Raw genomic sequence first — 72,089 nt, 5'->3', positions numbered from 1 at the left:
AGGTTATATGAATATTTTTTAAACACTAGAATCTTGTTCCTCAGGGCAAGATGCTCAGAGGCACCCCACCCTATTTAAATCTCTCGTGTTAAAATCGAAGTTGAGTAAGTTAAATGCCCTTGTCATGTGACCTTCACAGTAATATTTTTTTTTTCCACTTGCCATTTGTGGGTATTGGGTTACTTTAACTCCCAATAAATTAATATTCCCACATCTCATTTGTCTCGTTGGAGGGGAACAGTTCTTGTGCAGGCCAGCACAGGCCACAGGTAAGCCACGTGGTTTTATAAAAGCGATGACATTGAACCACAGTGGTACGTGTGACTGCGGGATGAGATTTCCCCCCCACCTCCAGCTGGCAGCTGCCTGGTGTAGAGCTCAAGGCAGGAGCTCTGGGGTTGTTGCCTCTCCTTCCAGCAGAAGAATTCCTGGAGAAGGAACAGGGGCTGCATCATCGTCCTGCCCCCGGCCATTATTGGGCCAGGATGTAGCACAGAGCAGGCATCCGCGAACATTTACAGAATGAGAGCATATGAAAAAGGAGCCTGGCCAGAGGCTGGGGGAGGGTGGGGGGAGGGGTGGGCAAGTGGGGGGTGAGGTAATAGAGGTATGAGAAGGGGAAATTAGCAGGGAAAAAAAATGGGGAGATGGGGCTGTGAAGGCACAGCTGTTGTGTTGAAGAAACAGCTAACCAAACTGAGATCATTTTGAAAATGAATGATTCAAGGTCAGAACCTGTGTGCTCCCAGGGTTCCCTGACTAGAATGCTGGATTCTGCTCCCTTTCCTGACCTACTGGGGTCTCTCCACTTCTCTCTACCCACGCTGCTTGCTGCTTATAGCCTCTGCCTGGTCTACTGCGGGGGGCTGCAGGCCCCCCGGGGATGAAAAGGAAGATCCACTTGCCTTCAGTTCCTCTGGGCTGGACCAAGGCTTGGCCAGAGCAGCCACTCGGTGGCTTAGTGTTTGGTGGACAGCTTCTGAGTCCCACTGGACTCTAGCTCACAAGCGTTTAAGAGCCCACCAGAGGCTCTGGCTGGCTTGACATCAGGGCCTCCTATGTTTTCCAGTTGTCCCCAGAGGACTTCCCAAACCAAGTCCCTAGCCAAGCTGCAGGAACTCAGCCTTGGTCCCTTCTTGGACATCGACCGGCCTGAGAAATGGGGCCCAATTGGGTTTGTCCTCCTGAGAAACAAGACCCTAGGGTTTCTGGATGCCTCAGTTTTCCCACCTATAAAATGCAGCTTTGTCATACTTCCTACCTCATAGAGCCATTTTGAGGATTAAATGAACAAATGCATGAAAAGTGCCTGGCACAGAATTAGCTGCTATTATTATTGCTATTGCTGATTTTTAGTTTGTTTTTTACTTATTTTATTTTCATCTTTACTGTTTACTATTTTATTTTATTTTATTCTTACTGTTTGTTATTTCACTTCTTATAATGATTTCTATATTTGTGATATTGATTTTGATTCTGTGTGTTCTTTTTATTATTGATAACCAGCTGTTATGATGGTGATGCTCAATGGTTACTTTTTTACCAGCCAGAATTTTTTTACTGTCAGGCAGGAGTATGACATACAGCAGTATGATTATTTACTGTCTCTATCAATGTATGCATCAATCTCAAATGGTCATGAAGTGGTCACATACGATGCTTAAATATCTTTCCCTGCTCACCTGTGGTGGAGAATTTATACATTTATTTATTCCTTTATAATATTTTTAAAAATTATTTTTTATTTTTTAAATTAAAGTATATAGCTCATTTACAATGTCATGTTAGTTTCAATTGTACAGCAAAGTGATGCAGTTTTATATATATATATATATATATATACACACACACACACATATATATATACATACATACATATATATGTATATATACATACGTGGGTATATATATTCTTTTTCAGATTCTTTTCCATTATAGGTTATTACAAGATATTGAGTATGGTTCCCTGTGCTATACAGTAGGTCCTTGTTGTTTGCCTATTTTATATACAGTAGTGTGTGTATATATGTTATCCCTAAACTCCTAATTTACCTCACCCTCCACCCCCACTATCCCCTTTGGTAACCATAAGTTTGTTTTCTATGTCTGTGAGTCCGTTTCTATTTTGTAAATAACTCCATGATTTCTTTTAAGTCACACAAGAGGTATCAAAATGAGACATGCCTCATTTGACTCTGTTCAGACATTTTAAGAGGACACAGTTACCAAGAGTAGGGGGACAGTGTCACCTGCGCGCTACACCTTGGCCTTTTCCCACGTGGAATGTGGATAATAACAGTATCTAATTCACGGGCCTGTTAGGAGACATAAATGGGACACTGTAAAGCTGTTAGCACAGAATGGTTCACAAATGTCAGCCATCGTTAGATAAGAGATGGTTCCTGGGACCTCAGTTTCTTCCCCAATAAATGGATGTGCTTCCTTACCGTGCCTTCATCCCCTGAGGATCTGGGCTACCCAGTAGTGGGGAAAGTGTCCAGTTTTTGGTAAGTGCTGCATCACTACCAATTCCCCCCTTCCTCTCACTTGCTCACCCTTGAATCCCCAAGAGCCCTTGTGAAAGAGAAAAGGAGAAAATACCCAGCGTGGCCTCGCCCATTACAGAGGCTCATTCCCAAAGGGAGCCCTGAAGTATTAGCCCAGCCAACAGAGCATTGAAGTGAGACAGTAAATGGTACCCATCACTTCAAGAGCCAAGGAGACAGCAGGACTTTTTTTTCTCTGGGGGATTGACACTTTATTAGCATAGAGATAAATAAGGCCAGATAAGAGTCTTCTGGTTTTACATCTGGGGCTCTAGGAACTTCGTCTGGGAGAGAAAAAAACATGACGTTTCTTGCTGGGGCGAACCCCAGCTGGGAGGAGGGAGGCAGGGGCCCACCAGGATGTGCAGCCAGCAGCTTCCCAGCGCGGTGGGAAGCAAGTTTTGACAACAGCAATGCTAATTGATTAAATGTTCTCATCAGAGATTACAGGGCAGAGAGTGATCATATTTTTATTTCTTTTGGGAGGGGAGGGCTTTCCTTTCCTTTAATAATTCTATTTATCCCTGTATATTCTATCCCAAACTACAAGAGGCCCCGGTTAGGTTAGGTGAGTTATTCCTGGACCCTGAGGCTAAATCACTCTTCATCCTAAATAATGTTTACTACAAATGACCTTGTGCAATTGCCTTTGGTTTTCTGGGTTTGATTGGAATTTGAGCCTGTAGCTGGCTGGGATCCTGGACTCTGGGTCATAGGATGGAATCCTGGTTCTGCTTTATACTGGTGTGTGCATCAGGGAAGGGATTTGCACTCTCTGGGTGGGCTTGACTTTTCTTATCTGTAAAATGGGGATTTAATATATTCCTTTCTTTAAAAAATTACTGTGCAGGAGCAGGTGGGGGAAAAAAAAAGCTTTCTTTAAAAAAACAAACAAACAAAAAAAAGCAAATAAAAACCTGTGGTGAAAGACACTGTTAATATAAAAAGGCAGCCAGAGACTGGGACAAGACATTCACAACACATGTATTTGACATAGGATGTGTAATCAGAATATATAAAGAATTATTTCGACTCAATGATAAGAAGACAAATTTAAAAAATGAGCAAATGATTTGGACTCTTCACCAAAGAAGTTATGCAAATAGTAAGCCCATGAAAAGATACTCAACATGATTAATCATCAGAGAATTGCAAATTAAAACCACAATGAAATACCACACTACACACTCATTAGAAGGGCTAAAATTAGAAAGACTAACAATACTGCTGTTGGCCAGGGCATGAAGCAGCGGGGAACTCACACACACTGCAGCTGGAAATGTAGAATGGTAAGACCACTTAGATAAACATTCTGGCAGTTTTTTAAAAATAAAATTAAACATATTCCTATTACATGCCCTAACAATTCTACTCCTAAGTGTTTACCCAAGAAAAACTTGAAAACTTGTACAGCAGCTTTATTCATAATAGCCAAAAACTGGAAACGGCCCAGCTGTCCATGGGAAGGGAATGGAAAACTTGTGGTATACCATACAATGGAATACTACTCAGCAAGAAAAAGGAATAAACCAGAGATACAGGCAACAACATGGATGAATCTCAAAAACATTATGTTGAGGAAAAGAAGCCACACAGAAAAGTATGTACTGTATGATTTCATTTCTATGAAGTTCTAGAACAGGCAAAATGAAGGTACAATGAAAGAAATAAGACCAGTAGTTATCACTTGGGGATGGTACACATAGTTTGGAAAGGAGCATAAAAGAACTTTCTGGGATGATGTTCTCTATGTCTGTGTGGGCAGTGGTCTCATGATTGTGTACAAATTAAATGAGACATCATTGAGCTGTACTCTTAAGTTTTGTGCTCTTTATGTACATAAATTATACCTTAATACAGTCATGTTAAAAACATAATCAGACATATTATTCTCATTATTGAAAAGAGAAAAGCAGACCAGTTACAACCCAACTCAACCTGGCTGTCCAGGAAATTCTCTTTCCTAAACTGACCCATTGGCAAATTCAATTCTATTTTATTTTAAAAAATGCATATTTTCAACCAGAATGGCTACAATGAAAAAAAAAAAACCCAGATAATAACAAATATAGGTGAGAATAAGGAGCAACTGGAACTCTTCATGCATTGCTAGTGGGAGTGTAAATTAGTAAAACCACTCTGGAAAATTGTTTGACAGTATCTGATCAGGCTAAACATTTGTATACCTTAAGACCCAGAAATTCCATCCTGAGTATATCACTATATAACTAAGTCCACATGTCCACCAAAAGACAGAGGCAAGAATATATACAGCAGCACTCTTTGTAATGGCTCCAAACTTGAAACTATCCAAATGGAAGTTGCAGTGGAATGCCTAAATGGATTGTGGTACAGTCATACACTGGAATACTACACAGCAAGGAGAATGAACCAAATGCAGCTACACACAACACTGTCATATGGAGCAAAAGAAGCCAGACTCAAAAGAATACACACTCAGAATCCCACTTACATAAAGTTCAAAAACAGGCCAAACGAACCTACAGCAGAAGACATCTGAACAGTGGTTGCTCTTGGCGTGGGAGGTGGCAGGAAGTGATTGGGAAGGGGGCACACAGAACCACTGTGGGATAAGGGAAATGTTCTATATCTTGATTGTGTTGATGGGTTCCACTGGTGTATACATTTGCCAAATTCATCAAACCATGCTTTTAAAATGGTTGCATTTTATTGTATGTAATTTGTACTCCTCTAAAGTTGATTTTTAAAAATACCCATTTCAGAGGTTGATTGGAAACTAACTAGCACATATAGCCTCTTGAGAAATATTATTTCTATCATCACTGAGAAGCGTGTTGAGAGCACTGAAAGGGTGTTAGTTGATGAAACTGATAAATATCCCTCTCCCCTAAATTAGAGACGTAGAGATGAATTTGATCCTGGGTCTGAGAACTTGGTAAAAGGAGTCAGCCTTGGAGGGCAGGGTGGGGAGAGGTTTTAGATAGGGCCACAGGAAGGGAATCAGTCAGCCCACCCGCCAAATCAGGTTTACCTTTCCTCCTGGGGACCCACAGCACTGCATTTTGAGATTGGGGTTCAAACAACCATCCTTGCTGTCAGGTCTGATTTTGCCCTCCATCCTTTTAAAAACACATTTAGTTGTATGTTTTTGCTTGTTTGATAGTTTTTTTGTTTGTTTTTGTTTTTGTTTTATAAAAATGGTATATGCTCTTTCACAAGCAATTGTAAAACAGAGAAGCAGAAAGAAGAAAATAACCCCAATTCCCACTCTGTAAAAATAACCACAGTTAAAGTTAGGTGGATTTATTTCTAATCTTATCTGAGTGTAGATTCTTTCTTGCTATGGTTGGGATCATACTCTAACATAAGCAATTTCCACACCTTCATAAGCTTTCTGCCGATGCCATTTTAAGGTACAGAGCATGCCCCGTGGTCTTATTAAATAATTCCTCCTTCCTGTTGTAAATTTTTCATTATTATAGCTAATTTTAAAATGGTTATCATTATTCAGAAAGTTTTTTTCCCCCTGTGATTAATTTTCTCAAAATAAAGTGTAAAAAGAGAATTACTGTGCTATAGGAATATTTTTTTTTGTTATGTTATACTATATTTATTTATTTATTTTATTTTTATTTTATTTTTACATCTTTATTGGAGTATAATTGCTTTGCAATGGTGTGTTAGTTTCTGCTGTATAACAAAGTGAATCAACTATATGTATACATATATCCCCGTATCCCCTCCCTCTTGAGCCTCCCTCCCACCCTCCCTATCCCACCCCTCTAGGTGGTCACAAAGCATGGAGCTGATCTCCCTGTGCTATGCAACACCTTCCCACTAGCCATCCGTTTTACATTTGATAGCGTATATATGTCAATGCTACTCTCTCACATCATCCCAGCTTCCCCTTCCCACCCCGTGTCTTCAAGTCTGTTCTCAACATCTGCATCTTTATTCCTGCCCTGCCACTAGGTTCATCAGTACTGTTTTTTTACATTCCATACATATGCATTATGCTATAGGAATATTTTTAAGGCCTTTGATAGATAATGTTCTTCAAAAACTTGGCATCACTGTTGGTCACCAGCAGCAGCACATGACTTCTAATGTCATCACACTGGCGGTACTAGGTTTTATTTTTTTAAAATCATTTGTATTTGGAGAGGCAAATAATCCTTCCTTTCTAGTGATATTCTATGATTCCTTAAGACATTGATTATTTTCCCATATATTAGTCAATCAGCTGTATTTCTCCTTTTGGTAATCATCAATCATTGACCTTCTCCACTAATCAGTTAGGATCTCAGATTCTCCTTTTGTAGGACGATCACTGAGCCCAAAAGTGGGTAAATGACTATACTGAATTCTTGACCTCTCTGTGCTTTCTAAGATGAATCAGGAGTTCTGCCCCCAGCCCCCAAAGCACAGATTCTCAAACTTCATTGTGCACCAGATTCATTTGGGAGGGAGCTGATTTAACTGAAAGATGCCTGCACCCACCCGCTGAGATTCTGAGTTAGCAGGACTGTGGTGGGCTCTAGAAATCTGCATTTTTAATAAGTGTATCCCAAGATGATTCTGATGCTGGTGGCTGATAGAACGAGCAACAAAGTGAAAAACACTGCCCCAGAGGGCTGATGGTCATTATCATGATGGTCACATGGGCAAGGTGAGTTTGGGTGATGAGGAATGAAAGGACTCAGTGTCACTAGAGATCGCCTAGTGTAGAGTAGGCACTCAATACAGGTTTATTTCATCGGTTGATGCGTCTTAAGTCCAGGCATCCAGTAGGTGCTCATTAACTATTATTTCTGCTTAGCGATTAGGGGCTAGGCATGCAACAGACAAGTAAAGACAAGTCACACCAGATAAATTTAAGTGGTAGGCAGACAATAGGTGCTCAGTAAATGTGTGTAACAAGCAGCCCTGTGACCATTAGGTAGCAGCGACTGGTCTTAATGCAGCCCAAATATTATTTCAGGGAGAATGGTGTCACTGGAAGGTTTCTTGGGTGCCTGGTCTAGGAAACTGAAGGAAGAGGTTAAAAGATCAACATACTTACATTCCAGGCTCAACCAGAAGAACTGGCAGATCCTGTGAGCCGGACTGTCTCCCCAGACCCTCAGGCTTGTGTCTCTCATTACGTGGTTTGCCTTTTTCTGTGGTTTTGATGTTTAAGACTTGAGCCTTTTTAGAAGCTCATTTGCCCATGGCAGCAGCCTTAGAAGGGTCCATCCCCTGGCCAATCCTAGCCAAATGCCCATCCCTGGGTACCCCCTTTTATTTCTTCTGGACTCCATCCTTCCATACGTCTGGAGATGAAGTCTTCCCTAAGACCCATGGGGAGAAACATAACTCTTCCCCGATGGAGCCCTCCAAAGACTTCTAGAATGGTACAGAGGTGGGGGTCATTCTTTGAAAGACGGAATGCCTCTTCTGGGGTGCTGTTTTTTTAATAGAAGAGCAGGATTAACTCTGATTTTTTTGTGAATTGAATGCATTTGGTGTTTTCAGTATACTCCTTGTGTTTGCCTGGTAAACAGTGTCCACAAGCCTTGTGGTCCAGCCAGTCTGCAAAATTCCATTGTCAGCCCTGAGGAACTCCTGAAAACACAATACTTCATAAACATTCACCACAGTGTTTCCTTATGAAATAAGGGAAATATTGTCTGTTCATGGAGGTGTTTGCACATAAGTTATACTGTTCTGACTAGAAATAGCATGCATGTGTGTCAGCCGGCTGTACCTCCTGCAGCTAAACTCAGAGATTGTCACAGATATTGGAAGGAATAAAGACTGGAAGCATGGGAGGGAGGGAAAGAAGGAGGGTAGAAAGAAACTATGAAATCCTTAGCAGCCAACAAAAGAGATGCCAAGAATACACAGTGACATAAGATGTCCACAAGCCATTTGTAATTGAAAAATGTAAGTTTTATAACAGTGCAAGTTCATTATCTCAGAAAAATATATAAACCCAGAAAAAAGTCTGGAAAGATATTTATCAAATTATTAACAATGGCAATCACTAATGCAATTCTAGGAGATTTTTATTATCCTTTAAAAATTTTTTCCATGTGTTTTCAGAAGTTAATACAATAAATATATTGTGCTTTTCCCGTATATTCAAAGTATATACCCAAAGAGTGTTAAATGAAAAATAAAGTTTTCCTTTCTTCACAACCGCCGTTCCTATTTTTCAGAGCTAAATATGCTTGACAGGTTTTTTTTGTTTTTTGTTTTTTTTTTAAAATGGAGATTGTTTTACATGAGCTCTCTCTTTTTTTTTTTAAGCATTACTTTTCTTTTTTTAAATTAATTAATTATTTATTTATTTATTTTTGGCTGTGTTGGGTCTTGGTTTCTGTGTGAGGGCTTTCTCTAGTTGTGGCAAGTGGGGGCCACTCTTCATCGCGGTGTGCGGACCTCTCACTATCGCGGCCTCTCTTGTTGCGGAGCACAGGCTCCAGACGCGCAGGCTCAGTAGTTGTGGCTCACGGGCCCAGTTGCTCTGCGGCATGTGGGATCTTCCCAGACCAGGGCTCGAACCCGTGTCCCCTGCATTGGCAGGCAGATTCTCAACCACTGCGCCACCAGGGAAGCCCTGCTTGACAGTTTTATTGTGTGTAATCTCAAAAAATTCAAAGCATAATAAAAATGTATGCATTAGATGTGTGTGTGTTTTTAACACAATAGTATCGTCCTATATGCACTTATTGGGAAATTCCTGCTGCCTTATTCTTTTTCATAGCTACATTTTATTCCATAGTATAGATATGTCATAATTTATCTATGTAGTCTCCTCTTAGTGATCATTTAAGCCATTGATTGTGGATTTTTTTTTTTATTCCTAAGTATTATATTGTAATATTAAAAAGGAAGGAAAGTAGGAAAGCAGGAAAGTAGTCAGGGATTTGATCACCAGGGGGAAATATCGAGATACAGAGCAAAGGATTACAAAAGACACAAACAGCCAACTGAGTGAGTAAAATAAAACTCAACAAACCAAAAATTCTCTAGTAAACTTCTTCCTGGCCCTGTCTCCTATCCCTCTGAGTGCCCATCCTAAGAGAATGGGCGTGTTCTTAATAACCCACTGAAACCACAAGTCCCCAGAAGGAACAGTTCAATGACATTTCAGCAATTTCTTCTTTGAATCCAGGACACACAATTCTTTATCTATTGGCTTGCAGATACGTGCCACCCTCTGGTAGAATTGTTGGACGTATGGGTTTTATTGTTCAGGAGAGAGATCAATGCTTTACTGAATATCGGATTACGCAAACCTAAAACTTAATGTAGAGTCATCTCTTGAACATACAGTTACATAACAGAGGGGAGTGTGACTGACTTCGCCTGGAAGGCTCAGAGCAGGTTTCACAGAAAAGGGCACATTGGAGTTGGGTCTTGAAGGATGAATAGGAGTTTTCTAGCTACAGACTAGAGGAAGGGCACATTAAGAAGATGAAATAGCCTGTGCAAAGACATAAACATTTTAAGTAAGGTTTGTTTGAATAATGGTGAGTCAACTGGTATGGCTGAAATACGGGGAAGTGGCTGGAATAGCCTAGAAAGACAGGTTGGGTCAGGTTGTGAAAGTCTTTGAAGGCCAGGTTAAGATTTGATTTTTCAGTCTGAGGGCAGTGGGGAGCTATGGAAGGTTTCAAGCAAGGAAGTGACACAATAGAGATGATCACATTGGTAGGCAGAGTGGTTGGACATGGAGAGAGTTTGGAAGCAGGATGATAGACTAAGGCAAGACAAAGAACACTGGGAGTTTTGTTTGTTCCTTGGGGATCCAAGTCCTTATCAGGAGAGCTAGTAAGTATCCCACTAAGGATATTTCACTTTTAGGCATTTCTCTTGTACCAAAGTCCCATATAGGATAACATACACGGGCATTTCTTGCAATATTACCTATATTAGATGGAAATATATAAAATTGTTATTTTTGTAGGTCCAAAAATGGTCAAATATTGATAATTTCATATGGTTCAACTTAATAGCAGCAAAAGATCAGCCAAGACCTCAATGCTGATCAACAGGAAACTGGTCACTAGTGGCATCTGTGTGGATGGACCAGCTTTATGTAAGTGTGTGTGTTCCAGAATTATCTTTAAGATCTATTAAGGACTTACTGTTTTTTTAAGATATGATAATAGTATTATGTGTATATTTCAAAAAGAATCATCTTTTAGCTATACAACCTGAAATATTTACAGTTAAAATAATACGATGTTTGATATTTGTTTCAAAATAGTCTGGGGCAGGGTGGGGTGGGCGGGAGGTGGGTGGAGATAGAGAATAAACGAGATTGGCAGAGAATGGATGCTCTTTGAAGTTGACTGATGGACACATGGGAATTCATATTACTCTTCTGTCTACTTTTGTATAGATCTGGCAGGTTTCCATAATAACATGTTTTTGAAAATGCACAAGGTAGAACAGTTTTTAAAGAAAGCTGCTGGGCTTCCCTGGTGGCGCAGTGGTTGAGAATCTGCCTGCTAATGCAGGGGACACGGGTTCGAGCCCTGGTCTGGGAAGATACCACATGCCGTGGAGCAACTGGGCCCGTGAGCCACAACTACTGAGCCTGCGCGTCTGGAGCCTGTGCTCTGCAACGAGAGAGGCCGCAACAGTGAGAGGCCCGCACACCGCGATGAAGAGTGGCCCCCGCTTGCCACAACTAGAGAAAGCCCTCGCACAGAAACGAAGACCCAACAGAGCTAAAAAATAAATAAATAAAATAAATAAATTTAAAGTTTCAAAGGACATTGAGATTGGACTATGTGACCTTTAAAAAAAAAAAGAAAGCTGCTAACTGTGTAAAAGGAGGGGATATATGTAAGTGTGCATACACACGTACTATATGCTGGTATAGGCATAAAATATTTTTAGAAGGAAGGTCAGGAGAGGGAGTTATACTCTTTTTTACTTAAAAAAACCCCCCAAAAACCCTTATCCATGTATTATTTTGACCCAGCAATCCCACTTCTAGGCATATATCCAGAGAAAACCATAATTAGAAAAGATACATGCACCCCAATGTTCATTGCAGCACTATTTACAATAGCCAAGACATGGAAGCAACCTAAATGTCCATTGACAGAGGAATGGATAAAGAAGATGTGGTACATATATACAATGGAATATTACTCAGCCATAAAAAAGAATGAAATAATGCCATTTGCAGCAACATGGATGAACCTAGAAATTATCATACTAAGTGAAGTAAGTCAGACAAAGATAAATATCATATGATATCACTCATATGTGGAATCTAATTTAAAAAAATGATACAAATGAACTTATTTGCAAAACAGAAACAGCCTTACAGATATCAAAAATAAACTTATGGTTACCAAAGGGAAATGTGGGCAGGATAAATCAGGCGCTTGGGATTAACATACACACACCACTATATATAAAACAGATAACCCACAGGGAGCTACTGTATAGCACAGGGAACTCTTTTCAGTATTCTGTGATAACCTACATAAGAAAAGAATCTGAGAAAGAATGAATATATGTACATGTATAACTGAATCACTTTGCTGTACACCTGAATCTAACACAACATTGTAAATCAACTATACTCCAGAAAAATTTTAAAGTAAATAAATAAATAAAAAGTAAAATAAAAGCGCAATGTAAAAACAAACCAAAACGTAGACCTGCGTTCTATTTGCAGCTCCGCACTAACTCCCAGTGTGTGCTGCCCTCAGTTTGCTCATCCAGAGACTGTAGAGAACAGTGCCTCCCTACCCGGTGTGGTTGGAATTGAACTAGAAATAACGTGGGCAGATTGCACAGCCCAGGGCCTGGAACAGGGATGGTTCTCAGGAATAATGATAACAGTGGCGAAGGACACATCATGAAATTGTATATGGGAAAGAAAGTCCTACGGGGCCTTTGGAAGGACCACACGATGAAGTGTCCAGGTGTGATGCCCGTTTCATACTCCCTGTGTCCTTGCTCCTCGTTAGGCAGGGAGGCCGGGTTTCTGCCCCCAGCTGTCTCCAGTAATCAGATTCACGAGACCATGGCTCCACTGTACCCGTCACTTCCTACATGTGGACTCTACTGAAATCCCAGGCTCCTTCCTCCGGGGATGAACCCGAAAGCTGACTCAGCCATTTTTCCATGAGTTCATTTCTAGGGTGAGCTAGGGGCAGACCTTTGCAAGGGCCAGAGAGGACTTTGCTGGCTCACATTTCATCAGACTCTTCCATGGTGACGCTGGGGACGACCACAAACAGCCCATGCATGAATTCCAGTCCAGGGGAGGGTAGATTACGCCTCGGCAGATCGTTGAGGGCGGCTTGCGGGCTTCTGGGGTTGTTTGTCTGGCACCCGGACACATACGAAGCCTGAACCTTGGCCCCCTTTCTCACCAATAACTCCATCCCTGCTAGGGTCCCCATCTTCTTACTTGCACCATGGGTCTCTCCAGGGCCCAGAAGGTCAAGGAGGATCAAACTAGCAGTGAGATTCTGAATCCGACAAGTTGATGCCTCTGGAAACTAACAGTGAGGGTTAGACGCCTTAGGCAGCCTCTAGTGAGAGATTATTTCCTCCACTTTCTTTATTTTTTATTACAAAGGGGATTGTAAAAATTCTTTTCTTTCCCTCCATAACTAACCACATGGATTTGAAATGAGGGGCCCCTTGGTGAAAAGGGGAATCTGAAATGCATGTCTGAAGAGAAGTATCATTTGGAAAAGGAGAGTGATCTCTGGAGCAGAACTTTCAAAGGCAGAAAAAGGCCACAGATACTTTAGTCACTCACCAGTTGATTGTCACAATCAAAAGCTCGAGGTGGGGAGGGAGGAATATCAATCGAATGAGCTGTTTGGCTTTGGGGACACAGATAAAGTAGGAGATGGGCTCGCTTCCCCCAGATTGGCCCAAGATGAGCCTCTGTGACAGGTTCCAAGAAGCCCAGGCTTTCAGGCGAAAGGGCTTGATTTCTCACTCCTGTAAATTATATAAATAATATAATACATATTACGTATTATTATATATTATATATAATTATAAGTGCCAACATATACTGAGTATTTACCTTGTGCAAGAAACTGTCTGTGATAAATTCATTTTACGTGTGTTTATGCATTTAACCCACACAACAACTTTTGAAGGGGATGCTCTATTATTCCCATTTTATTGATGAAGCAGTAGCGGTACCCAGAGATTAAGTTCCCCAAGGTTACATGGCTGATGGTTAGCAGATCTGAAGCCAGGTCGGCAGGCTGACTCGCTAAACTGTGCTTAATCTGCAAAAGGAACAGAAAAGAAATGAACACTTTCCAAATGAGTCTCAGCACACTCTTAGGTGTCTTAACCTGGCTAACAGCTTCTCCAGCACCTGTGAGCTAGGTATGCTCACTCTTAGGTCTCTTGTGGTTACAACCACCGAAACCCAAATCAAAATGGCTTGGGGAAGATACAGGGGAACTTACTGGAGCCCATTCCTAAAACTACCGGGCAAGTTCTGGCTTCAGGCGTGGCTGTCCCCAGGACGTGGTTCCTTTCAGCTTCCTCAGTTCCGTTGCTGTACCCGCCTCCTGGACATGGGAAGGAGATCCTCTGATTCAATGGGCCTGTGTCACTATTGAAAGTCAAACCACGTGGACTGCAGCAGGTCAAGAAAGTGTCCAAAAGGAAAAATCAAGGTGCCATTACCAGAAGGGAGAACAAGTCTGGGTGTGCCCAATTGAATGATGTCCATGATTGTATGTCCCTGAGGGAGGAAGCGGGGAGTCACAGACAGGAAGTGATGGTCCCAGACTCTTTTGACTATACAAGTTGGTCTCTAGCAATAGTAATAGTAATAATAACGATGATGATGATGATGATAATACCATCCTCAGGTTGTTATGAGGAATGTATCACAGTGCCTGGCACATAGTAGGTGCTCATTAAAAGTTGCTGTACTGAACTGAGTAACAATTTTCATGAATCAAAGGCGTCATGTGGCAATACTACCAAATTCTGCTCTGGCAAATCTAACATAATAAGATATTCTTTTCTCTTCTGGCATTAAAGCAGAAAACAAATCTGTTTTGTTCTTTCAAGATGCAGAATAACAGAAGAGGCAGAAGGGTGGGGTGGGAGGGGGAGGGAGAAAAATCTATCCTCACAAGTCCTTCCAGGTATTTTTACACCAAAAGTCATGCCTCCAGCAAAGACTTTCACAGGCTCCCTGTGGAAAGCTGCCCGTTCATTTCTGGGTGGTGACGGCAGCACACACAGATTTCTCAAAAATGATTTGTTTACTTGCTCCAAGCCGAGCTCAAACACTTGGCCCAGATGCAACTAATCTTTGATCCAGATTTAATGAAGGCACAGACATATGCCATTGGGATTTGAGACACACTCAGGGAAAAGTGTCGGCAGAGCAATTTGCTAAGACTAATGAATGGCTTTTGGCAAATGGGTTGCGAACCAGGGTCAGAACGAGCTCTGAGAGAGGCAGGGCAGAGACCTGGCTGTGAAGGATCGGGATTTCTATGCCATAGTCAGATATCAGCCCTTCTCCATCAGCAGACCAGGGGTGTGGGTGATAAGGGCTGGACGGAAGCTTGTACAGGGTGCAGGCACTGTGCGGACACACAGGAGGGGCCGAGAGTCAACTGGGGAGTGAGGGAAACATCCCAGGGGTCCAGAAGAATGAGGAGGCTTGAAAGGAGGCTTAGGAGTCCTGGCAAAGGAAAGTGCCAGATAGATAGATGGTCTCAGGACGGTAGCCGCCGGGGGGGGGTGGGGGGGTGGGGGGGGGAGGTAGGGAGGAAGACTTCCTCACCTCCCTTTATACCCTTGTGCGTCTCAAATTTTGTATGCTATGCATTCATGTGACTTCATAAATGCACATTACAAATACACAAAATATGCAATTTGTATATATATGTATGTGGTAATAGATTCTATTCGTACACACACGTTTGTGAAAAGTTAAGAAATGAGCTGGAAGGCTGGTTTTTGCTTCTGGGGAGGAAGGAAGAGATCGAAATGGGTGGTAGATGGTTAAGGGGAATTAAGTTTTATCTGTAATGATTTTTTTTTTTTTTAAGAAAAAGACTAGAAGCAAACACAAAAGCTTATGGGCCATGGGATGCTTTCCTATTATTGTTGATGGTTTTACCATGTTTGTAAACATTTTCCAAAACAAAGCAAGACCTATCGGAGCACAGGCCTGGCACATCTGGGGAAGTGCAAGAGAGTATTAAGTGTGAAGTTCAGTTTCTGATGGCGGGAGAGGAGGGCTTGGAGAACCACGGGACCCAGGCCAGACACATGGCAGGGTGGTCTCAATGTAGCTTCAATGCCCAAGGACTCCCATCTCCCAGGCCCGATCCCTGGATCAGGATCCTTGAGTAGATAGATCCACTAGGAAGGAGACTGGCTTTTAGCAGCGGGAGGTGGTCCTTCTGGGCAGGGGAGGATTGGAAGGGGGAGAGATTGGAGGCTGAGAAGAGAAAAGGACGGCAAGGGTTTGGGCCTGAGATGTGGGTCTAAGAACTGTAGCAGCTGCAGGAGCAGAAATGAAAGGTCCCTTCTGAACTTTCCTAAGGCCTCCATGCACTCGGGGTGGCCCTGGAGGGAGGGAGGGAAGGAGGCAGATTAGCAGAGATCTGAGAGTCAGTGGGAATGCAGTCACTGCGAGCGAAAAGCCAGAGAACACCTCCTGAGTGGGGAGCACCAGACCTCGGAGGCAGCTCCGGCGGACTCTGGGCCTCTGCACCCCAACCAGATCCAGAGCAGGTGAGAGGAGAGTGTGGTGGCCGGACCCACTCTGGATTGTCCCTTGCAGTTCCTTCTCAGCAAGGAGTCTTTGTCTCCAGCCCTGGGATGGCATTCCAGGCTGGAGTAAATGGAACACTTCACACCCACTTGGCCAAGTCCATTTATTTTGATTATTCTCATACCCTTGTCAAAAGTGGTGCCAAGGTGTATAAACAGACCAATTTCTGGGATTGTTTCAATCTAATCATATTAAATTATTTGCTCTCTTGGCCTTGAGGGGGTTCCAAGGGAAAGCGATTGAAGTCGGGTCCAAAAATAGCTACCTTTGATTTCCAATCCCGGTGCTAATGTGGGTGAACTTCTTAGAGCTTCTGGTGTTGACGTCAGCGATCCAGGGATGGTCTGAGTCAGGCACTGGGAGCCCAGGGGTGGGGGAGGGGAGGGGGGAGGGGGGGAGGTAGGCACCGCCTCTGCTGATTTTTCTCCCAAAGCCCCATGACGAGAAGAGACATTTTAAGGAAAGCTTTTGGCAGTGATGGTTTCAAGTGCCAGCTGCCCCCACAAACAGAGCATAAATCTATGTCAGGACTATGCGTTGATTGGGAAGAAAGGGATTATGACCAAGTCTACTAGGGGAGAAAGAGGCCAGAGAGGAGAAAGAATGCCTAAAGTTTGACGTGCTTTGACCACAGACCCCAAAGTCAAATAAACCTCAGTGAGAAGATGTGGTGAATGGGAAGAAACACATTATGGCGGAACGCCGGGACTTTGGGATAAAACAGATGTGGGTTTGAATCCTGGCAGCTTCCTATCTGTGTGACCTTCGGTAAGTTTCCGAGTCTCCCTAAGGCTCAGTTTTCTTCCCTGGAAAACACAAATCATAGGAATCAGGCAGGATTGTCGTCTTTTAAGGATGTCTGCAGAGTGTCTAACTCTGGGTACAGCTTGCAGAGGGCAGGCCTTTAAGTCAATGTGCTTCCTTCCGGTCCATTACAACACAGCTGCCTTGCACCACTTTGGGCCCTGGGGACTTTCCAAGTGTTTTTGCACTTTGTAGGTGTTCATTAAATGTTTACAGTTTGATTAGAGGGCAATTCTCAATTCATCCTGCATTTATATAGTTCTGGTCTTCGGGGAATATCAGTCAGGGCAAGACAGAGTCCCTCCAACACTGGTTCTAAGCAGGACATGTAAAAGCTGCATTACGTGCATTGGAGAAGAGAATATATTAGTCAGAGGCGTCTGACGGAGACGTTGCTGCACTAGTGTGCTTAGCCTGAGAGCTCCATCCCGATGCTGTCGACAGGGCTTGGCCTGTGTTTTCACCAGCTCTGGGAGAAGAAAGAGCCACAGTCATGACATTCCTGCCTGGTAACCCCCAAGTTCCAGGAAGACGATGTCACCCACAACCTTGGGATTCAAAGGCAAATATCCAGTCAGATCTGATCTCTCTTCTGATTTCTCCAGCTGTCTCCTGGGCATCTCCAGCTTGTGAGCTCATCATCATCACTCTCCAGTGTTCCCATCTTAGTAATTGGCACCACCATCCATCTGCCACCTGGAACAGAATCCTTCATGAAACTGACAAATGCTTACAGAGGGCCCACTTCTAGGTACTCGGGAGTCAGCAAAGAACAAAGGCAGATCAAGAACTTATCCTCATGGGACTCATATTCTAGGAGTAGAAATAGGACTTCTCTTATTTATTCTGCCTCCTAAATATGCTTCATACTAGTTCTCTTCTTTCCCTTTCTAATGTTGTTATCAGAGTTCTGCTTTCATCTCTAGACTATTGTCAAACTTTCTCGCTGGTATCTGGGCTCTTCTTCAACTCCCATTTCCAATCTATCCTCGGCACTGCTCTAAAATCATCTTCCTAATATTCAAATCTGATCATGTCACTACCCAGTTTAAAATGGCCAGTGGCTGCCTATTTACTGATGGAAGCAAGTCTAAACTATTAGCCCTTTACAATGAATAGAGAGGTTGCAAACAAGTGGCCTAAGGCCTGCATCTTCCAACAGAAAGAATTTGTTTGATGCTCACAATGTTGGCCTAGAAAGTATTTAAGATATGTTACCACTATTTACATATTGGGAGATATCACCCAAAAGTTCAGATTTCCAGCTTCTCTTGAAAAATTCTAATGTCTGGCAACACTGGGCCAGCATTCCTGCCTGGTAGCAACTCTCTGGAGCTGATCGGCCTTGTCCACGTGACACTGGATTGGATATAGATGTTATTTATCACTTGATGCCTGGTCGCCTCGATTCGTTTATGCTGGATCCTTGTAGGTATTGGAGTTTGTGACCCTAACCTAACTGAATTTCACTCAGAGATAGATTCTCCTCTAGATATATTTTCCAGTAGTGTAGTCCTGCTTACCTATTTTGGATTTCTGGCTTCCAGAACTCTAAGATTAGTGTTGTTTGAAGCCACTAAGTTTGTGATAAGTTGTTCCAGCATTAATAAAAAAAAACCAATACAGATTTTAGTACCGGAAGTGGGGTGCTACTGTAACAAATACCTAAAAATAGAGAAGTGGCTTTGGGATTGGGCAGTTGCAGAGGTTGGAAGAATTTTTAGAGTGTGATAGAGAAAGCTTAGATTGTCTTGAAGAGACGGTGAGTAGAAATGTGGACCTTAATAAGGACTCAGAGGGAAGTGAGAAGCATGGTAGAGAAAAACTGTCTTAGAGAATATTTAGACCACCACAAACAGACAGTTGGTAGAAATGTGGATGTTGAAGGCACTCCGGTGAGAGCTCAGAAAGAAATGAGCCAATGTTATTGGAAACTTGGAGGAAAAGGGATCCTTGTCCTACAGTGGCAGAAAGCTCAGCTCAATTGCCTTCTGCATTCCTCTGGGAAGCAGAACTTGTAAGTGAAGAGCTTGGCTATTTAGCTGAGGAGATTTTGTTGCAGAGTTAAAGGTGTGTCTTGGTTTCTTTTGCTGCTTATAGTAAAATATGAGGGGAAATAGTTATACTGAGGGAAGAACTCTTAAGTGAAAAAGAAATAGGGACTTGATGATTTGGGAAATACTCAGCTTACACAGATGCCAAAAGATGCTAAAATTAGATTTGCTCTCCGGAAAATGTGCTCTGAAGAGAAAGTGAAGGATGTGTCCAACCTTTTGCTAGTGCCTCAGAAGTATCAAAAAAAAATCAGAGTATATAGTGACGCAGAGGGGCCTTTGAAGAGATTTAAGTGTGTGACTCATGGAGCTTCTTAGCAATCACAGTAGAAGCTAGGAATAAAGATAGAATTATCTAGGACGAATCTTTGGAGGCGTCTCTTTTCTGATGGTGTGAATCCTCGTGACATATACAGGAGACTCACACCGTTCTTGAGAATTTTATATCAGCAGAAACATTGCCTGCTTGAACTGGCAGTCCTAAGATGATATTGAACAAGGCTGTCAGACTCCCAAAATTCTACAAGCAGGAAACAATCTAATAAAACTACTCAGTTGTAAATACCTGCTAGTCTTTAAGAAAAAAGGAAGAATAATTCTGAGAGAAGAACTATAAGTTCAGAGGGCAGAGCCGTGAACCACAGGGGATTATTCCCAGGTCTTGAAACCTAATGTATTCCTAGCTGGACTTCAGAATTGCTCGGGACCGGTGACTCTTTTTTTTTTTTTCTCTCCTATTTTATCCCATTTTGAACAGGAATGTCTGTAACTGGTATACTATGCCTGTCCCACTATTGCATTTTGGGAGGAGATAACTTGTTTTCTAGTTTCACAGGACCAAAATGGAAAAGAATTTTGCCCCAAGATAGATCATACCCATGGTCTTACCCATACCTGATTTAGATGATGAAATTTGAGGCTTTTGAGTTGATAAGATTTAGATGAGATTTTTGAACTTTGAGTTGATTCTGTAATGGGTTGAGCCCTTTGAGGATGTTGGGATGGGCTGAATGAATGCACGTGGGATGAAGGTGAACCTATGGAGGCCAGAGGATGGACAGTACGGTGACAAAGTTCCAGGTATTGCTAAAGCTACTGTAGACTGTTGCATAAGTTCATTGAAGAAAATACTAAATTTACATTAGAGGTTTGTGAAAATAATGATGTAATTTTTTTCTCCAATTAACTTCATGTTAAGAATCTCTGACTGGGAAGAGGTGATCCTTGGGAGACACTAGGTTCTTTATGCTACCCCATCCTTGGTGGGTGGAACATCATATTCTAATACATCAGCCTCCCAAGCTGGAAAAAAAGAAGAAGGAAGGGGGGAAACAGGATGTAAAAAAATTTTTCTGTGAGTTGCTTTTACCTGTTGTCAGGGGTGAAATTTTTCCTGAAAGTACCCAGCAGACCTCTTCTTTTGTTTCGTTGGTCCCGTGGTCACACTGTGATGTGACTACTTGCAAAAAGGAATTAAGTTACCATGATTGGCTTAGACCAAGGGGTCCACAAACCTTTTTTCTAAAGGGCCTAATAGTGTTTTAGGCTTTGTGGGCCATATCGTCTAAGCTGCAACTATTCACTCTGCTGTAGTAGCAAGAAAGCAGCCATAGACAATACGTGTGGCTAAGGCTGTCAGAATTAGCAAACAAAAATACAAGCTGCTCAATAAAATTTATGCTCCATATCAACAACAAATTTTTTTTAGTGTAAGTATGTCCCATGCAATTTTGGGACATACTTATACTAAAAAAGTATTTATTTTTTATCTAAAATTCAAATTAAACTGAACATCCCGTATTTTCCCTGACAACCACAGAGGTGTCTATCACAGTGACCAGCTCATGTTGATTTGCTGGACGCTTTCCTGTTTTCAGCACCAAATCCAGAGTTTAGGGAACCCATTCTCTGACCAACCACGACAGTTGGTCACTCTATCAATAGATCTTTGTGGACTTTGCAATTTGAATTTTTGTATAATTTTCACAATTCTTCTTCTTTTGATTTTTTTTCAACCATGTCAAAACATGAAAAACATTTTTAGTTCACAGGATGTACAAAAACAGGCAGCAGGCTGAATTTGGTCTGTGGTCAGTAGTTGGCTGACCTGGGGCTTAGACGGTTCATGATTCATTCCCTGGGGATGGACATATTGCTACTCAAACAAAATGAGGGTTCTGTTAACCGGGAATGGCTGTTAGAAAGTAACTAAGGCTGTCTGCCAAGTTTGGACATCTCCTTTTCTGAAGACCTGTGTATTAAATTCTCTGAGGCTGCCACAGGCAATGGATTACTTACCCTTCATCTCTGCTGCCTCCCAAGCTTGTGTGTTTCCCTTAGAGGCTTTTTAGACAAACTAAGGGTGTTCTAGACTGGGAGGAAAAAAATATGCCCCTTTTCCCCTTTCATGTAAACTGTGATCTGGAGTAAGTCTGTTCCTGTCTCTGAGCTGTAGTTTCTGAGCTTCCATGGCTCAGCCTGACCAAGGGAGACAAGAAGATGTCTCTGAACTTTGAAGTTGTTGGGTTTTCATGACTCAAAGTGTATACATTTATGGAGATGATCTCATCGAATTGCAGGAGAATCCACTAGCAGACTATCAGTCTCCATTTTTTAGAGGAGGATATTGAAACTCAAGCATCCACTTTATTCCCTGCATCCTATCTGCCCCATTTCATTTCTCATCTCCACTTTGGAGGACCAGGAAGGAAGAAAATCCACTCCAAAATAAGGACAGTCAATCCTACTGTCCCTGCTCATAAACTCCAAAATGAACAGAACTCCAGATGGTGCCTGTTTATCTGTGGTTCTAACCCAATTAGGACAAATTATCATTTCTTTGGTTTGATGTGTCCCCTGGGCATCCTTAAACAGTCAACAAAAACCACACGGAGTGGAGTTTGTATTGTTTCAGCTTTTCCATCAGCAACTTTTATGATCAGATTTAGAAACTGGTTGTAAAAAAAAAAAAAACTGGTTCCAGACCTCAACTTGGCAATAGTGGACACTTTAGTTCTTTCCTGTCCAAAATTTAGAAGAATTCCTCCCTGGGCAGTCTAAAGAGAGAAACAGAATGAGTGAGATGCAAAGTCTCTTGGCCTTTGAAAAGCCTTTCTCTTCTAAATGAGGATGCGGTCATTCCACTGGTACGGAGAGGAGGCAAATAAATGAACAGAAGGAAAAAATAAAGCAGTCCTCACCAACTTATCTTTCTGGCTTTTTGAGTTTTAAGATGAATGATCCCACGCCTATGAAGTCAAAACCCTGAGAAGAAAGCTCTCATGCATCTAGTGAATAAAGAGAATGTGGGTTAATGAACCCAGTGGTCACGTTGAACAAAGTGGAGCATTTATTATCCTTTTTGGAGCAGCTGATCCCTACCGACTGCAGATGGGCTTTGAGCAAATGCCACCGCAATGAGACATGGTGGCGTGTCCCCTGCCTGCCCACAGATGGCTGCCCAAATCTCTCCTGCTTGTTCATTTCCAAAGATATTGTTGGCTCTTTTCTTCGTCCACTGGGTCATGATGAGGGGAGCACCGTGGGTGACCATGACAGACATGGTTAAGATCCACGCTTCCTAGGGTTTCAGAGCATTCAGACGTTACTGGGTTCTTTTCTGCTGACCCATCACTCCTTCCCAGGATGCACTTCAAGAGAAACAAAACAAGGGTCCTGTGAGGTGTCAAGTCAAGACTTGTTCTTTGCCCAAAGAGAACCTTTTTCAGCAACAATTACCACATCATGGTAAACACTCAGGAGAGACATGATGTAAAAATGAAATTACTGAAAACATTTTTTGGACTAACACTTGGCTTTATATAAACTCACAGACAATCTTATAAGGCACTCAAACAGATTATGGGTTTGAGCAAAGCTGGAAAATTGCTGCCATTATATTGTTATCATTAACACCTTGTAATTAGCCCTAAGGAATCCCAAAGTTCTCTTTCTTGATTTGGCTTTAATGAAGGAAAATTGCTACCTTTGCAAGTTGGATGGCGCCCGTTCTGATTAACCTTAAGTATATAGGACTATTATTTTGAAAATGTTTGCTGTCGTGTGAATATTAGCATTACATACTACTGGGAGGGGGCTGGGGGCAGGGAAGGTGGAGAGGAAATGTCTCCTCTTCTCCTTTTTTGTCCTCCCACCCCCACCTCAAGGAAGGTGAATCATGGGCTTACTTCAGTTGTGGTCCTTGCTTGGAAGATCAAGAATAAAAGCCTGTGAAGGCCATGACCGTAAAGCCTTGGTCTTGGCCAAGCTCTACTGGCAAGACTGTTGGCTGCCAGCTTCTCAACCTGTTGATTGCAGAGGCTGGTGGGGTAATTGTACAGGGTGGTTTTACCATTGCCTTTAGAGTGACCCTATGGGGATGAGATCACTGGGGAGTTAGCACCTAGTGCAATAAAACAGGTTTTATTTGCATGTCCTGGAATTCCCCAGAGACCCCTTCTGCAGCCTTCACAGGCACCGTGTCTCCAATGAAACGCTGCCAACATTCATAAAAGATCCCTCTGTATATCCCTTACCTCCTTTCCCACAGGCAAGACTTGATTTTCATTACCTTCTCTGGGAAAACCATACATTAAAGAGAACTCGTTTGATCTTATCTGTAATTAATTTGTATTTTGATAATACAGAGGAGGAATTTTTACATGTGATGACTTACCTGTTCATTATTTTTCTCTTTTGAACTCCTCTGACCGCTTAATAACTCAAGCTGAAGCCAGGTCGATTATGACATTTTCCCCACCCACCTTTCAGGGAGTGGAAGGTGTTGCCTCTCACACGGAGACAAATTGCTTCAAATAATGACTTTGTGCAAAATTAGTCATACATAATTGAAAAATTCTATATATGAATACCAAAGTAACTGGAGATGATCAGTTTACATAGGGCTTCCTGCTAGAAGCTGCTCTAACTAACCCAGGAGCTTGGCAATTGGTAAAGTTTTTTTGTTTTTGTTTTTGTTTTTGTTTTTTCCCCCTCTCATTTCCCCATCAGAAGGTGAAAAACTTATGCACAGGGAGGGATGGTGCAATGCTATTCATGCAGAAATGTCATCACCATCCTCATAACAGTAATAATAATGATTGTAATAGTAGTTCCACTCAAGAGGCTGACATCCCCCCAGTGTGAGAAGAAGGAATGATATCTTGGGGCTAGAAATTTCATTATGCCGATCTTCCTTGAAGCTCACTAAAATACAATGGCAACCATTTCACTTGTTTCTAGGAGCCAAGGTCTAGCCCCCTCCCTGCCAACTTGACATCTTGTCTACCTCCCCTCGCGGGATTCTTGATGTGAAACACCAGATTGAGACAGCAGTCCAACACTACATGGACATACCTGGAGTTGAATCCTGCCTTTGCTTCTTACTAGGTGGACCACTTTGGGCAAATCACTTAAACAGCCCAGCTGTCAGGGGTTTGGAAACCTAAGAAAGGATGTGAAAAGGATAAAGTGTTGACGAATGCAAGCCAGTGTCTGGCACATAGTAGGTGACTCGCGCACTTCCTTTTCTTCCCCTTTCCTAGCAGGGTTAGTGAGCTCGACAAAGTCAGGGCAAAGCTTTGTTCTTGCCAGTCCCTCCTGCAGGTCTGCAGGAAAGCGTTTAATCTCCCTGTCTCAGTTTCTCTCATGTGTAATGGGATAATAAGACGTGACAGCTGCCCATCTCTACGGGAAAGAGGAGGATTAATGAGTTTATGTTTATAAAGGACTTTGAGGTATCTCTCTGAAAGTCTCTTCAGATGTATTTTATTGGCATATTAAGACTTCTGTCATCTGTGGGAAAAACATCCAAATAGGAAAACATAATTATAACTCAAAGGAGCTAATGAGGATATTATGAGTGTAAATTCGCCACCTCAATTGCTTGTTTATAGAGTAGTTTCAAATGAAAAGGAGCACGCCTGTCCCATCCTGAGTGCGTTGGACCTCGTTCAAATAACGCAGTGCGCTCCAGGGGAAGGGCTGTTTCTGGAGCATGGGAGGGAGATAAAACAGAGATGGCCCACAGAGTGTGGACGCGTTGAGGGAAGGGATTACACCTTTTATGACTTCTGAGTGTTGTCTCACGTAGACCAGCTTAATCCTTCATCATTAAATGATGAGAAAAGTTACGCATTGCGTACCTTAGTCAAGAATTCGCCTCTTCTGGACTGGTGTTTGGAGGCTAGAAATCATTGATCAGTAGGAAATAACACAGCTACTCAGAAGTAGAATAGGTGTGGCCTGAGTGAACTTTAGCACCCCCATTGCACAGTATTTCTCAACTTTTTATATTCATTATTGTCCCCCTAAGGAGACTTTTAGATATTTTTTTCTAATCTCCAATCTACCCCCTCCTCATGAAATTTTAATATCACTGTATATCTATTTTATGGATTGTATGCATGTTTATGATTTATACGTTAAAAGAGTAAGATTTTTTCACTCTCTCGACACCAGGAACCACTATTCACATCCTTGGGGGCAATATCCACCCTGCTGAGAAGGTGTCCTTTTGAATGAAATGGGACAACAAGCGTTTCATTTGTTAACAAGACCCAAAGTCCTAACTTTGCCTCAACTTTGTTCTCATGCACACCTCCCCAGATAGACATTTTTTTATTATAGGGAGATCTTGGAAAGAACCTGAAAACTCAAAGTCAAGGATCGGTTAAATACAAATTGTGGTGTATTCTTAACATGGAACACTTTACGGCCAACACACACGATATTTACATACATATTGGTTTACATAGAGAGCCTTACAGAGGACAATTGTTGAGGGAAACAGCAGGCTACCCAGTGGTCAATATGCAGATACATTTAGAAAAAGCTTAGAGTTGAACCTGCCCATGTTATTGCTGGGCTGGGGAATTTAAAAGGTTTCTTCTGGGCTTCTCTGGTGGTGCAGTGGTTGAGAATCCTCCTGTCAATGCAGGGGACACAGGTTCGAGACCTGGTCCAGGAAGATCCCACATGCCGCGGAGCAACTGGGCCCGTGAGCCACAACTACTGAGCCTGCGCGTCTGGAGCGTGTGCTCCGCAACGAGAGGCCGCAATAGTGAGAGGCCTGCGCACCACGATGAAGAGTGGCCCCCGCTCGCCGCAACTAGAGAAAGCCCTTGCACAGAAACGAAGACCCAACACAGCCAAAAATAAATAAATAAATTTATTAAAAAAAAAAAAGTTTCTTCCTCCCTACCCCCCTCCTTTTCTCCATTTTTTCCTTCTGTCTTTTTCTTTCTTTCTTTCCTCCTTCCTTCCTTCCTTCTTTCTTTCTTTCTTTTCTTTCTCTCTCTCTCCTTCCTTCCTCCTTCCTCCCTCCCTCCCTCCTCCATCCCTCCCTCCCTTCCTCCTTTCCTTCCTTCCTTCCTTCTTCTCTCTCTTTCCTTCTTTCCTTCCTCCTCCCCCATTCCTCCTTCCCTCTCTCTTTTTCTCTTTCTTTTCTAGTTTAAACTGTATTTTCTAGTTTTTCTATAAGGAACATATATAATTGTATAGTTAAAATAAGGAAATCTAAAAATTCACAAAGAACGCTCACGTCATAGATGTCTAAGAGTCACTCTTACAGTGGTATGAGGGTTCCACATGATGGTCCAGGCCCTCTATCTGATGAGGGCCTACGTGGCCTCCTAGGTCCTCAGCAAGGACAACTTTCTGCCCACCCTCCCTGTTATTAAATCCTCTGTATCCCCTTGGGGCAGCAGCTCAGGACTCTCCAACTCCAGCCATGGGTCCCAGAAGGCAATCTCAGACCACCTGCCATGAAGATTCTCTGAAAAGTCTGCCTGAGGCAAAAACAGTGCACGGAGGCAAATGTCAGTCAGAGCCTGGGTCCTCCCTCTGGACCTTCTTCCGGCTCTGCTTGGACCCAGTGAGGCCATTGGAAGGTTGAGAACTGGGCCCGGCTCAGCTTAGCCCCAGAAGAACTGCATCTCCAGAGGTGTTGTTTTTTTAATCATCTCTTCTTCGCCCTCAGTCTGGACATTATACCATTTGATGTCAAGTTGCTATTGACCGTCTGGTTCTTCGTGGTATCTGTTTAGCACTCAGGGTGGCATTGGGCGTGTAGCAAAAATAAATGTTTTCTAATGAAGAAATGAAGATATTCAGCCTTGGGTTAATCAATATCTACATAGAAAGTTCAACAGGGTCTAGTCACAGCGCCTGCCAGAAAGTTAGTTCTGAATATAAATAAATTTCTTGAAGAATTTCACAGGTAGAAAACGTGTCCCTTAAATGTTAGCATTCCTATAATCAGAGATTGAGAATTACGGAACCCATTACGTTTCCCTTCTTGACTTTGATTTCTTCCCACTTTAGGGCTTTCCTACTTGCTATAGAGTCTACCTGGAACCAAGTCCCCCAGATTGTTTGCTGTTCTAACGTGTCCTCACCTCCAATGTGGCTTTTCCAGACGATCCCTCCTGACCCTCTCCATTAGATCAGGTCCCCTATTAACTATTCTCAGAGCTCTCTGTACCCCCTCCCTTCCCCTGGCACTTATCACAGTTGTAATTATACAGTTATATGTGTGATTATCTAATGGTATTAATAACCAGCATTTAATGAGTACTTATTATGCACCTAGCACTGTGCTAAATGCCTCAATTCTGAGTCCGTCATCATTTAATCCTCATGACAATACGGTGAAGGACTATTATTATTGTCAGTTTACAGAAGAGGAAACTGAGTATCAGCGGGGTTACCCAATTAGCCCAAAGTTGTACAACCAGTTAGTAGCAGAGTCAGGATTAATATTCAAACCGCCTGCCCCTCCCCCAAAGCCTACACAGGGAGCTCTTGTAGTAGCAGAACCTTCCAAAGCATGTTCCCTGGGGCAAATCCAGACGTTAAGAAATTAGGAGTTTCTACATGAAAATACAGATGTCTGGTTTCTCTTGAAAAATTGAAAGTTGTAGCCATGCTGAGGCCCATGCCCTCGTGACAACAGTCAGCTGAAACTGGGTGACTGCTTCCCCATTGTATGGGACATGCTCTCTCCAGCTTGCCAGTGGCCACTTAGCCCTCTTTCTGCTGTGGCCACTGTGCTGCTTCCATCATTTATTTAAAATGTAATCTCCTCGAGCTAGGTTCCAGGTCATGCTCAGAGAGGGGAGACAGGTGTATAAGGTTGCTTATAGGGCAGGAGATAAATTCAACAATGTGAATGGTATGGCTGGTGCTATGGGAGTCCAGAACCTGACTCAGGCACTTGGTGGGTTTGGGGAGTCATGTCAGGCTTCTCAGATTAGGACCTTCTTGAGTGGAGTCTTGAGAGATATAAAGAGTTTTCCTGGAGAATTGGGGGACAAATCCCAAGCAGACAGAAGAGCATATGAGAAAGACATGAAAGTTAACACATATGGGAAATTCTTAAAACTTTGAGTAGGGGCTTCCCTGGGGGCGCAGTGGTTAAGAAGCCTCCTGCCAATGCAGGGGACACGGGTTTGAGCCCTGGTCCAGGAGGATCCCACATGCCACAGAGCAACTAGACCCGTGCGCCACAACTACTGAGCCTGCGCTCTAGAGCCTGAGAGCCACAACTACTGAGGCCTCGTGCCACAACAACTGAAGCCCACGTACCTAGAGCCCATGCTCCGCAACAAGAGAATCCACCCCAATGAGAAGCCTGCGCACCGCAATGAAGAGTAGCCCCCGCTCGCGGCAAGTAGAGAAAGCCCATGCACAGCGACGAAGACCCAACGCAGCCATAAATCAATAAATAAGAAAATAAAAATAAAGTTCCCTTAAAAAAAAACAAAACTTCGAGCAGTTCAGTATGGCTGAGGCTGGGGAAAGGTAGAGAAGATGGACATTGAGGCTGGGGAAAAGGGCAGAGTCAGATGACCAAGGGTCCGTGTGCTAGGGTTGTCATTAGGGATTTCCATAAATACTGGGGCCCTCCTCCCCACTCCACGATCCTGGCAGGAGCCTTCTTCTCTGCCCCCTTTGACATACAAGTGGCCATAGGACTCTCTTTGACCAATGGAATGTCAGTAGAAGCAACACATGTTTCTCTCAAGTGAAAGTTTTGAGTCAGTCCTCAATTCACTACATTCACTGCATCCCCTTTTCCTGCCTTGGTGTGATGTGGGCCCATGAGGAGATGAGCTTTGTCCGTCTGGGCCCTTGAATGACTCTGATGAGAAGAGTCCTCCTCCCCCACCATCAACGTACAATGGACCAGTAGCATGGACAAGAATAAGCCTGTTGGGTTCACTGAGATTTGGGGATTGTTTGTTATCACAGCAGGATGGGGCCCATCCTGACCGATACATCTGCCGACCTCAGGAATTTTGAGTTGACTTTGTAGTCGATTCTATGCAGGTAACATACATGAGTAAAGAGGCAGGATGGAGTATTATGAACCAGAGAGTAATGTCTCACCCACCAGTGGTGCTCCACTGACTCTGGGTAAGTGGGGCTGGTGACTTCTTTCTATTCCTAGAAAAGGCCATGTCCTTTCACATCTCCATGCCTTTGCTCATGTAGCTGTGTCTCCCTCTGTCTCCACCTGGAAAATTCCATGGCTCCTTCGGGTGCAACTTAAATGCCATTCTTGAAAGTAAAGGATCCTTGAAACTGCACCCACCACCAGCAAGATATTTTGCTATGATGGCTGTCACTACTGCCAGGAGAGATGGCACACTGAAATGCCCTGTGGGGCTGAGCAGGTAATGGAGTAAGTGAGGTGAGCAGGTAATGGAGTAAATGAGGTGAGCAGGTGAAGCCCTCCGAAATTGAGGAGCATGGGCCCCAGCTTCACCAGCAGACACATGACTCGGCACTAGCTATTCACAACCAAGTAGGAATACGGGCCCTAACTTATCCCATCTTCTGATTTTTCAAGAGAATCAAGGAATCTGCAGTCGTAAGGGAAATCTCCAGATTTGCAAAGGTTGGAAACGATTTTAAATTTCAAAGAGCTGTGAAAGACAGAACTTTTCTTCTTCTAGCCTGGCCCTTAGGCAGCTAGTGTGTGTACTGGGTTGTGGAATGGGGGAGTTATGAATGGATTTGTAAGGAGAGGAGGAGCTGGTCCAGATATGGGAGTTGACAAGATCCTTCAGAGATCTCTCTGGGGAGAGATGGAGGCAAGGAGATGAGTGAGTGAGGAATGAAAGGAGATGGGCACTAGGGGTATTTGATGAGGGTGCTTCCCGAGGACCCCTCTGGCTCTGTATTTCTATCCCTGTTTGAGCCCCAATTTCAGGGCAGTCACTGGGCTAGAATCTGGGGGTAGAAGGTGCTAAATAACAGGACCCTGCCCTCCAGGAGCTCTTGACACAAGATCATTTATCAGTTTATCATTTATCAGCTACAGATGAAGAAAACCCCAATCATAGTACTTTAAAAAGATAGAAGTTTATTTCTCTTGCACAAGAGAAGTCTGGAGGTAGGCAGATGGTCCAGAATGGTTGGACAACTCCACGATTATCAGGGACTCCAGCCCTTGCTCTCTGCCTTCTTTGTCATCCTTACCATGTGGCTTCCATCTCATGGCCCAAGATGGCTTCCATAGTGCCTGCCATCTCATCTGCATTCCATCCGGTAGGAAAGAAAAAATAAATAAGTAAAATAAAGGGACGAACACTTCTCTTTTTGTGCCATTAGCCAGAACTTAGTGACACGGTCACACTCAGCTTCAGGGTGTATGAGAACTATCTTTATTCCATGTGCCCAGCTACAATCAGAGCTTCTGGTACCAAAGGAGAAGGGAAGAACAAACACTGCAGGGCTACTAGCAGCCTTGGCCTCAGATGGGGCAGAATATAGTCTGGCTGGGGGTATTTGGGGGACTGAGTGTCCTTCATAGCCCCAGGCCCCTTAATCCAAATCATAGAATGAGAGGACCAAGTACAGGTCTGAATTCCAGCAAATTTCACAAACAAAGCCTTTATCACAATGAACCCATCGAGTGGTGGAGGGGAGGTGATGATGTTCAGGCACCTCTGGCTCCAGAAACCACATCAGCAGTGAGCCGGTGGGAAAGAGCACATTTGGGAAGCCTGCATAAACACACACACACATACGCTCAAACACACTGACACGTACACAGGTACACATACTACATTCCTTTTCCCTGCCACCCCAACTAGTAGGGTGGAAGGTGGAAGGAGGGAGTCAGATTGGACCGGCTTGCAGCTTTAGTGCCACCACTTGCCACGTGATTTAGTTAAGTCACTTCACCATCTCAGAGGCTCAGTATCCTCGTCCATGCAATGCAGCAAGGAAGACCCCCACTGCCAGCCTGAGGTGTTGATTACATGAGAAAATGTATCAGAAGCAACTCGTACAACTCACTGGGCCTGGCAGTTGCCGAAATGCTGGTTTCCTCTTCTCTTTCACATCAGCTTCACAAAAACACAATAGCCTGTGGGATTTTCAGGCAAGAGAAAGCTTTGGTTGGGGCCTAGGTATTAGAATTGATCAATGATGTGACCGGGAACCCAAAGGACACGGGGCCAGTTAGTTTCATCACATTAACATACACATGACAACTTTAGTAATATGGGTTATTCACTTCAACTGATACTTATTGTCCTGGGCTGGGCCGTGTCTGAGAAACACTCAGCAGAGGCACCAATAAATGGCTCGCTCCATTTGGAATGTGGCTATCATTATTTCTGCGAGGACTCACATGCATGTCCTTTGTTACTAAAGGGGGGTGGAACCCTAGAAGGCTTATTTAGAAAAGCAAAGCCATCAGCCACTTCTGCTCTCCGTTGCCCCTTGCGTGGAGGTCACTGTGTAACCTCCTGCATAAGAGGCCAGCCGAAGAGCAGGGAGCTGCCCTGTCGCTTGAAGTCTTGCTGAAGAAAGTTTGTCCCTAAAGTCAGAGGTCTACGTGGCCTAGGCAGGAAGCTGTGAAGTTTATTTGGAGCTGAGCTGTGGCCATGCTGGCAACTGGGAAGGGTGACCTTGGATGGAAGGTACCATCTTGTCTCGGGCATCACCATGCTAGGAAGTAACCAGAGTCAATTACAGGGAGGCAGCCTGGGTGTCACCCCGGGGAAGGGGTCAGGTGACTGTCACCTGTTGGCAGCTTGTAAAACTACTTGGAGAGGACAGCTCCTCTGAAGGGACACTGTTGAGACTCCTAGGCTAGAGGGTCTGCCCTGGCACCCCAGAGACCCCTGATCTCTTTGGAGCCCTCTCCCGTGACCCACAAGGACCAGTTCTCATCTTACGGGCTGCTCCTTTCTTCTGTAGATGAAGGAGTATGTGTCGGATAGATGGGCAACTCAGGAAGAAGAGCGGCATTTTCCAAGATCGCCAGAAAGCAGAGCCCATTCGCTCCTCTCCCTTGGACCATCACTCATCCTCCCTGACCTTGTCTCTCAGCCAATGGCCTCACCATCCTTCCACTCCACTGCGCGGGATGTATAAACCCTGGAGTCAGTTTAGTCTGCGGCTCCTCATCTTCCACTTAACTGGGCCACGTGTTGATTTGCTTCCTGTCTTCTCTTCTCCTCTAGACTTTTCTAACCTGGCCTCCCTCCTTCCTCTGGGCTGTTGGGGGCCCTGACTGGCCTCCCTGCCTCTGGTCTGGACCACATCAGACTGTCTACCTTCCACTCACGCCCCGTGGGCCATTCCTAATGGACTTCTGAGAACTGTGCTATAACTCATTGCCCTTTGCTTTTATCCAATTTATTTTAAGCCAGCAGCTTCTCTTTTTTGGTTTTTCTCGATTATGTATGTAAGATATGGCGGCTATAGGCTTCTTCTAGGAAAATGTCAAAAAATACGGTTGTAAACAGGGTCAAAAGCGATCATTCCTTTCAATTCCTTTATCTGAATCCTTTCTCCTAGATCTGCTGCCATTCATTTTTGTGTATTCTTACTGACTTTTTCTCTCTGTCCGTATTTGCATACAAACTCACATAGTTTGGGGGTTCTAGAAGTCTAAGTGAGATCCCACCATGTATTTTGTTCCATAGCTTGTTGTTTCCCCTGAACAACATCCCTTGGGGGAGCTCAGGGCTCTGTTTCATTCTTTTTGTGAGCTGTCTACTACCCTATAATATGGGCAAACTGTGATTTATTGAACCAAAGACGCTGAGGATATTCAGGTTGTTTATAAGTTTTAGTTATTTAGAGACACTCCAGTGAAGATCCTTAAATACATAGCTCTATGAGTGTGTATTTTTGTCAGGGTGATTCCTGTGAACGGGATATCTGGGTCGGAGGGTGAATTAACTATTTAGATGCAACCGTGTGGACACTGTTTGCTTAGAGCACTCACGGCTCTGCACAGGTCTCGCCATGAAGGTCGAGCTCTGTATCCAGGTCTGGCCTGGCCTCCTACTCCTACGTGAATCTCCCCCCATGCCTCGACTGAGCCAGACTTGCCTCCATCGTCTCACGTCTTTGTGCACTTCCAGGCCACACGGAAATGTCCCCTTCTCCTCCTCTGCCAGCCTGGCTCCTGCTTATCGATTAAGACCCAAGTTACATTTCATTGTCTTTAAAATAACCCAATCTGAAGGTCACAGTGCTTTGCTCACAAGCCTTTACTTTGGCACAGGACAGGTTGCAATTACAGTGGTTTACCTGAGTATCACCACCTGCTCGTTCCTGAGCAATTCAAGGGCAAGGCCTGGGTCTTATTCATGTTTACATCCCTGGTGCCCAGCACTGAGCCTGGTCAAGCAAACGCCGAGCAGATGATTGATGAGAGAAGGGGTGGGTGAGGGAGTGAACTTGTGTTCCTAGAGACTTCTGGGCACAAGGGAGATTCTGGTCCTGACCCAGTTTCTAGGGGAGAAATGGCCAATTTTGTCCTCTATTTCCAAGGTATGTAGTGTGGTGGACAGAACAATGTCCCCCACCCCCAAAGGATATCCATGTCCTCATACCTGGGACCTATGAATGTTACAGGTTATAGGGTTTATTTTATTTTATTTTATTTTGCCGTTCAAATTTTTCCTTTAATAAAATCAAAATATGCACAGCACATGCAATGCTAGCATCTAAAGTCATACAATAAGCAATTATTAAAGCTGCAGTGACTGGAGTTCCACTCTTTACATTTAGTAAGCTTAAATCCATTCTTACCTGACTTTTAAAATTGAGATATAATTGACATGTAACATTATATTAATTTCAGGCATATAACTTAATGATTCAAACACATATCTATTGCCAAATGATCACCACAGCAAGTCTAGTTAATAGTTAACATCCAATGCCACACACAGTTTTTTTTCTCTTGTGTTCCCCTAGCAACTTTCAAATATACAATACAGTATTATTAACCTTACGTGATGTTTAAAACCTTATTTATTAACTGAAAATGTCGCTTGCTGATAAAACTTGCCCAAATGCTACCACTGAATGTACAAGTCATTGATTATGCCAAAACAACAAAGGTAACCACATGTTTGAGGATGGCAACATGCCAGATACTCAGGGGAAAAAAGAAATACACAAACTAAACAAAACTCATGCAATAAACATCTGAGAATCTGGACACTTCATATCACTGTTTTGAAGTGTTTCGTTCATATCTTAAGATGAGTGTATCAAAACCTTGGCATGATTTAATTTCAAGTTGCCAAGTTTTGTTTTTACTAACAACAGAAAGTTATGCTACACAGACAATGCCAGGGCTGCTTGCTATGACCAAAGGGACTTTGCAGATGTGATTATATTACAGGTCTTAAGGAGAGGTTATCATGGATTATCTGGGAGGGTCCTAAAGGCCATCAGACATATCCTTATAAGACGGAGGCAGAGGGAGATTTGTCACAGAAGAGGAGGAGGTGCTGTGATCCTGCAGGCAGAGCCAGGAGGGATGTGGCCACAAGCCAAGGCGTGCCAGCTGCCACAAGGAGCTGCGAGGAAGCATGGCCTGGCCCACTCCTTGATTTCAGCTTCTGGCCTCCAGAACTGTGAGAGAATGCATTCTGTTGTTTTAGGCCACCAACTCTGTGGCAATTTGGGACAGAGACCACAGAACACTAACGCATGTAATAAGTGTTCCAGAAGCTGTGCAGGTTCATCACAGATTAGGGACACAGCTCTTTCCTCAAAGCTTTCAGGGTTCCCCCCAAAGCAGGCAAGTTCAACTAGAGTGAGGCAATGCAAGAACAGCATATTGAAATGGCATCTAACTAGGATTTTTCGCTTAGCTTAGAAATTTAAGCTTGTAAAAGTGAGAAGGTGGGCGTGGCGGTGGTGGGGGAACTCGGGCAGAGAGCAAGTTTAGCTGTGGGAAATATGGTGAGAATTATGAATGCAGGAAGACTGACCTGTCAGTGGCGGTCTGCGGTTGTCTATACTCGGCTGGAGACGTCACGTGATTCCTTAACTCTTCTATATTTGGGATTGTTGGACTAGATTGTCTTAATGCTTAAGTTATGTCTTGGCAGTTAACTTGGTAAATTTGGAAGGCACATTGACTTACTGGCCTCTTTTATACTACTGTTATTATTGTTATAACATTCAATGGTCCCACAGTGATCATTTAAAGAGTTAATGTAGTTTTCCAGAAGTTCTGAACGTATTTTTAGCAGTCCAGGAATTTGGCCCAATACAATCACAGGGCTATCATTTTTATGAGGGTGACTTTTTTTTCTTGCACAAATATTGCATCCACACTATGATGGGATCAAAACATCGAAAATGGGTCGCAGTCCCACCACCCAAACAATTCTTGCCCATATTCCTCTCCTGTCTCTGTTCATTCACAGACAAATTTTTTATCATCTCAATTACAGGTTAGATGCAATTTTGTAAACTTCTCTTTTCTCTTGATATTCTAGCAAAAGCATTTCCCATGATGCTACTTAGTGTTCATAATAGAAAAAGACTGTGTCAAAGTCTTTTGAGTGGATGCCCCCAAACTAATACGAGAGTTACTCCATTGTTGAGCATTTTGATGGTTTCTGATTTTTTTCATTGGTGTAAATAAGGCTTCAATATAGGCTGGTCTTCCTTCTGGATTATTTACTTAGGTAAATTTCTAAGCCTGGCATTACTCCGTCAAATCATATGACAATTAGGAGCTTGCTTTTAACAGATACATGCTGCAATATATAAAATAGGTAAACAACAAGGACCCACTGTATAACACAGGGAACTGTATTCAATATCTTGTAATAGCCTATAATGGAAAAAAATCTGAAAAAGTATATATATATATATATATATATATATATATATATATATATATATATATGAAAATGAATCACTTTGTTGTACACCAGAAACCAACACAACATTGTAAATCAACTACACTTCAATAAAAAAAAATCATATGAAAATGTGTATGTTTGAAATACTTTGCCAAATTATTTTTCAACAAGGCTGAACCAATTAAACCTGCCGGACAGCTCTGCTGGTGTGTTTCAGTTTCTCCCTCATCTTTAACAGCATGAGATGTTATCATTATTTTCCACTGAATTTATTTGATATTAAATAGCAAATTCATGTTGTTTTCATTTGCATTTCTTTGAGTGTTCTCAAAGCTCGAATAGCTTTTCACATTTGTCCCTTAATTGCACACATTATGGCTCTTCTTAGCTCAATTACATATTAGGGTCTGGATTCTTTTTCTGATCGAGTTAAATGCACTTTTAATATCCAAATATGTATCGATTTTGTCTAATGTATTTACTACAATTTTTTAAAACTTTTCAGGTCTCTTGTTTGTTATTTAAATTACGGAGTCATTTCGGGAGTAATATCTCATGCTCTGAAGTCAAACAGACATGAATTCAAATTCCAACTCAACCACCACTTGATCCTGGGTAAGTGCTTAACATTCCTGAGCCTCAGTTTTCTTATTAGCAAAATGGAGACACCAGTGTCTTCTCTCCTTGGGGTTGGTTTTCTTTTCCAGAGTGCTCTTTTGCCTTTTATATCAGTTACTTCTGCCCCTACCCCCACCCCTCATATAGAAGTTTTACGTGTTTACATAGTTGACTCTGTCTTTTTTGGTTTTTCTTTAAAGTTCCCAGTGAACTGTCTCTGGTGCATGTTCTCAGGATCACAAATGATTACAGCTCTTTGGTGCTCAAATGTGTTCCAGATGGGCCATGCTCACATCGTAGCATCAGTTCCGGGCCAGCTTTTCAGCACGTAGGCTCCTACTGTCATCCAAACGACGGTGTCTGGACTCGGAAGGTAGAGGTTTTCCAGTGCAAAAGGGAAAATGAAAGGGGTTACTCTAACCCTGATGGAATTGCCCATCAACACCCCCAAATGAAAGTTAATATTGTTCTAGCCATGGACAAGAATGCCAAGAATGCTTTGTAAAGTTTTATCTCTTTGTAACTCTCCATTTTAATTATTGTCAGGAGGTGACCTACATGCTCGCCAGGGAACTTTCACCCCCTACCCGCCCCGTGCTGGTGAGAGCCGTGATCCACTGGGGACAGGGCCCCCGCTCCCCACTTCTCTGCCCTTCCCTCCACTGTCTGATGATGAGAGAGCTGGCCTTTGGTGCCACATGCACCGGAGTTTGGATTCTGTCCCCACAACCCTCTAGTGATGGTAAAGTCTCTTGTGCCCTCAGAGCCTTAGTTTTCTCAGCTATAAAATGGGAATAAAGGTACCAACTCAGTGTGTTGGTCGCGGTGTTTAAGTGAGATCATAGAAGTGGTTAAGGGCCGAGATGAGGCTGAATATCATCTCTCTGCCCAGTTCATGGCAAATTTGACCATGATTCTTACTCAAAATCTTTGAATGACTCTCCAGTTTTAAAGCCTCATCCCTTTGGGTCTTGAGACTTTTCACAATCTGACTCATGCTCCCTTCTCCAGTTGCATTTTCATCTCTGCTACTTCTCAGCCATGTGGTCAGGGTCCAGTTATTTAATCTTTCTGTGTCTTACATTCCCCATCTGTAAAATGGGATAATAACCCTATCTCACAGGGTTTTTGCAAGGATTCAATCAGCTGCTACGTGTAAAGAGTTCAGGAGAGTACCTGGCATCTAGTAGGTGCTCAATAAAAGTTAGCTATTATGATCATAATTATTTTCATCTGCAAGCCCCACAGTGCACCCTGGTCCCTATGGCCCCATACCTTTGCAGGCACTAGTCTCTTTGCCTGGAAGCCCGTTCTCTCCCTCTTTGCTGCCTACTCATCCTGGGTATCCTTCAAGAGTCAGGCCATCTGGGCCTCATCCAGGAAGCCGGCCCAGGCTGAATGAGGTAACCTTTCTGAGGCCCACAGAGCTCGCCATGCTCATGCCTATGGCAGCCCGGTCCAGGGGGCCAAGCAGTGGCTCTGGAGTCAGGCTTCATTCCCAGCTCTGCCTCTCGGTGACTACGTACCAGCTTGGGCAAGTCCCTTAACATCTCTGTGCCTTTTGACATCAAAAAGATAAAATGTAGACAAAGCGCTTAGAACAGTGCCTGGCATATGATAAGCATACAATACAAGAAACTATTAATTTGACATCATTCATTACACTGTACAATAGTTATCTTTATACATTTTTCTTTCCTCCCTCAAGACTGAGTGCCTTCAAAGCCGAGATTATGTCTTATTCATCTCCATTCCCAATATCTGGCACATAGCAGGTGTTTAATAAACTCTTGCTAAATGTAATTCATCCCAAAATATCTTTAAAAATTTTTTTTTGTTGAGATATAGTTAATTTACAATGTTGTATTAATTTCTGGTGTACAGCAAGGTGATTAAGTTTATATATATATATATACTTTTTTTCCAGATTCTTTTTCTTTATAGGTTATTACAAGATATTGAATATAGCTTCCTGCGTGACTTTAGGCAGGCTGATAACTTCTTGAGCCTTAGTTTCCTCATTTGTAAAATGAGAATAATTTTATCATCTTCCTGGGGTTTTTTGAGTGTTAGTAATAAGGTATGTGAGAGACACACCATGTTTCTGGATGGAAAGCCAGAACAACTGTGAAGATGGGGAGTCTTTCCAATTAATTTAGTCAAAAAAAAATCTCAGTGGGCTTTTTCTTTGAAGTCGACAAAGTGATTCTAAGTTTATTTGAAAGAATGAAGATGTTGTAACAGAAGAAGAATTGAGTGAGAATTCTCATCAGATGTTAAAATGCATCCGTAAGTTCCAGTTACTAAAATGGTGTAGCATTTGAACAGAGATGGGCACAGAGCTTATTGGACTAAGAACAGACTGTCTGAAACCAATTCCTGGGCCTAGGAGACTTGCTCTGTGATGAGAAAGCGCCACACAAAACTTGGATTTAATCAATAAAGGGCATAGGGAACACTGGGTATTTGAGAAAAAAAGAGAGATCATCACCTCACATCATACTTTGACATAAATTCCGTATGGATTTTAGAGTTAAATGTAACAAACAACATGCAACAAGTTAAAAAATAAAAAGCTAGAAAGGGAATACATACATATGTTTGTTTTCCATATTTAACATTATAATCCATCTGTATTATTCTCCCCTCAGAATAGGAAATAACTTTCTTAAGAAAATGACAATGGGAGAATCTACACATAAAAATATGACAATATGATTACATAAAATTCAAAACTAATTTTTTACTTTAAGAATCATAAAATTAGGGACTTCCCTGGTGGTCCAGTGGTTAAGAATCCGTGCTTTCCACTGCAGGGGTCATGGGTTTGATCCCTGGTCGGGAAACTAAGATCCCACATGCCACACAGTGTGGCCAAAAAAAAAAAAAAAATCATGAAATTAAAAAAAAAACACACACAAATCAGGAGCAGTACAAAAAATAACAAGGGACTAAAATCCTTCCACGTCTAAGGTTATTACAAGTCAATACGAAAAACAAAGAAACAAAATAATTCAAATAGGACACGTGGAAAAACAGTTCACCCTCCCTAGTAATCAAATAAAAGCAAAATTAAATCGTTATCAGTCAGGTGACCCCCTTGGTCAAAATCCCTCAAGGACTCCTCATTGTCTTAGAGATAAAATCCAGAATAAGTAACCCGACACAGAGGGCTTCTTACAGTCGGAGCCTGCTTGCATCTCTTTCCCCAGCCACTTCCCTCAGCATCAGGATGGAGTCTTCCATCCCATGCGAATCTCTCCATTTTCCTGCACACAGGGCTGCCTGAGATTTTGCACATACTGTTCCCTTCGTCTGGAATGGCCTTCCCAACCCTCTCCTTGGTAAAGCTCCATCCACCTTTTAATACCTGGCTGAGGCTAAATTCCAGTTCGGTTTGTCTTGTGTCCCTGCTCTTGGGAAAAAGTGCTTGCAAGTGCCTGGCAATTTATAATTCCTCTTAGAGGGAAGGGAAACAGAGAAAAGCTTGAGTTCTCTCAAACTGCCTGATCTGCCTACATTTTCTTCTGGGAAGCAGGTGTAAACCTCACATCGGCCCTCGGAGCTGGGATAGCGAGGCTAGTAGTAAAGGTGAAATGCCTGGTGGGCTTGGATAAAGATTCACAGAGACTGATTCCACGATGCCCTCCCTACTCTGCCTTAACTCAGCTCAACTCAGGGTCAGCTCAGACTTAGGCTGTCAGGTAAAATCAGATGCAGGTTGTTCCCGGACATGGGACATGCTTATATTACAAATTCTTCTTTTTCTCTTAATCTAAAATTCAAACTGAACAGGGCATTCTGTATTTTTATTTGCTACCTCTGACCACCCTAGTGGAGAAGGAAGCTGAAGGGTGACTACCCAATTTTCAAGACTTTGGGAGGGACCATTGTTGCGGATGGGCCTAACAAGGACAGGGAACTCACTGCTTGAACCCTGAGTCATGACTGATGTCCCGGCTGGGAAACTGCTCCATGCATAGTGGCTGCTTCATGCCCTCTGCGGGAATGGCGTCCCAGTGAGGGTGGATTTTTTTTTTTTAAGCATCAGAAAGCACATGAACAACACCTGTGGGGCGTCAGGGCTATACAGTGGCAAGGGCAAGGTCTCTTGAACCAGATGGATTTGGGTCTAAATCTCAACTTAGCTGTGTCACCTTGGGCAAGCTCTGTAACCTCTCTGAGCCACTGTTTCACCATCTGCAAAGCAGGGATCGGAACCCCTGCCAAGGGCTGCTGTAAAGATTAAATAAGAAAACATGTGTTGGGCTTCCCTGGTGGCGCAGTGGTTGAGAATCCGTCTGCCAATGCAGGGGACACGGGTTCGAGCCCTGGTCTGGGAAGAGCCCACACGCCGCGGAGCAACTGGGCCCGTGAGCCACAACTACTGAGCCTGCGCGTCTGGAGCCTGTGCTCCGCAACAAGAGAGGCCGCGAGAGTGAGAGGCCCACGCACCGCGATGAAGAGTGGCCCCCGCTCGCCGCAACTAGAGAAAGCCCTCGCACAGAAGCGAAGACCCAACACAGCCAACAATAAATAAATAAATAAAAGAAAACATGTGAATTCACTGAGCACAGTGCCTGGCATAGAATAGCCACAGGTGTTTTCCTTGGACTATCGAGAGGAAGGAGAATACCAAGAGTTCTATCCTGATGCAACCAAAAAGGACACAGCCTCCTGTCATTTTGTTTTCCTATAATAAGATGTATGGTATGGTGTTATATATTGATTATCTATCCCTACTTCAATTATTATCATTAGTCAAGATCCCTCTTCCAAATATCTTCTTTAATCCTTGTGTTAAAAGTTGTTAGATAGATCTTACTGTTGCCACTTTAGAGTTCAGGAAACAGAGATGCAGAGCAGTCAAGGTCATGCAGTTGTAAAATGAAACAGCAGCAGCAGTTGGGTCCTTACTGTGGGCTTTCCTGGCACTAACATCTTCACACACCTCACCTCAGTGCTCCCGTGTACTCAGTGCACTCAAGATGGCTGTTCTCTTGCTCTCTGTACCACATGACTGTCCAGTCCTCTTGATCATAGGGCTTAATTAGTCCTCTGTCACTGATGAGCCCACCTGATATCAATCTCCCCTATAAATGGTAGCCTCCTTCGCGACGAGTAGCAAATACTGCTGCCATGTCCTGGGGTGTCGCTCCAGGACCCTTTATGTAAGATTCTCCTGTCCAATAAACCATTGATGTCTCTGTCGCTGTCTCCGGGCTCTTTCTTTGGTCTCGAGGCCGGGCAACTACAAGGCTTGCCTGCCTGAGGGGTGCAGACCAATAACCTCACAAACCACTTTTCAGGGTCAGAATGATTTTTGCCGTTCAGAGAAGGCGTAAAGCTCAGAGAGGGAATGTGTGTGTCCCAAGTTTACAGAGCAGTAAGTGGTGGAAGCAGGATTCAAACCCGGATGTCTTTGGGCACAAAGCCCACCCAGCTGGGGATGGAAGCCTGGTCCTCAAATCCTGCCTCCTGCAATGCCCACAGCAGCTGGAATGCACCGTCACAGGGTTTGGGAGCTGCCATTCCAGCACTGGCGCCGGTTCTCCATCCTGCCTGAGACTGCCCTCCTAGCCCATACGCGGTGTAGACAGTGCTCACTCGGTAGGCATTGGCTGAGTGAGTGGATGGATCAAAGGAGATGTAGGGAAATGCCTTCCATGTGCAAAGGAAGGGTTTACTGAGCCTTTGCAAAGCCATTCCAAGATGAAAATCAACATAAAAAAAAAATGTCTATCTCACCAAAGGTGCTGTTTTAAATGTTTGACACCAAAACAAAAACAGAAATCTCTAAGCAACTTTCCTGGAGAGCAGACATCAGGCTAGTAGCTCCTTTTGAGTCCATGAACCCTGGCCCAAGCCCACGGGATGCTTGCGTTAATTCAGGATGCCCTGACGGACACTCTCTGCGTGGTGTTCGGGACCCGGAGCAGGACCCCAGTAGCCAGATGCCTGTGCAAGGTGCAGAATTTAGGGCCTGAGTGGCTAGTTGAGGCGGTGGAGGTTGTGAAACCTTCGAAAAGCCTTTTCCAGCGACACATTATGATTAGCCAGTCTGTCAGGATTCCTCTGCTTCCTGTAGCGAATACACACCACCTGGAAAGCCTGGGCAGGTAGACAGGAGGGTGGCAGGGCCACCAGCCGTACTTCTCCTCCGAGGAGCCTCAGATCTGGCTTCTTGTCCTGGGCTCACCTGTGCATCCCTGGATGTGGTCCTGCTCACCCTGGGCCAAAGTGCAGCCATACGGAGAAGAAATTTTGGAGCAGTTGCTCCCTAATATATCAAGCTCAGACCTTGTCACCCAAATGGAAACCCCTCAGAGGAAGGGAATGGAGGAGGGAGCTGGCATTTAATGAGCACCTACTATGTGCCAGGTGATTTAATCCGCAACCTCTGGATGTCCTCACCGTCCTTCAAGTGCCAACAGTCCTCAGCTTGGGGCCACCTGCACAGGGCAGGGGGGCGGGGAGTAGTCACAGCTGGGAGTAGTTTCCCCTCCCCAGAGGAAGCAATGCAGCAGTCAGAGACGCTGAATCTCCCCAGGACCTCCCAAGCTCCTAGCCTCCTCATCTCGTTTTCACATGATGGATTTGAGGAGGAGGAGAGAGACCAACCTGGGGTCCACTCCCTCCCTCCAGGCTAGAGTCAGCCCTCCACCTGGCACACAGGCCCCCAGTGACCCGCCTTCTCCTGGTCCCCTTCACTCCCCCCACACCCACCCATGTCCCCCTGTTGAAGGGGCTCCCGAACTGTCCCCATCATCTGGGCACGCTGGATGCCACCAGCTCGAAGGCACTGCTCACTACTGTGGGGAAATTCTCCCCAGTGCCCAGCTCAGCTGCCCCCAACTTTCCAAGACTGTCTTCTTCTCATTGATGACCTCATAGTGCCCCCGAAAAGAAGATTTTTTTTTCCTTGAGAATTAAAATATCGTTGATGTTATCATCCAAAGAAAAGAAAAACTTGTAACATTCTCATCAAACTTGGGTCTCCCAGGAACAAGCTCCAGTCTCCAGCAAGCAGGGCAAGCACACTGTAGCTGTGTTTGCAGACCATCCCCTGTTTTTGACCTTGGCTCCTTGGGAGCTGGGCCGTGGCAGGTGCACCCTGCATCTCAGACTCCCCTGTGGTTGGCATAGAACTGGCCCTGGGGCTGTGCCCGATGCATACTTGTGCAATAAACCAAGAAACAAGGAGTGAGTGAGTGACCAGGTATATTCCCTGTGAAGTGACAGGCATGAGGGCTCATGCCCAGGTGTCCTGACTTCCGGCCCAGCACAAGTCACACTCTATGGCCCTGCCTGGCCTCTGAAGGCTCCCTTCCTTCTATAGGTGCGTTCTGTTAGGCTGTTAATCTCCCCCAGTTTCCAGTGTACCTCTGAACTGACTTTCCAGTGGGGTGATGGATGGCTCTGGCCCATTCAAACCAGCAGCCCCCCCTTCAAGTTCTTTCTTCTTTCTCTCTTACCCCTTATGTGTAATTTTATTATTTTCCATGACAGCTCACATTATAAACCAAGATTAAATGCATATAAATGAAAACATACTCTACATGGCATCATGGCATTACCATAAAGATCTTTTGAGATGGACAAATTAGTTGCTAGATGCGGAAACTGAAGTTACACTTCTGGAAATGCAACTTCTTGAAGAAGAAAAAGGTGTTAGAACCAGTAAAGAATTTATTATAAGCCTAGTATTAGCTCTCCCTTACTAGCAATCAATGTTTTAAGGGAGGGAGGGATCAGGGGAAACCAATGGTTTCTGAGGACCTACTGTGTGTCATGCTTGCTACATGTCTTATCATGCAGCAATGACAAAGGCCCAGATGCAGGCAACCAGGCTGCTCTGGGCTCAAATTCTGCCTCTGCCATTTCCTAGCCAGGTAATCTTGGGTTATAACCTTACCCCTCATTTCCGTCAGATGGGGAAGACCATCCTGACCTTAGCTGCTCTCAGGAGGATTAATTAAAATAAAGTCTGTAATGGGGCTAGTATACACAAATTCAAAGCAAAATAAATAGTAGTCATTTATAATAATAGTATTAGTAACCCTCAGATGATTCAGCCATAAAGCTATTTGGCCAGAGTTTGAACAAATGAGCAATTTGGTCAAAACAACTTGTAAGAAAGCTGAGTGGCTAACAGAGCAGTTGGTCCTAACAAAAATCTGGTGGAGGGCTTCCCTGGTGGCGCAGTGGTTGAGAACCTGCCTGCCAATGCAGGGGACACGGGTTCGAGCCCTGGTCTGGGAAGATCCCACATGCCGCGGAGCAACTGGGCCCGTGAGCCACAACTACTGAGCCTGCGCGTCTGGAGCCTGTGCTCCGCAACAAGAGAGGCCGCGATAGTGAGAGGCCCGCGCACCGCGATGAAGAGTGGGCCCCGCTCGCCGCAACTAGAGAAAGCCCTCGCACAGAAACGAAGACCCAACACAGCCATAAATAAATAAATAAATAAACCCAAAGTTAAAAACAAAAAAAATCTGGTGGAAAATGAATATCCCCAATAGTTGACATTTGAAACATCAATTGTAAATCTATCTTCCTCTATGCAAAACATTTCTGCACTTTTCCCCTAGGATTTTCTGTCATCTTTCTGTTTTGTTTCCGCTTTATTTTCAATAATAATTTATTCTTTCTCTGGTAATAGGGAAAAGTTGGGACATAGTAAATATTTAGTTGTAAGCGAACAACTTGCATTGCCAAGGAAAGAGGAAACAGTTGAGATGATCTCGTCTACCAAGGTGATGTAAATGAATTATGGAATGTCACAAAATAGTGTGGCATGAACGCATTTTTGTAGAAAAATCCTCATAAAAGGCCACCGCTACGTCTGTATCAAAGGTTGAGGGTAGGTGGGGAGGGAGGTGAGACTCTGGGGATTCTTTACGCTTTTATTTTGCTTCTCTCTATATATATTTCACTATTTCTGAGATAAGTATGCTTCACAGTAAGAAAGACACTAAAAGAAAAAGCTCAAAACTTTTTCAGTCTTTTGAACAAATTTTTAAAAACATTTTAAACAGTCTCATTGGTTTCAAGTCAATTCTACCCTTTCTGATGTTTTGATGTTTTACAATTTATCACACATTGAGATTGAGATTATTCCCCAATCTGTGAAACAGGGATACTAACATTTGCCTCCAATGATGAGTAGAAGGATTGAGTGAGCTGCTTTATATAAAATTTCTTGCACAGTCCTGGCCGCATGGTTGGTCCTAAACAAGCGATAATCAACGGTTTCCATCCTGTGGAAATGTGTTCTAACAAGTCTTCGTTGTTGCATATTTGGTTTGTCTCTTTTGCCTATAGATTATTCGGGTGAATTCCTCCTGGTGGACGTGAAGAGCGTTCTCCCATCACCTTTGCTTGCATGACTGTGACATCCTCCTAACTGGTCCCCTTCCACGCAGCCCCCTCCGCGTTCCAGGCTGTTCTGCTCACAGCAGCCAGAGCTGCTCCTTTTAAAATATAAACTCAGTCACATTGGTTCTTAGAACTCCAATGGCTTCGCATCATTTTTAAGTTGAAAGTGAGGACTGACTGTGGCCTACAAGCCCCTGTGCTATACCAGGCGTTGGCTGCTTTTTCAGGCTCATTACCTGCCTTGTTCTTACTCGTTCCATCCACTTTGGCCTCCTTGCTCTTCTCAGCGCACCGAGGCTGCTTTGCCTCAGGGTCTTTGAATGTCTCATCCATTCCCTTTGCTGAGATGCTCTCGCCCTGGACGTGTGCCTGACTTCCTCTCTCAGTACCTTGGGGTCTCTGCTCAGTTGTCACCTCCTCAGCTATGCCTTCCTGAGCCTTTTGCCTCTCTTTCTTCATGACATTATTTGCACTCAATATTTAATATTCATATGTCTGTTTATTTGATGCCCCTCTTTCCTACCAAAATGTGAGCTTCCCAAAGGGATGGACCTTGTCAACTTTGCTCACATCCAGGCCTTAAAAGAACACCATTATATTGGACTCCTACTAAGCATTTGCTGAATGGATGAGTAAAATAAATGAGTTAAGGGACTTCCCTGGCAGTCCAGTGGTTAAGACTCCGTGCTTCCACTACGGGGGGCATAGATGGGTTCGATCCCTGGTCAGGGAACTAAGATCTAACATGCCACGCGACCAAAAAAATAAAGTGAGCTAAGTCTGAGCTCAGTATTCATCACAAAGAGTTTAAATACAAATAATCTCTTGAAAATGGATTAGAAATAAACACCCTCCCATCCCCCACCCCAAAAGAAGAGAACACAATCCCTGAAGCATGGTTGAAGTTCTTAAAAGAATCACCACCAGTTGCCAAAGGACCCAGTGATGTACCAAAAAGAATAATCCTTGACCAATAGAGAAGGAGGAGATTCACTTTCAACCAATCAGCACCTGCCCAGGTATCAGAATGACTAACTTGCTTGTGGCCAATTGTGTCTCAGCCATGTCACCTGGGCTCAGCGTGGTGGGAGAAAGAGGACAAACGCGGGGTCCCTGGCAGAGTCGAAGTCTGCTCACCCCCAGTAGGGGCAAGCCCCGATTCCCCAGGTCTGGGTGCCGGCTGTGTTTCTATAGGAAAACCACCCTTTCCTGCCCACCCCGGCCCCACCAGGGGTGTCCCAGCCGGGAATAGCACCTCTTCTCCCGGAGGCACGTAGGGCACCTGCAGCCACCCATCTGGGGATATGTGCTTTTAACCCCAGAAGGCTGTGTAGAGTCAGCTGCGAGAACGGCAAGGAAAATATTTTTAGAAGAGGAGGAAAGGAGAGGGTGAGGTGGGTGAGCACTGTGGGAAGCTAGCGGAAAGGGGGTGGTCCTCTGGTCCAGTTTCCACTGTGTATTCTGGAAGTGTTTGTGTGTGTGTGTGTGTGTGTGTATGTGTGTGTGTGAGAGAGAGACAGAGAGACAGAGACAGAAAGAGACAGAAGGAGAGACAGAAAAAGAGAGAGAGACAGAGACAGAGATACAGAAAGAGAGAGACAGAGACAGAAAAAAAAGACAGAGGGAGACAGACAGAGACAGATACAGAAAGAGGGAGACAGACAGGCAGACAGAGACATACAGAGACAGAAAGAGATATAGACAGACAGAGAAGGGGGAGGGGGCTGTCCTGTGTGTTTATGTACGCATGTGGTATGTGTTTGCGTCTCTGGGTCTGTGGAGTGTTCCTCTGCGTATCTAGTGGTTGTCTGTTTATTATCTCAGTACCTCTGTGTGTGGCTATGTCTGTGGGTTTGTGTCTCTCTGTCTGTCTGCTTGCTGCTTCTGCGTCCATTGCTTAGCTCTGCCACTCCCTGTGTGTACTCGGTGTGATTCTCCTCCTGTGCTGTGTAAGGGTCACCTCTGCAGACACAAAGGTGTGAGCCCAGGCTTGTCCTCCCTTGGCTGGGACCCTTTGGATAACTTGTGCCAGGTTTGGAAGAAGTTGAGAAGATATCCCTGGACATTCAGCCGTGAGGAAGAAAAAGGTGGAGGGGCTCAGAGTCACAGTTGGCAAAAGTGGATGAAGTGAAATATCTAAACCCTTGGCCGTGTCCAATCAGGGACCTGCATGTAAGAATCCAGGCTTCTGAGCACAACCCTGAGGGGCCTCTTGATCGACCCCTGCTGATCTCTTACTACCCTGGCCCATGCTTTCCATTATTTCCCAAACATCCCCTGCTTTTTCTGCCTCAGACCTTGCTCCAGCCTTTCCTTCTTCCTTCGGAACATCTCTGGGACACCTCCTCCGTGAAGCCTTCCCTGACCATCACAGAACAGCTAGCCTCCCTCGCCAGGGTTCCCATGGGGCCTGGACACACCCTCATTGGAGCACTTCCATCCTTGTGTTTTATGCTTGCCTGTCGCCTCCACTCTCACCCCCAGTGAGCCTCGGAGCTCCTTGAGCACAGGGACCTGGCTTATCTGATTTTGTACAACCAGAGCGCAGCATGGGGCCTAACGTGCAGCAGAAAGAAGCGCCACTGCCAAGTGGGATTGAGCCCCGTGCTATCACGGGCTGACTTGGCCCATACATGCCCTCCCCCCGCCCCCCGCCCCTCCTGTCACCAGGGGAGGAGGAGATGGGAGGAGAGAGTAGCATTGTGCGGCTCCCATGAGACCTCCGCTAACGCTCCTCGCTATTGGACAGGCTTAAATATATATAACACACGTTTTCTCCCCTCTTCCAAAATCACTCCTTAGACAGAGGGAGTTGTTTTTCACATTGAGCTTTCTTACAAAGCGTCTCTCTGGATGGGGAACTCTCTAAATTGCTTTATTTTCAACAACAAAGAAATGTTTGGGGAAGGTACATTAGCCTAAAACCACCTCAAACAACATGGGTTTACAATTCTTAAAGAGATAATCTGACAGAATCTGTAAGAGAGGGAGTCAGAGACATTTTACACAGATTTAGCAATTCTTCCTCGGGGTATGACCTCCAATTACAAGTGCTGGATGTCATGGCAAATAAGCCTTTTAAAGCTCGGCTTAAAAAAGCAATGCCGAGTGGTTCTTTTGTGCAGACCACGCATTGACACACACCCAGAGAAAGAATCAAAATCCCGACAGGACTCCTGTCAGGCAAATGGCAGGCAGACTGTGTTCCCAGCCTGCGGGCCTCAGACATGCAGCCATAAGGCGCTGGATCTCAGGGCTGTTAGACCCAAGTGAGGAGAAAGTTCTGGAAAACGGGGCTGGATGACGCAAAATAGGGCCCCTGGGAGGCAGACACTTGTGGAAGAGCAAGGCAAGCATCAGAATCAAGCTGTTTTGGGCAACCTGGATATGGAGAAGAGCAAAGTTTCTCAATGAATATTATTCATTATGAAGAACAGTCATGAAACAGCCCATCTGTTACTTCCCATGTGAAAGAGATCCTCTCGGCTGCCATCTATTGGATACTCACCACGAAACAAAAGTGTTTCCAAGCAGGTTACCTAAATTATTATTTTAAATGATTATTTTTTTTCCCTCCACCTACATGTAAAGTGGGCATTCTCATTTTTTTTTTTTTTTTTCCTAATCACTTGACCGATGAGGAGACAGACTGAGGTTTGAAAACTTCATCTAAATCTCACCACAGGACTGGGAGCTGGGATTAAAATCCAGGCCTGACCTCTTCACACGGCCTTGTCCCAGCTCTTATAAACATTTCCTACTGTTTGTACAAAAGGATCTTATCAGAATGGCAGGAGAGTGTTCTAGCAAGGAACTGTAACTTAATTCCTCTGGTTACTCCTTGCTTGCTGGGCTCTGTGAGTCCTACTTATCTAATTAATGGAGAGATGGGGTCTCAAAGCCAAATGCATAGAGAGGCCAAGAATGTAAAGGAAAGGAATGAAGGGTCCCGGGGTTAAGCGATAGGGAGAGGTGGGGACTGCGGGAAACCAGAAAACCTATGCTTATCTAAAGGGGCCAGAACTACTGCACCAGCTCATTGTTGCCCATTTAACCCCGGCCCCACTATTAACAAATCTTCAAATATTTTCAGAAACCAGAGAGCTAGATTTTGTGACGAAGTCTTATTTTTAAGAGTTGATCACTCGTTCACGTTAATTTTCAAAACCCACATAGAGCAAACAAAACACGCTTGGGTGCTAGAGTTGTAACCTCTGTGTGTGAACACTGTTACAGCTTGGGGCAGCTGGGATAGTGCTGGCTTTGGCCTCCAAAAATACGAATTCACATCTTAGTTCTGCCCCTTACTAGCTGGGTAGCCTTCCCAAGCCTCAGTTTTCCTGTCTGTAAAATGGGAAAAACTAACAATCCTTACCTTGTGAACCCATTGAGAAGAGCATGAGTACATTTGAGTGTCTGACTGACATTGAAAATCTAATATATCCAACACCGAACTCTTGTCTCTCAGCCCCTGCCTCTTTGCTGTCCCCACTGTTTCTCGTATCAGGGCACCATTATATTCTTGCTGCCCCCTCAAGCATAAATGGTCTTCTTTTAGCCTCGTTGTAACCAAAGGGCTCTGCTTTCAGAACTTGCCATTGGCTGGCTCCCTCGTCACTCAGGTCTCAGATTACGTCACCTCCTTAAGAGACGCCCTCCCTGTCCACCCTATCTAGTTTTGCCACGTGCCTCTTGTATCAAGTCAACACCACACTTAGGCCATGTTGCTTTCTCAATAAACTCATGATGACCTCATGTATTTACTTGTTTCAGAGATCACTGCCTGTCTTCCCAAGTAGAGCAAGGACTTCACTGGTCTTCGTTCACCCTTGCATTGTCAGCACCTAGAACAAGGCTTGGCACATTGCAGGCACTCAGTGAATATTCCTTGAATGAATAAATGGATCAAGAGTGCTGGATGAGACTGAGGTACAATAGAATTCGATGGATATTAGAACCTGGTCCCCCAGAGAGCAGAATGGAGGGACGCCGATGTCCAGACTGCTCTAGAGAGGCCTTGGGTTTGTTTGGAATCTTGCTATGAATCAGCACTAGGTCCTGCCCATTCCTTGCTCTCTTACCCAGTAAAATGTTATTGCTTGAGAAGCTATTAGAGAGATAGAGATAAAGCCGCCTGGAGCATAGATAGAATCAAAAATACAAAATTAACTCCTAAGCAGGCTGAACAGCTCACAGAATCAGGAAGGCCAGGCTGAGAAAGTGGGGAAGCTAATCTAGCTTTTTTACTAAATGCACATGGGCTCAGAATCTGCTGGGGCAAGAGGGGTGGCGAGACTTAAACATTGTTTACTCTGACAATTATCTCTACCTGTGGCAGGTAGATTTCTATTTTCATTAGTGATAAAAATTTCCCTTTAGGATAGATGCCCTTTAGTTTTTGGTTTTTGTTTTTTTTAAAGGAGAGGTTTATCTTAAAGGAAAATATTAAGTAAATAATTGCACAAGCGGTGTGTGTATGTGACAGTCTGACATAGGTGATGGAGCCCCAATGGTCGAAGTTCAGCAGTTCCTAATCTGGACAGTTAAATGCACCCCCCTTGGAATGGACCTCAAAGATCTGAGATGTGGCCCTGGCTCAGTTTGCTAACTCTTTCTTTTTACTCTCTTTCATTTAGGAAATTGCCCCAAACTTACCTGCTTTTACCCATGCCCCTACCTCTGGGCTCAACTCACTCTTCCCCCTCCCAGCATGCCCTTCGTTCACATACCCATTCTCTAAGATGCAACCCACTTCTACCACCAACCTCTTCTCATCCATTGTTTGTCCTTCTGTGATAATAACTGCTAAATGCACTTTCTGTGGGCCAAATCCTACAGATACACCCGTCTTTAAGGCTCCATCAATTCTGGGAGTTTTGTCCTCATAATCTCCATGTCACTGAAGGGTGAACTGCTCTGGCCAAGATTCCTCAACTGGAAGGGGCTGGGACACATTCTCACCCAGGGACCCCAGAACCCAGGTGCTTAACATCCCCACTTCCGGTCACCCTGGACACTTTCTACACAGCTATAGGGGTACCTGTGTCCGTGTTTTCTCCCTCTAGGGCTTGTGAGCTGCTGGAGGACATATTCTGTATCACTCTCCAACTTTTGGGGGTTTGGCACCTGTTGAAGATTCTGCAAACATCTGCAAACATCGCGTGAACCTTGAGCCAGATTAAGTTGACGTCCTCCTGATGGGGTTTCAGGCTGGGTGGGGCTGCCAGCCTTTACTGGAAATCTGGACAGAGCAGCTAGAAGAAGGAGGGCAAATCATTAATCACTTCAGGGGAGAAGGCTGTACCTTTCGGATCCTTGTAAAAATTGGTGTTCCTTTGAGCCAGTGTCTTAGAGTCATGGAACAGACACACCGTGGGTTTGGGTTCATTCATTTCCTGACTGTATGACCCTGGGCAAGCCTCTCCATCTCCCTCCTCCAGCCTCAGTTTCCTGATCTGTAAAATACAGCTGCCGGGAGGTTTATATGAAATAAAGGAAATACAATGTCTAACACTGGGCCTGGCGCATAGTAGAACCTCCTTATTTCATCGTTGGCTTTCTGCCTGCTTTATCTCATCGTCCCTGTCCCCCACTTGCATTAAACAGGCCTGTGTGTAAGAACTGTTGGGGTTTATAATTCCCCCACTAGCAAGAACATCCTTGGGCAATTTACTCTTGAATCCTCAGTTTCCTAATCTGTGAAATGGGAATGATAATCTATTTGCCCCAAGGCTTGTTGTGAGGGTTAATGAGATAATTTGGAGCTCTTAGAAACAACCATTACCTGGCGTGTAGAAAATGCAGACTTATGAGAGGTGCCTCTTTATGGCCTCATTCCTCAAGCAAATCTGAACCTTCTAATCCCCTCTTACTTAATTGCCTCTTTTCCCTTTCTTGTTTGCAGCCGCAGAAACATTTCAAATTCCACAGTAAGTACCAGGTAGGGAGATACAGAGATAGAAAAGGAAATACATGTACAAAGTTGAGTACTCCTGACGGAATGCAGCCTGTAATACCAAACTTGGGGCAAAGACATGGAAAATATGAGTAAAATTTAGAATCCATCTGAAGATCTCTTCAAAGTCCTTTTTTTTTTTTTTTTTTTTCACTTTTCTCTAAATGTCATCAAGATAAATAGATGTTCCTGAACTGGGAAAAAGCCAGATTACAGTGAAATGAAAGAAATATTCAGGTCATATTCAGCACCCACTGAGAGCCAGTGGACCCCAAGATGAAGGAAGATCATCCACGTTTTGAGTCTTAATGGAAAAGACAGACAGGGGAGTAAAGGCATGAGGCTGCCTGGTAGTGAGTCAAGGTGGGATAGAAAGGGGACAGGTCAGAGTAGCTCCAGAAAAGGCAACAACAGCCAAGGCAACTGATGAGGTGAAATGGGCCTTTCCGTCAGATCCCCAATGGCTGGCATTGGAAACCATACCCTGGGGCATCATTTAGAATTTGTTCTTTGCAAGCCCAGAAACAGACATTCACTGGCTAATTGAGGCAGAGAAGGAATATATTGGAAGGATGCTGAGCAGCTCACAAAATAGACAGGGAGCTAGACTTGGATAAGAATAGAACTGGGGTTGCCCTGGGGGATCCCGAGAGCAGAGCTAGCAGACAGCCTCATCGGCAACCGGAAGGAATGTGCTCCAACTCTTTCTTTGTTTTTCCCTTGTCTGTGTCACTTGGATTACGATTCCAAGTCCAGGGAGAGAGCACTTGATTGTACTGACCAGGATTAAATGCGTACCTGAGAGTACAAGGAAGGGGCGGCAGAGCCACCTGTGACCACACCTAGAGGGGGAGCGGGGATTCCCTAAATAGAAATGAAAGCGATGTGATGAAGGACTACGACATCCATGACTTTGTCCGCTACAGTGAGTGATGGAGAGTTACAGAGCACGGTGTTCCAACCCCCTTCAGTCCTGGGTGTGTTAGCATTTAGTCTAGGTCAGGCCCTGTGTTAGGTGCTAGGAGAAGAGGTGAGTAAAATGGATTTGGAAGTAATTGAGCCTATGTGGTGAACACAGATTCTTTGATGCCAAATCCCTGCCTCTAGGAGTGAAGGGTCTGGAGGGGCAGGAGGCATGAGAGCAGAGGCAGCTGGAGGAACAGAGGGACCACCGGGTGCCTTGATGGTGAGATGGGGGAGAGAGAGTAGATCCTCACTGATGTTTGCTGAAGGTCAGAACTACAAGGACAAGGAGAGCCTCACTGAGCACCAGAAAACTCAAGAAGTGGCCCTCTCTTCCCCAAGCCATTCTGACACCCACCCCAAGTCAGTCTCAAGGTCTGTTTGGCCAAGACATCCTCAGAACCAGATTATCCAAGCATAGAATGTTGGGCCAAAACTGGGACAGATCAAGCATGGGAGGCATGGCCCAACAGCCCCATGTGGGGTTGATCGTGAATGAGGCGGTCTCCTTTCTCCTTTCCCAGAGGCCACACGTCAGGAGCACCATGTCAGGGGCCAGGCACACAGCAGGTATTTAACAAATAGTTATGGGAGGGAAGAAGAGACAGGAGGGAGGAAAGGATAGAAAGAATGCACAAAAAGGGAGAAGGGATTTTAAAATGAACAAGTAATGGGGAGATGAAAATTTGAATCAATAAATGAATGACTTCTATAGGGATAGGGAAAAAAAGGAAGAACGAATGCATGAAGTTTTAAGATAATCCACACTCTGCCATTTGCTAGCTGTGAGATTCTAGGCCAATTACTTAACCGTTTGGGGCCTCAGTTTCCTCATCTGTAAAATGGGACTAATTTGGACAACTCTCCCAGAGAGTCATTATAAGAACAAAATGAGAGGATGGATGCAAAGCCTTTGGCTCCGAGTGAGAGCTCCATGCATGTCAGCTGTTATAATTGATGGGCTAAAGGTCAGAAGTGAATGAATGAATAAAGTAAATGAAGAGAGAGAAGATGAGAAGACAGTGGAGAGCCTTCATCGGGGCCCCGCTTGATCCTTTGTGGCCAGCGAGGACGGGGGACTGTCTGCCTTACACACAGGGTGGCTCCCTGCCTCCGTGCACAGGCCCAGCCTGTGTGATTTCAGGAGGCAGATAAGATGCCGGGGCTGCTTTTTCATCTTCTCTGGGCCCTCCCCCCGCTCACTGCCCCCTTGGCAATTGGGGCCTTCAAAGTCCCTGCTGGCTCCAGATCTACAGATAATCGTTTACTGTAATCCTACCCAGGAAAGAAGCTGATAAAGTCCAGATGGAGTGTGAGGTCTTCAAACTCACTTTCTCTGCCCAGATAACACTGGGGCCTCTCAGGAGACCCCTTTCTCTTGGGAAGAGAGGCAAAGAGGCCCATGTTCGCATAGCACACACGTTGTAAGAATGGACTCTCATTCGTCAGGGAAGCTCCTTGCTTTCCTGGGGAGGGTGAGTGGATGGGTGGAGAGGGAGTACCAGATTTGGAGTCAGATCAGCCTGGATTCCAAATCTAGCTCTGCATGTAATTAAAATGGTGGCATGAATCCCCATTTTCCAGGGTGCTGTGAATGTTCAGGGATGCACTGGGTGTGGAAAGACCTGGCTTGGGGGACAGTTCAGGCCCTGCCTTGGTCAGATTTCCCCACATGCCCCAAGAAGGCTCCCCCAGCACCTGAGCCCCAGGATGGCAACCAGCTGGCTTCCTGGACTGGCCCTCAGGGGGTAACCATAGACCCGGGAGTCAAACAGGCCCAAGTTTGAATTTAGCTCTCTCACTTACTGGCTGTGTTACCTTTGGCAGGTTGCCGAACCTCTCTGGGCTTCCGTTTCCTCATCTGTAGAGTGTGCTAATAATCCCCACCTCACTGGCTGGTTGCAAAGGGTCAAATGAAATAGCAAATGAGAAAGCGTGTTGTGATTAGAAAAGTAGGCAAAGTGAGGTGCTACTTTTCTTCTTGCCACATTGGGCCCATGACCCCTCACAGTGGAGGGGCCGCATTGTTAGACCTGATCGGGGGATGCTGGGAAGGTCCGCCCCAGTAATGCATTCAGGAGGGATGATGTGGCCCCTCTGACCCATTTACTCAGGACTTGGTGCTCCAGGCCTCACTCACCACTATCACTCCGATCCCTGAGTTTTGGGGCCAGAAGAGGTCCTGAGGCCTGACTGCTCAGACTGGGGTGCGACCCAGGTGCATGGGGTGCATGCACGGGGAACAGCAGCTCTGGACACGCCCTGCAAAAGGTAAGGGATCAGGGATGGGATGGGGGCCCCTCGGGAAGGGCTTCTGACATAGTGCGATCCCCCATTTGGGCTTACTTTCATATCCCTTTCATCAACCCATTACGTAAATCCAACCAGATTTAAGATCTGACCCTACCTACTTCTAAGAGGATTTAGGGTCTTTTAAGATTAAAACCTAGGGCAAAAGAAGACCTTGAAAGAGATTGTCTGCTGCTCAATCTCATAATGACAAAAATGCAATCGAAACTACAGGAGATGCCCTTTGCACCGATCAGATTGGCAAAGATTTGAAGCCTGATAATACTCTGTGCGGGTGAATTTGTGGGGAAACAGGCATGCTTACCACTGTTTGAGGAAGAAAAACATGTGTACTGACTCTTAGGAAAGGCTTTGGTTTCTAGTTGTTAAAATTAAAACGGGCTTGTCCTTTGACCCAGCAATTCTAGGAATTTATCCCTTACTTAAACTTGCAACCATGAGCGAAGGCATCAATACAAGAATATTGACTGCAGGATTGTATGTTGAAACAAATATGGAAACTCTCTAAATGCCCGTTAATAGGGAACAGGTTAAATAGATTATGCTGTAGCTGTTCAAAGACAACACAATCTAGGGTGAGTGTATATAGTGTGCTCCTCTGGGCGTGTATGTGAAGGATATGCACAGATTTGTATAGGCACAAACTAGTTTGGAAACGATCACAGTTCCTCTGGGGAGGGGAATTGGATGCTTGGGGCTGAGGTGACAGAAAAATTTACTCGTAAATTTTTATACTTTAAAACTGTTTGAATTTTTTATTATATGCCTGTATGAATTGTTAAAAAAAAAAAATCTAAAGATCTAAAGACCCACTTCCAATAGAAAATAAACAAGAAGACATCAACAAGCACACACACACACAACCCACAGAGAACCCATCTGAGATTCACTCTAGACCTAGCACAGCAATTTGCTCAGCCAGACCCTCCATAAACATCAAAATAAATAAATAGATTGGGATTATCGCAGAAAGGAAGCCGAATAAATGCTTTCTGTACTTGAGCCAAACCGTTTTATAATACTCGTGCAATATATTTTACTGTCAGCTTGTTGATGCAAAGACAAAACGGCAAGCAGGTTGCACGACATAGTTTGCATTTTCTAACATCAGAAAGGCCTTACATTAGTCTACTGAGATAACATTTCTCCCGAACAAACAAGCAATTAGCAGTTTGCCCCTTGCTCTCTGGGACCCTTCCTGAGGACCTGCCTTGGTCTAGCACACCATGTTTACTCCACCCCAGGTGGAAACATGGCCCTGTGTGCACATGCCGGATTGCCCCCTTTGGGTGAATTTGGCAGAGGTGGTCTATTGGCACCTTTGAGAAAGGGGAAAGGGACTTTTTGGTGGGATGAAGGGGCACTGGAATAAGAGACCAGGGTCTGAATCCCTTCTGGATGAACCTGCATCTAGTAGCTGAGTGGTTTTGAACAGGTGACACAACATTGCTGAGCCTCGATCATCCAGGTCTGGGAAATGCAGTTCATGACAGCAGATGGGCTAAGGCACCTGGACATGATTTCTGAACTTTAATAATCTTTAACTACTCAAGAAGAAGTTTCAGGTTCCCTGGCCATTGGTAGGGTAGAATACTCTCACTGCACCTCAGATCTTGGAAGTGCTTACCAGAGTAAACTAGTTTGGGCTAGCCATGTCCTGAAATGGTGAAACAACATCTTCTGAAAGGAACAAAGAATGTTTTTTTGTTTTTCGGTTTTTGTTTTTTTTTTTTCTGGAGCTTGGGTTTCTTTTTTTTTTTCCTTTTTTATTTATTTATTTATTTATTTATTTTTGGCTGTGTTGGGTCTTCGTTTCTGTGCTAGGGCTTTCTCTAGTTGTGGCAAGCGGGGGCCACTCTTCATTGCGGTGCGCGGGCCTCTCACTATCGCGGCTTCTCTTGTTGCGGAGCACAGGCTCCAGACGTGCAGGCTCAGTAGCTGTGGCTCACGGGCTTAGTTGCTCCACAGCATGTGGGATCTTTCCCAGACCAGGGCTCGAACCCGTGTCCCCTGCATTGGCAGGCAGATTCTCAACCACTGCGCCACCGGGGAAGCCCAAGAATGTTTGATGAATGACAGCATCCACTGATGTGTGTGACATCACTCTCTGAGCCTCAGTTCCCTCATCAGCAGAATAGACCAAATGACCTTTATGTAGTACCATCAGGATTAATTGAAAGCACATCTAAGGATCCCAGTACATAGCAGGTACTTTGTGGGCACTCAGTAAATGTTAGTTTCTCTCCCTTCCTCTTAAGGATTGAGAAAAGATGAATTCTTCTGGGCACTCAATATAGTAAATTTCCAGGGCAATTACAATGACTCTCCTGCCTCTAGACTAATGGAGAATGACCAGCTCCATTCAGACAAGAGAGTGCATTCTCCCTGCAAACAGTTGGCCAAGCCTGATTATATGCAGCAGCTATGAATTATACACCATAGAATACTGACATTATTTTCCAGTCCCTGCCCATAAAATATGAAATAAAAACTCAAGCCAGGTTGACCTATATCTCACTGATGGAACTGAGGGTTTTCCATTTAAATGGTGCCATGGGTCCCATGTTGTTTGGTCCTGAGGCAGTTATGTTGTATTAAGATGCATTGGGCTGCAAGTAACAGCAAATCTAACTCAAGCTTTAACAGAAATAGGGTGGGCTGTAGGAATGGTTGATTCAGCAGCTAAATGTTGACATCAGAGACTCAGGTTCTTTCCATCTTTCCAGCCTTCCATCCTTAGAGTTACCTTCACACTCAAGCTGGTAACAAGATGGTTGCTGTAGATCCAGGGTTCCACCTAAATGCTGAAACTTCCCGAGGAAGAGACGAGAGATCGTGACTTTCCTTAATTCCATCTTGGGAGTAAGGAAATTCTCTGCAGAAGTTGCCAGTAGGCTTCTCATATCACAGTAGCAAAAGTTGGGTCATACACTCTCTCCCAAACCAATCATGGCAAGGGCTTATCTTAGGACATATCAGGCTCATCCCTGGAGCTGGGGGCTAGGATGGGTGCTGGGGAATGACCAATGGTGTCTTGGTTATGTGCAAACAGACATGTGGCTCCCCATGACCCCTTCCTCACTTACATCTTTGTGTAATCCCCTCTCCTTGAATGTGGGCAGGACCTGAGACTTCCTTCTAACCAATGGAATGTGACAAAGGTGAGGGAACACCACTCCTGTGATTATATCACACTATGTAAGACTCCATCTTGCTAGCAGACTCGTTCTAGAGACTTCCTTGCCGGCTTGATGAGGTAAGCACCCTGCTGGAAAGCCCACGTGGCCAGGAACAGCAGGCATCCTCTAGGAGCAGAGGGCAGCTGCCAGCTGACGGCCAAGAGCCAGCAAGGAGCTGGGACCCTCTGTCTTCCAACCACAAGGAAATGAGTTCTGCCAACAACCCAAGTGAGTCCGGAAGTGGATTCTTCCCCAGTGAGTCTGCAGATGAGAACACAGCCTGACCAACACTTTGATTGCAGTCTTGTGAGATCCTAAGCAGAGGACCCAGCTGAAATACACATTCATGCTATTTTAAGCTGCTAAGTTTATGGTCATTTGTTATGCAGCAGTGGACCAAAATGGTCAGTTTCTATTTTGTTTTAACAAGATTGAAAAAAATTTAATTTTCTTAATAGTTTGTTCCAATGAGGGAGAGAATAGCTTTGCCTGGAAAAATATATTTAGAAGATCTTGGGAAGAAGAGACATTCCCAAGGACCTGAGTGGCATCAGGTGCCAAGTTCTCAGACAGTGTGGGAAGCCGTTCAGCAGTAAATGTGGAAAAGAATTTGAGGACTTCCAGGGCCCCTCGGGAGCTGAGAGGGTGAAGGAGGAGAGTGCCTGGGGGTGGAGGGTCTTGGAGAACAAGACTTCCCTCAACCGCATCTCCTCCTCATGGGGATGCAGTGGTGTATAGTCATCTGCTATGGCTACCATAACAAAGCACCACAAACCAAGTGGCTTAAATGACAAAATGTATCGTCTCACAATTCTGGAGGTAGAACCGTGAGACGTCTGAGATCAAGGTGTCAGCAGGGTTGGTTCCTTGTGAGGGCTGTGAGGGAGATTCTGTTCCACGCCCCTCTCCCAGCTCCTGGTGGTTTGCTGGCAATCTTTGGCATTCCTTGGCTTATGGGAGCGTCACCCCAACCACTGGCTCCGTCACCCCTATCTCTGCCTTCATTTTCACATAGCATCCATCTACGTGTGTGTATCTGTCTCCAAATTTCTCCTTTTAATAAGAACACCAGTCATACTGGATTATCATATTGGATTAGGGGTCCACCCTACTCCAGTGTGGGCTAATTACCTTTGCAAATCCCTATTCCCAAGTAAGGTCACTTTCTAAGTTCCTGAGGACTAGGATTTCAACCAATGAATTTGCAGAGGCATAACTCATGGGCGTTAGTAGGAATCTGAGCTAGAAGTAGATTTTCATCAGCCGTGGGATTGGGGTATACAAAGTAATTTTAGCTTTATTTGAAAGGGTTAGTAGGTCTGCCACTGACATACTGTGTGAAGAAACCCCTCAGGGTCTGTCTGTAACTGGTCAAGCACGACATGCCATATTCCTAGGAGAGGTTGCTTCCTCCAAAGCATCCTGCAAGATGCCCGATACCCATTTCCTTGAGAACAGTTGTCTCCTGCTATTTCATGGCCCTGCAATGCCATGATTTAACTCTGACCGGAACTCTCCTATCCAGTGGCAAAGAGAAAGGCAGTTGAACTTTACCCCTTTTGGTGGGGGAAGAATCTTGCAGACTAGGTCAGGGTTGAACACGCCAGCTTCCTTGGAGAGAAAGCTGGATGGTGTGCCACGTCTTGGGTGTCACTGTCAAAGGCTTTCTTTTCAGAGATGAAGAGCCTGCAGGAGTTTCCTCATTCTTTTTCTATCTGGAAATCCAGCCACAAAGTCATCAGATCTAATTGACTGCAATTAATTGTCTACATGTTCTTTTAAAAAGCGCTCTTGTTAAGGTCCTCTAATTGACTCATTTTCTTCTGTGACAACACAGGCTACAAAGTGGTATTTCAATGGGAGAGTGAGTCAGGGCTTATTAAATGATCAACAATTTAATTCAGAGCAGATCCTGATTAGGGAGAAAGGGGAACAGTGGAAAATACACCCATTCTTGTCTCTATGAATGATAATTTCTATATGGTTTGATTGATCTCTTCCTCCTTCCCCCCCTGTTTCCATCTTTCCTTCCCTCCCTTCCTTCATTTTAGTGTATACCAAGCACTGGATTCACAGAATATTTGAGCTATAGAACGGTCTTGGAGAATATTCAACATGATTTCCAGATAGGGAAACTGAGGCTCAGAGAAGTGAAGCAACCCATCCAAAGAAACACAGCTTTGAGAATAACACAGTTGACTCAATTCCAGGCCTTGGGGTTACTTTACGCTGTCCTATGTCATCCTGCATATTTGGGGATGAGATAACCCATTTCGGGTTTTGCTATCAAGAAGAGCTATGAAAGCTGTTCTCTGCTCACCCCCACCCCACATGCCCCGTAAATGATGACTGTGCTCATGGACTGGCTTCTGTCTCCGTTTTTTTAAGATTCTAGCTTTGTTTGTTGTTGGTTGCTTGTCTATCTCAGTGGAATGAAGACGATTTCCTAAGGGGCGGCAACTTTGCTGGTTCACGTGGTGCAGAACCAGAATAAAGGCAGCCAAGGGCCAGTGGCAAAAGGAGATTCGTTACCCAAGAGTGACAACAGCAAGCAATCAAACAAAGACACAGCAGGAGCACCAACAATGAAGCCTTCTGAGCTTGGTGGCCAAAGCTGATGGCCCTCATTTTCTGATTGCAGATTCTCTGGACAAGTGGTTCAGGCTCTGGGAATCCGGAGAGGAGCTGCAGAAATCCACCCACGGACCAGCGGGGAGGGATCAGCTATTACAGTCATACGACAAATTACTTTGCCAAGACTTAATGTCACATGGCGTTGAACAGTAGTCCCCAGAGCCATGAGTCCCTCTTGCTGCAAGAGACAGGCTTAGTGGAGATGATTCCAGATGCCGATGTGCTCCAGGCTCACCATTCCGTCCCGGACATTCTGTTGCGCAAATCTACCTATTACACGTCCGTGTAAAGATGGCTCCCCTCCCTTGGTTTGTTCTTGGTCCCAGCTGGAAAGGGGAGATATTAGCAGCTGTGTTCTTACGCAATAACTTTAGAGTCAGGCCCAGGTGTAAATTTTAGCTCTGCCACCACTAGCTGAGTGTCCTAAGACACATGTCTTGTTGATCTCCTGGTCTTCAGTTTCCCTACCTGTTAAATAGTGGTAATGATAGTACTCAGCTCACGGGGGTGTTGTGCGAATGACCTGAGATGGTGGATGGAAAGGGCTCAGCTCAGTGTCTGGAAGATGGGGCCGGCTCCTAAATGATTCCCATCCTCGAGGCCCCAGTGAGTACATTGGATTCGTGGTCTCACAGCTGCAAATCACCACAGTCTCTTTTCCACCAGCGCTTCAGTAGCTTTCATGTGGCTAAGAGGTCCCCCCGGGCAGTTTGCTAAAAATGGTGATTTCCGGATTCCACCCCCAGACAGTCTGAGTTAGCAGATTTGGGTCGGGACCCAGGCATTTCTGCATTTTAACCAGCATCCCACGTGATCCTGGGCGGTCATGAAACACACTTTGAGAAACCTCTTCGTACAGTTAAGGGAGGTGGGAATACGCCATGTCTGCCGGCTTCCCCTTTGTCTTCCTGGGGGAGTTTGTGGTACATGCTTAGGGCTCCTATGGCTCGTCTCTCGAAATAAAATGAAATGCTCTAGTCCAGGGGCCCCGAATTCAAATGGTCACATGACATGAGAGCCGCAGGCTGGGGTGGGACTCTCAGCCCTGGAAGTTAGGTTTCTTGCAAAGGCAGCAGCTATCACCCATCTGCCAACGTCTGCCATCTGGGGCTGCGGAGACCCAGCATGGCTGCCTTTCCCATTCTTTGCAAAGGATTCCAAAAATGTAGGAAGTATCATCAAATCGCTTCATTTTTAAAAGTTGGGGGCTTCCCTGGTGGCGCAGTGGTTGAGAATCTGCCTGCCAATGCAGGGGACACGGGTTCGAGCCCTGGTCTGGGAAGATCCCACACGCCGCGGAGCAACTAGGCCCGTGAGCCACAACTACTGAGCCTGCGCGTCTGGAGCCTGTGCTCCGCAACAAGAGAGGCCGCGATAGTGAGAGGCCTGCGCACCGCGATGAAGAGTGGCCCCCGCTCGCCACAACTAGAGAAAGCCTCGCACAGAAACGAAGACCCAACACAGCCATAAACAACAACAACAACAACAAGTTGGAAATCATTTACTATTATTTTATTTCATTTTTACATTCATGTGGGCCAAACCAAACATGTTGATGAGTCTGAAGTGGCCCATGGGTTGCCAGTTGATCACCTTGGGGCTGCTCCTCTGGTCTTCTTATTTGTCAGATGAAGAAAATGGGGAACAGAGAGGGGAGGGGAGACGCCAAAGGCTATGCAGCTTGGGGGTTCTGGGAGCCAGGACCGGACTCTGCTTCTGTAGCATGACTGGGGTGATCGGCGCTTTTTTTCCAGGAGCAGGGATGCAGGGCCACACCCCAGAGCATCCACGGGCTTCCTCCCCGCTCTGGCTCCAGCACCGGCTGGGAGGCCAGGAGCGGGCAAAGGGAGCCGAGCTTCCTCATCCCTCCACTGCCACCTTCCGCTTTGATAGCTTGATGTTCCAGTTCTGGCAGCCCGAGAGGCTGCGGCAGCAGGCTGCCGGCCCCAGCAGCCGCCTCACACCAAAGCAGCTCTTAGCAGGGCTTGCTGGGGACTTCAAAGGTGGAAAATTGCCCTGGGATAGCTTCTCGAAGGCGCCTTCCCAGTGTGAACAGCACGAGCAGAGAAGGAGATCAAAGTGGGACCGACCTTTGGTTACAGGGAAAAGGACGGGCAGGGTCTGCTCTGTGCTGAGTGGACCTTGGGGTGAGCCTATCCTTGAAGGCTGTCCAAAGTCCAGAATCAGAGGGCGGTCTTCCTCTTCTCACCTGTCCCCGTCTCGGTGGAACCAGGAACCTCTGTGTCTTACCGGCAGGGGTGCTGCTGAGTAAGTGTTTCTCACCGTGTCTCCTGAGCTCTTGACCTTTTCTTTGGTTTTCTTGGGCCTCATCAGGCACAGCCCTGCGTCTGAGGAGGAGGAACCACTCGGTTTGACCTGCCCGGAACCTGAGATTGCGTGAGGGCAGGGAAGCCAGCCAAGCGCTGATAAATCTCTTCCTCTTGGGAAGCGCCAGGCAGCACCCCAAAAGGGGAAGTGATCTGTGGCCCGATCTGCTAATGATTTATTGCTGGGTTCTTTGGCCTGGCACCCATGGCACCAGCTGCAGCTGGGCTGTCTGGAGGATCTTCCCAGCAGGCATCAGGGAGCACAAGGTAGGAAATCAAGCTCCCAGCTGCCAGCCACTGCCACAGCCAGCCCCTGCCCTCCCTGCCCAGAAAAGGCTGCTTTTGTTTGTTTGTTTTGTTTTTCAAAGCAGCCACAGGCTGTGAAGCAGTGGCCTAGTGAAGGCGCGGGGAATGGACCGGGACTGGGGTATGTGTGTTGAGTGATGTGTTGGCACTCGACTCTGGGCCTGTGCATTGCTGTCAGTGTGACCTGAAGGCTCAGCCCTGAGCATCTAGACCAAGAGGAGCCCTGCGCTGCCCCTGCTCGCTGACTACTCGCCACCAGGTTTCCAGTATTAATGAAATAATTATTTACAAAAGGAATAAGTGCCCATGGTAAACATTTCAAACAGGCTTAAGAAAAAAAATAAATCTCTCTTTATTTCCAATCTCATCCCCAAGAAGTAAACAACGTCAAAAGTTTCCTGTTCTAGAAAGCAGGTATTTTTTTTAAATGAGCGCTTACTAGGTATACTCTTCTTCAACTTCATTTCCCTTTAATGTATCTTTCCCTCGTGAGGAGCTACATTATTTAAAGCGGTTTCACAGTACTCTAGTGTATGGATGTGCTGTGATTTACTAATCAGCTCTCTGTGGATGATCTTTTGACTGTTTCTAATTTTTCACTTTTACAGTCGAGAGACAATAGGCCTTTGTGTACTCTACAGGGGTGTACTTTTGTGAGTATGTCTCTGGATGTCTTTTAAAACTTGAACTGAGTATATACATTACAGTTTTCTCATCAACACTCTGAGGGAGGCATGATGGTACCCACTTTGCAGATGAGGAAAATAAAAGCTCAAACAAGTAATGCTTTACTTTTGCCCTGGGTCACATTTCTGGCATTTAGAACAATCATTCATTCAACAGGTGTTTGTTAAATATTACCACTGTCTTTTCCAGGCATAGTGCTAGATACTGGAGAAGCAAATGGATGAAGTCCTGCCCTCTTGGTGCTTACAACCTAGTGGGAGAGTTTTATATATATAGTCATTCTCTTTTATAACATCATGGTTTGTCCTTCAAAGCAATTAGCACAATTTGTATACATATATTTATATAGTGTGCTAATTGCTTTGAAAGACAAACCATGATGTTATAAAAGAGAATGACTAGTGGACTGAATATGGATGGTGCGGTCAGAGAAGACCACATTTAATCTGAGATGTTATCATAGAGTGAATGCTATGTGCCCGGATTCCCCTCTCTCCCGAATTCATATGTTGAAACCTAGTGCCCAATGTGATGGTATGTGGACGTGAGGGCTTTGGGAGGTGATTAGGTCATGAAGGTGGAGCACTCATGAATGGGATTAGTGTCCTTATAAAAGAGACCCCAGAGAGCTCCCTTGTCCCTTTTGCCATTTGAGGATGCCATGTGAGCACGGCCATCTATGGGTCAGGAAGTGAGCCCTCATCAGACATCAAATCTGCCAGTGCTTTGATCTTGGCCTTCCAGCCTCCAGAACTGTATGAAATAGATTGCTGTTGTTTACAAGCCCCTCAGTCTATGGTATTTTGTTATAGCAGCCCAAATGGACTAAGACAGGTGTGAAGGAGGAGCAGGAGTTGGCAATAAGAATGTGAGAGTGAGAAGGTCCCAGGTAGAGGGAGCAGCATGTGCAAAGGCCTAGAGTGGGGACGTTTCTGCTTATGGTGTTCAGGGACTCCATAGAAGATCAATACGGCTGGTGAGTGGTGAGCATGAGGGGGAGTGGAGGAGAGGCTGTCAGTGAGATAGGGAGGAACAGGAGCTCAGGGACTCATAGAGAGGGATTCTGCATTTGTTCAGATGCAGTGGGAAGACACTGGGGCCAGAGGAGCTATTTTACTGGGGAACCCAAAGGACACCCTGGCAGAGCCCAGAATAAAACCAAACCAGCCTTTGGTAGGGTATTGATCTTTTGAATAAGAACAGTAATATTAGTAACGCGTTAACGTTGAATGTGCTCTATATGCCAGCCACTGTGCTTAGTACTTTTCATGTATTACCTATTTTAACCCTCATAACAACCATTTGAGGTAAACACTATTGTTATCATGCCACTTTTATAGATGAGGAAACTGAGACCAGAGAGATTAAGTAATCATCCAGCTAGTTAAGTACCCATGGTACATTTGTCAAGATTGAGCATATCCTGGGCCATAAAACAAGTCTCAATAAATTTAAGAATCGAAATCATACAAAGTGTGTTTTATGACCACAATGTAATTAAATGAAAAACCAATAAGAAGAAGATGTCTGGGAAAACCCCAAATATCTGGAAATTAAATGATACATTCCTAAGTAATTCATGGACTGAAGACAAAATCACAAGGGAGATTAGAAAATATTTTTAACTAAAAAACAACAAAAATGTGACATGTCAAAATTGTGGATGCAGCTAAAGCAGTGTTTAGAGGGAAAGGTATAGCTTTAAATGCTTATCTTAGACAAGAAGAAATATCTAAAGTCAATGACTAAAGTTTTCTCCTTAAGAATATAGGAAAGAAGAGCAAGTAAACAAAAAGTAGATATAAAGAAGGAGTTAATGACAATAAGAGCAGAAACTGATGAAATACAAGACATAGGGACAATACAGAAAATTAGCGAAGTCTAAATTTGATTCTTTAAAAATAATCAGCAAAACGGACAAATTTCTAACTAGATTAATCCAAGGGGGAAAAAAAGAATATCAATTACCAAAATCAGAAATGAAAAAGGGATTGTCACCATGGATCCCTTAGATATTAAGAGGATAATAAGAAAATACTATGAATACCTTTATGCCAGCAAACTTGATAAATTAGATGAAATGGATGAACATTTTGAAAAATAGAACTAACCAAAATTGACACAAGAAATAGAAAATCTGAATAGTCCTATGCCTATTAAAGAAATTAAATTTGTTATTAAATTTTTTTCCTAAAAAGGTAAACGTCAGGCCCAAATGGTTTCACTGGTGAATTCTATCAAACATTTGAGAATGAAATAACACCAATATTACATAAATATTTTCAAAATATAGAGAAGAAAGAATTACTTCCCAACTGTTTTCTGAGTCCAATATATCTTTAATAACAAAACCTGACATAGGCATTATTAAAAAAATAATAAAATTACAGACCAATATTCTTCATAAATACAGGAACAAAAATCCTTGACAAAATAGCAAATTGAATCCAACAATAAGTAAAAATGATAATACACCATGACCAAGTAGGGTGTAACCCCAAAATGAAAGTTAGTTTAATATTTGAAAATCAATCTTTACATATAATTCAACAAAGTAAATGAAAAATCAGTTCATTGCATTGAATGAAATTGATTATTTCAACAGCTGCAGGAAAAGCATTTGAAAAACAAAAAATTCTACTCATTCAAAGTAAAAACTCATAGCAAACTAGAAATAGTAGAGAACTTTTTCAAAATGTTAAAAAGCATCTGTAAAAATAATCTATAGATAACATGATACTTAATGACAAAAGACTGTATTTTTTTCCCTTGAGATCTATTACAAGGTAAGGATGCCTGGTTCACCACTTGCATTCAACCTTCTTGTATAGTATCTTACTGCTGCATAAAGCAAGAAAAAGAAATAAAGGCGTAAAACTTAAAAAGAAAGTAATAACTCTTTATCTGTTTGCAGGTACAATAATAATTTATGTAGAAATCCAAAGAAGATTAAAAAACAACTATTAGAACTAATAAGTGAATTTAGCAGTGTTGCAAGATACAAGGTTAAAATACAAAAACTCATTGTATCCTTATATACTAACATCAAACAATTGATGAAATTAAGGAAACAATCCCATGTATGGTGGCACCAAATAACACTGAATACCTAGGAAGAAATCTAACATAAGACATTCAGGATTTCTACAGTGAAAACTACAAAGTACTGATGAGAGAAATTAAGAAAGACTTAAACAAATGGAAAAATGTCATGTTTATGGTTTTCAAGACACAGTATTATTATTATTATTATTATTTTTAAATTTATTTATTTAATTTATCTTTGGCTGTGTTGGGTCTTTGTTTCTGTGCGAGGGCTTTCTCTAGTTGTGGCAAGCGGGGGCCACTCTTCATCGCGGTGCGCGGGCCTCTCACTGTCACGACCTCTCTTGTTGCAGAGCACAGGCTCCAGACACGCAAGCTCAGTAATTGTGGCTCACGGGCCAAGTTGCTCCGCGGCATGTGGGATTTTCCCAGACCAGGGCTCGAACCCGTGTCCCCTGCATTGGCAGGCAGACTTTCAACCACTGCACCACCAGGGAAGCCCGAGACACAGTATTATTAATATGACTCTTTTCTTTAAACTGAACTATGTTCAATGCAATCCCAGTAAAATTCTGAATTTTTTTAGTGGAAACTGACAAGTGGATTCTAATATTTATGTGGAAATACAAAGGGTGTAGAATAACAAAAGCAATTTTAAAAAGGGAGTTGGAGAACTTAACCAACTTGTGTTCAAGACTTACTATAAAGTTACAGCGATCAAGATAGTTTGGGTATTAGTGAAAATATAAACATATAGATCAGTGGAACAGATTAGAGAGTCCATAAATAGACCCACATGTATTTGGTCAATTGTTTTGACACAGGTGCCAAGGCAATTTTGTGAGAAAAGAAGAGTCTTTTCAACAAATGGTACAAGATGTTCATGTGAGGAAAAAGTGAATATTGATGGTTAACCCATACCATACACAAAAAATTGATTCTAAATGGATTATAGACCCAAAAGTAAAACTTAAGAGAACTGTAAAACTTCTAAAAGAAACCATAAGAGAAAATTTTTTGCAAATCTGGGGTAGGCAAAGTTTTATTAGATAACACACAGAAAGCACAAACCATAAAAGAAGAACATAATAAATTAGACTTCAATTAAAATAAGAGCCTTTTGTTCTTTGAAGAACATCATTAAGAAAGTACAAAGGCAAGCCACAAATTGGGAGGAAATGTTTGCAACATATATGTCAGAAAAAGGCTCTGTATTCCGGATAAAAAGAACACTGACAAATCAATAATAAAAAGACAAACAATCCAGTGAGAAAATTTGGGCAAAAAATGGGCAAAAGATTTGAACAGATACTTCTCGAAAGAAGATATGAGAAAGGTGCTCAACACCATTAGTCATCAATGAAATGCAAATTTAATGACAATGAGATACCACTACATACCTGCTAGAATGGCTAAAATCAGTGGTGTTCTGGTAAATGTTTAAAAGCTAGCTCTGGGTGGGGTAGGAGTAGAGGAAGCCTGACTAGTAGTGTTTGCTGATTTGTATGGTGTAAATACTCTCACCATGATCAATTTCAAGCTACCAACAACAAGATGTCAATGAACCCAGAGTTGGGAAGAGATGCATACAATTGGCTCCCACAAACTGGTGCAAGCTAGCTCCAGCACACTACTAAAGTATTTAAAACTGACTGGCCCTCTTCCACTGGTAGAGATATGGGGCAGCTGGAACTCTCTTACACTGCTGTTGAGGATGTAAGATGATAAAACCACTGGGCAAGAAGAGTTTTGCAGTTAAACATCATATGCTATATAACTCAGTCATTGAACATCTGGGCATGCTCAAGTTCACAGCAGCTTCATTTGTAATAGTCCCAAATTGGAAACAACCCAAATGTTCACCAGCAGATGACATACTGTGGCATATTCATACTATGGAATATTAATCAGCAATAGAAAGGAATGAACTGTTGGTACACAAACCATATGGACGAATCTCAAAATTATTATACTGAGTGAAAGAAGACAGAAAAGAAAAAAATACATGATGTCTGCTTCAATATACAAGGTTCGGGCTTTCCTGGTGGCACAGTGGTTTAAGAATCTGCCTGTCAATGCTGGGGACACAGGTTCGCGCTCTGGTCCAGGAAGATCTCACGTGCCACGGAGCAACTAAGCCCGTGCACCACAAGTACTGAGCCTGCACTCTAGAGCCTGCGAGCCACAACTACTGAGCCAGCATGCTACAACTACTGAAACCCACGCGCCTAGAGCCCGTGCTCTGCAACAAGAGAAGCCACTGCAATGAGAAGCCACACCCTGCAACGAAGAGCAGCCCCCGCTCGCTGCAACTAGAGAAAGCCCGCGCGCAGCAACGAAGACCCAATGCAGCCAAAATAAATAAATTAATTAAAAAAAAATATATATATATATACACAAGGCTTTTTTTTTTTTTAAATGGAATCTATAGTGACGAAAACATATCGGTGTTTGCCTAGTGAGGGGGTGGAAGGATGGATTACAATGGGCACAAGGTAATCTTTGATGGTCAGGAAATGTTTGTAATCCTGATTATGGAGATAAACTCATGGGTGTATACATATGTCAAAACTGATCAAGCTATACATTTTAAATATGTGCCGTTTCATGTACTTCAATTATATCTCGATGAAAGTGAAAAAATATTTTAAAAAGTGCAAACTCCTGGGCTTGACCCCAAGCTCGGAGATGGAGCTGGACTTGAAGTTTAATAAACTCCTCAGACGATTCTTAGAAACTGGGAGACCTACTGAAGAGGAACACCCCGAATTTAATCAGATGTGACAAGTTTGATTTTCAAGGTGGATAAAGGAAGGTGTGTTTATACTTCAAAGTGGAGCCTGAGTTTTAATAGCCCAGCAGTAGCATCTGCATGGTCCTAGCTTGTGCAAGGTGCTCCCCCATGCATGTAGGTTTGTCTGACTTTGCCCCCACTAGGTGGCAAAGATGGGAGAGTTGACTGTCGGGGCAGCTGAGAATTACAGGGGTAGGTTCAAATCTCCTTTCTACCACTTCCTAGCTGGGTGACCTCTTGGCCCGTCTCTCTGTCTCAATTACCCACTACTGTGGATCCAATCCAATCCAAGACATTGCAGCTTAAAGCAAATGCTCATAACCCGGTGATCTGGGTAGGGCTTAGTGGGGACAGTTAGTCTCTACTTCATGTAGGGAGGGTCAGCTGGGGTGCTTCTCCGAGTCTGAAGGATCCACTTCCAAGCCACCTGGATGCTGGCTACCTCCTAGGAGCTCTGGCACAGTTGTAGGCTGAGCCCCTGTCCCTCTCCAGATAGATCTTTCCATGAGCTTCTCTTTATAGGTTCCTTATAGCATCACGGCTGGGTTCTAAGACAGAGTGTTAA

This window comes from Balaenoptera borealis, assembly GCF_965194805.1.
Source record: "Balaenoptera borealis genome assembly, chromosome: 2".
Taxonomy (NCBI): domain Eukaryota; kingdom Metazoa; phylum Chordata; class Mammalia; order Artiodactyla; family Balaenopteridae; genus Balaenoptera; species Balaenoptera borealis.
The sequence above is the reverse complement of the archived record's forward strand: the minus strand, read 5'-3'. Positions refer to the sequence as shown.